Below are 72,089 nucleotides of genomic sequence, written 5' to 3' on the forward strand. Positions count from 1 at the left end.
GTGTTACGTATGAAAGAAATTCTTCCTACGGAATCTATACATTAATCAAACCCCACATTACGTTTCACCTCCAAAGACAAAAAAGTGTTACCTTTACTAAGATTGACATATGAATATAAAAATCACTAGATATATGTTGGATGGGACTGCTCAAATAATCGGGGGGTTTTATCCTCGAAAGAAAATAATCGGAGTTTTCTTTTCAATTTTGGTTTAAGTATACACCTCCAGATCATCACTAACTCCCTCCATTCTACATGTAACTTTTAATGTACGTACATTCAACCGTTTAAAACTTTAATGACAAATATACGTACAGACATTTAGTTGATCTATCACATGAAAGTTGTATCGGTAGAATTTTAAGAACACAAACTACCAGATTATCATAGTTTTAGTAAGTTTCTGCAGACATAATTTAAAAAGTTAAAGATGTGTAAGGCCATGTTATTGTCCTAAATGAGGAAGTTAGAGAATAAAGTTAATACTATCCAAGCAAGGAAATAGTACTATACCAGTTGCATATAGAGGCGTCCTTGTATCTTTAAGTCCACGAAATACCCCTTGCATTGCCAGAGATAAAAGAACAGCAGGAGCACCTAAAGATCTGAGTACTAAGTACTGTAATGCAGGATTCAACATTCCAGTGTCCTATTGAAAAGTGCATTTCGGTTAAAAAATTAACCTAGCCAAAAGAAGAAGAAAATGATGAAGTAGTTCCGGAAAAAAGCTCAAATGGAAACTCGAATTCTATCAAATCCAACTGAATTTTAGCAATAATATCATACAAATATGAAGTATCAGGAGCAATTGTTTTCCTCTGGTTACATTTTAATTCAGTATGCCCATATCCAACTATCAATACTAAGTTAACTTACAACTTTTGGCAAAAAGGAAGCAGCTTAATAACAGAAGAGCCCTCAATTATCAGCTTTTGATGAAGGGAAATCAATTACTTTTGAAATACATGGGAAAAGCTGATGTTCATAACTAACGTTTGTGCTGAAATAAAGCAGTCCACAATATCAAAAGCAAAAAAGGGCGCGAAGGAACATTTACCGCTTTCACACCCATGAAGTCTAAGATAGGCTTTGCACAGGAAACAAGCAGCAGAGTTTCAACAAGACCAAGCACCCCACCAAGTAGTAATGCTGTAGAAACTGATGGAATTTTTTTCCGCTTATGCTCAGTATTGATCTCACTTGAGTCAATTTCGAAAGACGATTTGCCGGATGTGGCATTATTCTCTGGTGATAAATTAGAAGACCAAATAAATATGCATCACTGGACCATATAAATTTCTAAAAGAAGAACCACAAAGTTTCACCTTCATGAGTAATCAGTTCATCCATTTCGCTAACATTGTGTTCATTCTCGCCACTTATTTCATCTTTGTTTCTGTCACTGGAAGTAGCATCTTCCTCTGCAACAAATGATGTTGTGACGCTCACAAGGGGGAATACTGCAATTCTTGTTACTTGATTGAACACGACAATAGATACACCTACAGCTGCAATCTCTACTGGACCTGTTTGTCACGAAACATATCAGAGCAATCAAATTGCCATTATACAAATGAGCTAAAAAGACCTATGGAAACATATTTGTGCATCACAGCAGCAAGAAATAGTTTGATAACAAAATGTATTATACAAGTCCAAAATAGAAGAACGGTAATGTAACTGTAATAAATAACATGATTAATTGTGAGGAGTTATAAATAATTTCATGCTAGATTGAGCAGCAATCATGTTAGGACCTGTTATTCAATTCCCACACATTAAACTGAGATGAAGATCAATGAAGCAATACAACTTTTATGTAACGCACCTTCCGGCACAAAGCTTCCATGAAAAGACCAAAAAGTGAGGTAACTATTTGTTTGTTCCACAGTAGCGTAAAAACGAAATTTTGGCTTTTCAAAATGCTCTGATATAACCTATTACAGTACATCGATGTAAGATTTCAACATGGGATCAAACATATGGGTCAACTTATGTGATTTCAACTTGAGATCAAACATATGGGTCAACTTGCATAGAAGTATAATTTGTCCTCTGCTTCTTGCAACATCACTGCCTGATTCTTCAGTTGAACTCAGGTGTTTTAACTACAGCCGTACACCATATAAGCTAAGGTATATAAAGGGCATAAACAACATTCCAATGCATAGATAGCTCAACTACATGGAAATCACATTTTTAGTAAGGAAAAAAAAGGATGGAATCATCCTTTTTATGTCTAATGTATTTATCATTTCCAGGAGATGAAATGCAAAAAAGCAGAGCTTAATTAGTCATACGTGCGAAATTGTATCTGCAATCATGTCTAGAGCAGACTAAAACTAGGCGGAAGCAAAGCTTAATTAGCCATACGTGCAAAATTGTAGTATCTGACAATCATGTCCGGAGCAGATTAAAACCAGGCGGAAAATGGGGAAAGTGGGCTGCAGGGGAAAGGGGGCAAAGGGGAGCAAGAGAAGGCAAGCAGCAACACCTATGCGGCCGATGAAGGCGGTGTCGACGAGAGACGCGAGCGGGTCGGCCATGAGCGCGAGCGCGCCCGGCACCGCGATCCCCATGATCTCCTTCCCGAGGTCGTCCCGCTCGAACGCGAGCCTGAAGAACGTACACACCAAATTAGAGGAAAAGAAAAGCTCATAGGCGGGAGGGATCGGGTAATAAGCGGGGCTGCCTCCGGCCTACGCACGTCGCGCCATGGAAGAAGACGCCGAGCAGGTCCATGGCGCCCGCCGCGGGCTGGTGGAGGAGGAGGAGGCTCTCCTCGCGGAAGCAGGCGGCAGGGAGCAGCGCGCGCGCATGAGATGGAGAGCCGAGCTTGGTGCGGGCTGCGGCAGCGCCAACCCGGCTTTGGGGCGGGCTAGAATAGCATTGGGTTCGTCATTCGTGTCGTGCGTGCGTGGAACGCAGAATGGATGCGTTTTAATCGCGGGGGCGGGAGGGGAAGGAATCGGAGCGGACGGATGGCTACGGGCTCGGTTGGCGCCTGCCCGCCTGCCGCTGGGCGGGAACCGGGCGGTGAGGATGCGGGACGGGGCGTGAGCGGGTTCGTTCGCTACCGACGCGTTTGATATAGCCTACAGCACACCCGAACCAGCCTGGCGGCGTGGGGGGCTTGCTTTTTCTTTTTTTCGAGAACACAGTACGGACGCTCATATATGAATTTCTCCTGTGTTGCCGCCCCCACTTGACAGTTGACACTGCTGCTTCTAAGAGTTATCAACACATGGTTGGCTCCATCTCCTCGAAGACCCTGTCTATTTAACTGATGCTCCGATCTCAGCCATCATGACCTTCTCCACAGCCGTGTAGAAATCAAGAAGCCGACATTGTCCCATGGTGTCAACAAACAACATAGCTTCACGACACGCCCTCATGGGACCTTGTAGGCTGAAATGGACATGCACGACCGAATTCTATCCGCTATCCTGGGCAAGATCTTCGACAGCAGTTCCAGAACACGTCGATGACCAAATCGAGGAGGACCGATCATGCATGATGTTGTCGTGATGCGAGAAGAGCACGAGGACCGCCACCTTTATTATCACGGCAGCAGGCCTCCATGTCGCCCCGATCCAGCCCGCCACCGCGAGAGCCCCAGGCCACATTAGCCGACGAGGCAAACAGCCGACCGCAGTCTTGGGCCTAGCTCCACCCACCCACCGAGTCAGATCGGGGGGGGGGGGGGGGGATCGGCAGCCCCAGCCGCCGCTGCAAAGCCATGGTGCACCACCGGGCATAGGTCACCCCACCACGCCCGCCGCCGGGGCCTCGCCGCACCACGCCACCAAGAACCGCCCGATCTGCAGCAAAGGCATTCAGGAACGGGCGCCCCCCAACGGAACTGAATCGGCCTGGATGGATCTGGTCGTGTAAGCCACAACGTGTCCAGACAGCGACAAATCGGGGTGAGACCAGGGGAGCGCCGCCGCCTAGGACCTCCTCCCGCGCCCCGCAGAGGGCTCCGCTGTCGGGCCATCCCACAGCCATAGGGGAGCCACGTCGGCCGCCAGAGCTTCGAGGGCTGCCGTGCACGCACCACCGCTAAGCCCGCATTTGCGACGTGAGAACACCAACCGCACGGGGACCCAAGGCCCGCCGCCGCTAGCCGCCACCGGGGCTTTGCCCGGCGGCGGCAAGGGAGGGAGGTAGTGGAGGGGCGACGAAGCTGGCGGCTAGGGTTTTCCGCCCGAGCCGCCCCTGTGAAGCGGCGCGGGGGCTCTTGGATGTGGTGGTAGGATGACACCATCATAGCCGGAACGAACTTGCTTTTGGGTATAAGATCATGCATGGCTATGTTGTTTTTGTTCATATGGTGTTCCTTCACTTGCTTCATATGTTGTGTTCCTTCACTTGCTGCTTGAACCGCTGCTCTTCCATCATGTTAGATGAAGTGGTACGTGGCGTACATAGAGAGCGTTCCAGGAGTTGTAGTTTATGGCAAACATGCCAAAAATAAGTTGTCAGTTACAAAGCCTATGACTAAGCAAGAGGCAGATAATGCTTATTCCAAGTTTGTACTCAAGCAGAAGAGCAGTGTTGAAGTCCAAACGAGCGACACTCCCCCACGGGCTCTCGCGACCGCGTCGCCCCCGCGGGCGACCGGCCGTGCCGTGACCCTCTTCTCCAGCCCCCTCCCCCCTCCTTCCCTCCTTGCCGCCGTCGTCGGCGCTCGCCGCCGGGCCTGGTCCGGGCGACGCTGGCGGCGGCGGCCCCCTCGCAATTCCCCTCTCGGCTCTCCTCTGGCGCGGGACGGAGCGGGCTGGGGGGTGTCCCTAGGCGGCGGCGGTCCGGCGTGGCGGCGGGGTCCTGGCGCTGCACGGGCGGATGGCTGGGCGGTGGCGTCGCCGTTGGCGGCGGGGTAGCGCGGCGGCGCGATCTGGCGGCGCCCGCTCGGCCCAGATCTGGGCCCTTCGGGCCCATCTGGGCCCGGGCGGGCTGGCGGTGGGGTGCGGCTACGGCACGTCCTCCAGGAGGCGGGGGAGAGGCGAAGAACGGTAGGGTGCTGGCGGCGCCATCGCCGGCTTGCTGCAGCGTGGCGGCAGGGCTTAGCGGGCCCGTTTCGGGCCTGGCCGGGCCAGGGGTGGCCTGGCATGCCCTGCTGCCACGTCCGGACGGCTACCGCGACGGTGCCGGAGGTTCTGGCCTCCCGCACGACGGCGGTGGAGGTGGTTCCCTCCCGTTCGGCTTCGGTGTTGCTTCTCCCTCCGCGGGGCGCTTCTCTCCGATCCTCTTGGCCTCGTGTTGGTGTCCGCAGTGAGGCGGCGTGGGTGGCGGCGCAACCGTGATGACGCATGGTGGTGGGCGGTGGTCTGGCTGGTCGGCTCCGGTCCGTTGGGCGGTGGGGATGGAGTGCGGGAGAAATCCTTGCCGGTTCTTCGGCTCCGATGCGGTGACACCTGCGGGTGCCACCATTCCTCCCTGGAGGGTGTCGGTGATATCCATCCCCCACCTCCCTCCGCGTGCCGGGGGAAACTCTAGGACATGTCCGGGCAGCAGCGTCGTCGGCGTCGCATTCCTTCTTGGAGGTGCTGCTTGGTACGCGGCGGTTCGGAGCCTCGGGTTGTGGTGGTTTGTTTCTGGAGGACGTAGCGGTGGCGGGTCATCCGCGCTTTGTCGAGCTGCCGTTGTTGGCATTTGTTTCTTTTTCTTTTTCTTTTGGGCTTGCTGTGCTGTTCGCTCCAACAATCCTTGTATCGGTGTTGGTTGCTTTGGAATACAAAGCGGGGAAACCCTTTTTCGGTAAGTAGGCAAGTTTTTTACGCCAAAAACATATGGTTCTACTTCAATAATTCATGATAAGCATGGCAACATACAAGATTCAGTTTTATCTTTTCAACATATAAACTGACACTCACATGTACTCCAAACAACAAGGCTCCGAACATCTGATAGCAAGGCTCGGAACAACAAGATCACCTCTCCAAACATCTGATAAAAAAAACTGCATTCGAGGGTAAAATCTCTATTAGAGCTGACTCAAACTCAATTTACACAATGTCAAAGCAGAGACATCGACATTTTCCAGTACCAGCCTCTCGTCAGAGCAAACTCAAACCCATAGAAACCCGTTTCTGTAGCTTCTAGAGACTCCCTGTATAGAAGCACAAAGGAGACGTGTATCTGCAGAACTGCAAACAAAATAGCTGGACAATGGTACATGCGAAGGCAACAATGCCAGAATTGAAAAGACGAAAGTTGATACAAAAAAGCAGTAGAATTACCAGTGATGTTAGAACTACTAGTGATACTTCTGGTGCAATGTATGGAAACCATTCATCAATTACGTGATACGTAGCTAAGAAAAGTTGAAGAACGACGTACACCTTACTGAGCCATTACTTATGTGCAGCTCTGATTTCCTTGTAAATCCACATGTTCCATTACTCTAACCACAAAGCATGATGTTAATAGGACAGGACAGCTTGTAACTTTGTATAAAACCAAAAATACAATAAGATTTGGTTTGATGGACAAATTGCAGGAAATGACACTTTCAGCCTTATCAAGGGTATATCAAAGGACTAGTACAGGAGTTGATAAGTTTAGCCTTGAAAACAGAATATTATGTTGCTAAACTACTGACGTAGCAGTTAACACGGCAATGCAAACTTATGGTACTTGGTGAGATACCATCATGCAAACTTACAGGTCTCAAGAGAAAAACGTCAAAATCATCATGGTTACATTACTAACTGAACACAATAGAATTTCAATAGATGCACATGTACTAATCAAAACTAACAGTAGCAGATTTTTTAAGTACTCCCTTCGTTTCTAAATATAAGTCTTTTTAGAGATTTCAATATAGACTACATACGGATGTATATAGACATACTTTAGAGTGATTCACTCATTTTGCTCCGTATGTATAGTTCATATTGGAATCTCTAAAAAGACTTATATTTAGGAACGGAGGAAGTAGTACATGATGAGTTAGAGTCAATTGTTGCCACTCAGATAGAAAAGGTACTGCATAAGACATAGGCAGGAGTGGCCAAGCAAAAGGGTGATCATCATGTACTAGTAAGAAAAAAAAATCAACAGACAGGTCTTAATACCTATTCTTTTTCTAAACTCTTTCCCAAGCTCAAGTAGCAAAGAAACAGATGGCCAAGATATTTGACAAAGTGCAACTGAACTCAATTGATGAAACAGAATCAAAACAACACTGACAGATTAGGCCCTGTCAAATATTGGAAGTAATAATTGTAGAAAGGCTTTAACGTCGTACCATCTCTGGTTGACGGTTCCGTGTTTATATAGCAGGGTCGCGACCTCCCTGATAGCGTACAAGGTTCGGTAGTTGAGATACAACTTGTGCTACAAGGGATAGGATAAAGATAGAGAGAGTTGTTACAAAGAGATAAAAGGAAAATACTAACAACCTAATCTATCTCTCCACCGTCGCACCTGATTCCTGTTGTAACCGTGACAACCATCGGGTGTGCTATGTTTAACACCCTCCCTTAATCACAACTCCATGAGATTGAGATTATTCATTAAAGTTCCTTGTAGGCAATGCCTTTGTGAAGCCATCTCCAACCTGGTCTCTAGAGTGAACAAAACGAATCTCCAACTGCCGATTAGCAACTGGTTCTCTGACAAAGTGAAAATCGATTTCAATGTGTTTTGTTCTTGCATGGAACACAGGGTTAGCAGACAGATAGGTAGCACCAAGATTATCACACCATAAGCAGGGAACCTGTGTGGATTTTAGTCCAAGTTCTTTCAACATAGACTGAACCCAAATGATTTCTGCTGTGGCATTTGCAAGTGCCTTGTACTCAGCTTCTGTACTTGACCTGGACACAGTAGCCTGTTTCTTTGCACACCATGATATAAGGTTAGGTCCAAAGAATATTGCAAACCCACCAGTAGAACGTCTGTCATCCAGACATCCTGCCCAGTCTGAATCAGAAAAGGCACTAACAAGAGTAGATGAAGATCTGTTGAAGGTCAGTCCAAGATTCATGGTACCTTTCACATATCTCACTATACATTTTGCAGCTGTCCAGTGAACTGTGGTAGGTGCATGGAGAAACCGACATACTTTGTTAACAGCAAAGGAAATATCAGGCCTTGTCAATGTCAAGTACTGTAGTGCTCCTACTAAACTTCTGTAATTTGTACTATCAATTTGGTTCAAAAGATCTCCTTCTGTAAGAGACAATTTTTCTGAGCTGGATAGAGGAGTTGGTGAGGGCTTACATCCTTGAAGGCCGGCTCTTCTCACCAGATCAGTAGCATACTTTTCCTGAGAGAGATGAAGACCATCATCATGTTTCTTGACTTCAATCCCTAGGAAGAATGCAAATCTCCCAAATCCTTGAGGGCAAACTCAGCACTCAAGTCTTTCAATAATCCTGTCACTGCCTTGTCAGATGAGCTTGTGACAATAATATCATCAACATATATGAGAACAAATATGGATGTATTAGACTTATTGTAAATAAACAGTGACGTGTCAGACTTGGAGAAAACAAAACCAAGTGCCTGCAGCTTCTGACTTAAGCGTGAGTACCATGCTCTAGGGGCCTGCTTGAGTCCATATAAAGCTTTGTCAAGTTTGCACACATGATATGGTGAGCTTTTGTTTACAAACCCAGGAGGTTGTCTCATGTACACTTCCTCTTCCAGAACGCCATGAAAGAACGCTTTCTGTACATCTAGCTGTCTAAGGCACCATCCCCTGGAAACAGCAATAGACAACACAAGATGGATAGTAGCAGCCTTAACCACAGGACTAAAGGTGTCCTCATAATCTATACCATATCGTTGTTTGAATCCTTTTGCAACGAGTCTGGCTTTATAGCGGTCTATGGTTCCGTCAGATTTCCTTTTAATTCTGAAAACCCACTTGCAATCAATTAAGTTTTTACCTTGCCGTGGAGGAACCAAATGCCATGTTTTGTTTTTTTGTAGTGCCATGTATTCTTCTTCCATGGCTTTCTTCCACCGGGGATCTCTAAGGGCTTCTTCAACCGTGTTAGGTTCACCTGAAGAACAAGCAACAAGACCAAATTTGGTTTTATAGTTCATATGTTGGATTACCCCTTTTTGGAGCCGTGTGCGTGGCTGTACAGGAGATGCAACAGCAGGCCGTGGCGTAGAAGATCCTGTCCTCAATCCCGAAGCAGATCCCCCTGACGCAGGTGCAGCCCCGTCAGGTGCGCCCGGATTCTCTGTGGCGTCAGGACGTGGCGGGTGTGGTAGAGATGGCGCAGAGGATCCCGAGCCAGATCCCGCACCTACCGCACCCTCATCATTGCCGGATGATTGCACTGGGCCGGCAGGATCAGCGTCGGATCGCGAGCCCGTGGGCCCAGACGAATCAGCGCCGGTGGACATGCGTGCCGTTTGTCGTCACTCGTAGCAGCGGGGCCCTCCTGGCGCCCAACGACTCTCAGGCAGCCGCGTGTCGGCCGCGGATTGGTGCCGGTCAGCGCCCGCACGGGGACGAATTGGAGTGCGCCGCACGGCAGCCGCTGGTTCGCTGCTGTCACGTTTGGCAGGTGACGCGGTTTCCTGCGCGACGTCGTCTCTGCGCGACGCGGATCCCGGGTCAGATCGCCTGGGCAGATTCTGCGGCAGCGATCCCAAGGAGGATCTGTCCCCCAATGGTGAACACATAAAATGTTGCCCTTCTGGACTGATCTCGTGACTGTTTCGGCCATTTTCTTCGCTGAGTGCATCTGCATCTGTATCACAGCAAAGCTCATGTAGATGGTTATGAGGATTAGTCAATGTATGGTCATCACAACTGTTGCCCCCTTGATCTAATCCGCTAAGTTGAGGTGGAAGAAGTAGCATTTCTTGGCGAAGGAGAGCGTCGGCATTTGGATGGAGATCAGCAAATGGAAATTTAGTCTCATCAAAAACCACATCGCGAGAAATATAGACACGGCCGGTGGACACATCAAGACATTTAACGCCTTTGTGCTGGGCACTGTATCCTATGAACACACATTGTTTGGAGCGAAACATAAGCTTGCGGTTATTATAAGGTCGAAGATTCGGCCAGCAAGCGCATCCAAACACACGAAGAGAGGTGTAGTCCGGTTTGATGTTGAGAAGCCGTTCCATGGGGGTTTCATTATTGATAACACGACTGGGAAGCATGTTTATGATGTGAACGGCAGTGAGGTACGCCTCATCCCAAAATTTGAGAGGCATGGAGGCACCCGCAAGGAGAGCTAAACCAACCTCTATAATATGCCGATGCTTACGTTCGGCCGACCCATTCTGTTAATGGGCGTGAGGACAAGACACGTGATGAGAGATTCCAATTTCTTGGAAGAAAGAGTTCAACTTCTCATATTCACCCCCCCCTAATCAGATTGGAGGGCGATGATTTTTCTATCAAATTTTCGTTCAACGAGTGCTTGGAAATTTCTACAAACTTGGAACACATCGGATCGTCTTTTTAAGAGATAGATCCAAGAATATTTGCTATAGTCATCTATGAAACTGACATAATACGTGTGTCTACCAACAGAAGAGGGGGCAGGCCCCCATACATCGGAAAAAATGAGTTGTAAAGGTTGAGTAGAAACACTTGTCGAAATTGGATAAGGCAATTGATGACTTTTAGCTCGCTGACAAGAATCACAAATAGTTTCGACATCACGCTCTCCAACATATGGGAGCTTATTTTTCCTAAGCACACGTTGAACTATAGAAAAAGCTGCATGCCCTAATCGATCATGCCACCGTGTTGAAGACACTTTGGTGGCACTAAAAGCTTGTTTATTGAATCTTCTAATCTCCGGAATCAAAGGGTAGAGCCCACGAACGCATCTACCTCGATAGAGCACCTTCTTCATTGCCTGATCCTTGATCAAAAAGAAGTAAGGATGAAATTCAAGAAAGACATGATTGTCAAGAGCAATACGATGAACAAAGAAGACTTTTTGAGGCACTAGGAACATGCAATATTCTTCTAAGATGAATGTTTCTGCTAGGGGTTTTAACAATTGTGTGACCAACATGACGAATCTTCATACCTTCTCCACTTGCAGTGTGGATGTGGTCTTGTCCGCGGTACTTTTCCCTCATGGTCACCTTCTCGAGCTCGCCGGTGATGTGGTTTGTAGCACCACTATCAACATACCAGTTGGTGTCCACTCCATATGACCCGTCCGCTGCTCCGGCCACCTTCTCATCTTGTGATGAGTCGTCCTCATCTTCTTCATACCTGTACCAACAATCCTTAGCCGAGTGGCCAGGTTTGCCGCAGATCTGACAGCGGATGGCATCTGGACGTGATCTGTTGGAGGAGTTGGAGTTTGTGCGGCGGCCCCTGTTGTTGTTGGAGGAGGGCCTGCCGCCGCCGCTGCTGTTGCCGCGGGAGTTGTTGATGTTGGCTTGGCCGCCGGTGTTGCGGCCCCTGCCGCGCGCCGGTCCTCGATGGCGAGAGCTGCCCCCACGACCACGCATGGCTGCGTTGGCCGAGGACTTGAACCCGCTACCGTGCACGCCCTGATAGAGGGCGACCCTCTAGTCGAAGTTGCTCATCATCGCGAACAGATCTTCGAGGGAGACCGGTTCTGTACGGGCGTCGAGCGCGGAGATGAGCGGCTGGTACTCCATGTCGAGGCCTGCGGTGATGTAGGAGGCCAGCTCGTCGTCACCAAGCGGTTTGCCCACCGCCGCGAGCTCGTCAGCAAGCGAGCGCATGTGCGCGAAGAAGCTTGCCACAGATTGCGTCCCCTTGCGTGCATTGGCGAGGGCGACGCGTATGTTGTTGACGCGGGACAACGACTGCGACGAGAACATGCTCGACAGCGCTGTCCAGAGATCATGGGCATGGCCGATCGATGTGACCTGCACAAGTACCTCTTTGGAGAGATTATTCAGAAGGTATCCTAGTACCTGCTGATCTTCACAGATCCAGATCGGATGAAGGGGGTTCGGTGTAGACTCCTCCTTCCCGTCCTTGTCCTTCGTGACGATGACTTTGGCCGGCTCCGGCATGCTGTCGTCGACGTAGCCGAAGAAGCCCGCACCTCGGAGCTGTGGCGTGATCTGCGTGCGCCACAGGATGAAGTTGGTGCGGGTCAGCTTTTCGGTGATCTGGCCAGAGAGGCCAGAGTTCGCGACGCTGGAGGAGGCGACCATGGCGGAAGCATTTCTGTGGATGGCGATAGGCTAGATGTATTGTGGAAGAGTTAGGCTCTGGTTACCATGTAGAAAGGCTTTAACGTCATACCATCTCTGGTTGACGGTTCCGTGTTTATATAGCAGGGTCGCGACCTCCCTGATAGCGTACAAGGTTCGGTAGTTGAGATACAACTTGTGCTACAAGGGATAGGATAGAGATAGAGAGAGTTGTTACAAAGAGATAAAAGGAAAATACTAACAACCTAATCTATCTCTCCACGGTCGCACCTGATTCCTGTTGTAACCGTGACAACCATCGGGTGTGCTATGTTTAACATCTCACAAAAAGAAGACAAGTTCTTGCGAGTAGGAGTAAACTGAACAAATTTACTAGATGCATGGATTGAAAAACAGATTTGGAACTGTCATTGCTGTTGCTGCTGCTCTTCATGGGAGGACTAGCAGCAACAGCATCCTGCACTTGCAGCTCCTTGTCTTCAAGAACACCCGACCTAACACCAAATAATTCAGCTCGCCAAATCCAACATTTTCCTTCTTCTCTTAAGAAAAAGTAAAAGGATAGCAAAATCACATCTTGGAAATTGTAGCTAGTCCATTGGTCGATTGGATACTCACCTTGTTCTTGCGTGCTGTTTGTGAGTTCTTGGAGTGACAAGGGAGAAAGAAGAGTGTCGCTGTCCTTTGCAAGAACCTCGTCCTTGGGTTTTCCACGGCCGCGTCACCGAAGCCAAGACGGGGAGGGGCTAGGTGTCGGTGCCCTGGAGCTCGTTGGAAGACGCCGCCGTGCGGGATGGGGTCATGAGTGAGCATGTCAGCGAGCTCTCGTTGAATCTTCTTCACCATCATCCGCACCGGCTGCTCCTTGGCCATACACCGCACTGCGCCGAACGACGACAGCAGTAGCAGCAACCAAAGGTAGACGAGCTGGGCGACGGCAAGGGCGCAGGTCAGCAGCAGGGACGCCTGGAGCCAGCATGGAGGTACGGGGATATCGCTCCTTCCGACGTGGACAACAACGGCGCTAAAGGCCAATCCGCGGCAACTGGAGGCCTCCGTGGAGTAGTCTTCGCGTCCGGGAGAAGAATCCACAAACCTAGAGTCATGGCTGGGGGTTTCCATGGGGACACGAGTGGATGATCCCTCCAATTCCCTGCAAACAAGGCCTTACGGGTGGACGCAGATCTGGTCAGGAAACCAGGTTATGGATCTTTCTGACCGATCATGTTGGGGGTAGAGATATCAACATTGACACCTTAAAAGTATTAATAATTGCACGAACAATTGCACTATTGGATCCCTGATCAGAGGGACAAACAATACAAGGGGGTGAGGTTTCAGCAAATGGTAGAGGGCAAGAGTCTGTTGCTGTAGCTCACAGGAGAAAACAGTCCAATTTGGTTGGCAAATGAATCGTTTGAGAAAACAATATGTCAAAGATATTTTCCTTAACATGATCGGTTATCAAGCATAACACAACGATTTACAATTAGTTCACATATACCTCGGTATTTAAACATTTCACATAGCTTGACAGTAATCAAAAGGTTGATATAGCTTGACAAGACTCTACAATAGATGACAGAGCGACAGGGAAGACTCACATACATAGGGTCCATGTATCTATTCATCAAGATAGCATCGAAGGAAGGAAGGACCAAGCAACAGTAATCTCCACCTCAGAGCCACCATCAAGGTTACATGTTTTTTTACTGATGTTGCATTTTTCGGGTGTGAAGAGGACATCATAAGTAGCCATCTCAGCAGGGTGTGAAGGTGAATAGGTCTTTATGATAAATTTCAACTTTCCTCTTAATTCCACAGAAACCACATGCCTTATCAGATCAAGGTGACCATTTCTAGCCATTGGCATTCTTCCATTTTGTGACTCAAGCAGCACAACTTCCGTAGATGGGAGCCCAATGATATCCTCATAACCATGACAAGGTAGTGAAGAGCAGACAATTCTTCCGCCGTGTGGAAAAGGAGATGACCCTTCGTGGGCTTTAACTACTGCACTCAGGATAGTGGCCTGGACTGACTCTTCAAGTCTCTCACAGCATAGTTCCACTGTGCATAAGGGGCTGCTGACAAGGAAACTTCCATGTTGCTCAGCATTATAAAGGTAGAATGTACTGATCAATGCTCTATCCTCAGATTTTGTTTCGTCCTTTACTTTTAGTTGGATTTCAATGTAAACAGTATCCGTCGACACAATCGCACGTACTGGCCCAGTCAATTGCAAAAAAGGATCCTGCAAGAATCAGCATTTGCCATTAACTAATTATTAACAATGATGCAGGCAACAAACAAGAGAGTATAAGACAATAAAATAACATATGTACTTGTTTTGTGAGGATTTGGCGGTCATTCCATGTACGAAGGAAGATAGGGTTGCGATGACGGTCTGCAGCGTCTCGGGCCGCTACCACTCCATACACCTCCGGTGAATGCCCGAGTTCTTCTACTGCAGAGACTTTGATGGAGTTGATCTGCAAGGTGCTCCCCGCAACAGCGTCAACGGGGATGCGGCCTGGTGTGCAATGTGTATATTGCATGGGGCTCAATAACGCTGCACACCGCCCATCGAAGCATGCGTTAACATGCAGTAAATAAGGAAGAAACCCAAGTAAGATTGTTACTCACTCTGATGTTCGAAGCTGTAGTCAGTGCCCCATGTCCGTTCCCAGAAGAGGCGGTAAGCAGCGAATGACTTGTCCATCTCCGCGGAAGATTTGGCTCCGTCTCCTCCCGCAACACCTTCGCTCTCGCCCTCCATGGCGGATAAGAAGGATTCCGATTTCAACCGGACGAGCGTTGATTTCACTTTGGAGTCAAGACCTGGGTCCAACCGCCGGAGCGTGGTGATACGCTCAGAGATCCGTTTCAGCTTGGCGATGCGGTGCACGCACGGCTCAGAAGTAAACATGGTCATGGTCTTAACAAGATCTTTCTTCTCCGCCGAGAACGATCTCAGTATTTCGTGCATCTCGCGCCACAGCTCGTCGATCCGCTTGCAGCACAGCTCTAACCTGAAGGCAAAGCTTAGCGCTGCCGCCGCCTCCTTCCTCGTCCTTTCTGCTTCGAGCACCGAAGCGACGTCGCCGACGTCTTCTTGGATCTTCGACAATATGCCAATGATGAATTTGGGTTTGGACTGCCAGAGGAACGGGTTGTCTGCCTGACCAACGATCGTCTCCTGGGTCTCCTCCTTGGCGGCCGGATCGGGCAGCGCAGCCGCCGCATCCTCGCCGACCTTGCTCTGGGCCTGGATCTCGGGACCGGCCAGGCGTGAGATCCTTTCCGACACATCGAACAGATCGGATTTCAACTTCAAGAGATCCGTGTGTTCGGACCCGCACCATCCCGTCGAAATCATCCTCTCTCCTGCAGGACCTCGATCTGGCTAACACTCTGCTGCATCAACTTTGCGGCCCCATAGAGCTCCTCGCTTAGCACGAATGCGTCACTAGTTCCCTTCGCCTTTAGGTCCGGCGCCATCTTTTTTTTTTTTTTTGAGGGGTGGTCCGGCGCCATCTCAACGTCCTCGCCAGTGTCCCCCGCCGCTCTTTTTATCTACGTAGGAAGGAATCAAAGGTTCAGCCTGGCCCAGCAGGGCCGGGACGCAAAGGCCCAGCGTCCAGTAACATATAGCCGGGCCGGGCCGGCGGCATAGAGTACGCGTGCTTGACCCGGGACGTGTCTGATCCGGCACGCGGCAACGAGTTGTGCGAGAGCACGGCCCGCCCGACGCCGCCGCACGGTATCTCCGACCGCTCCCCTCCCGCTCGCCGCCGGGTCCTGCGTACGCCAACACCGCCCATCCCTACCTCGCGTTCGCTCGGCCCTGCCTGGCCGCCGGTTGGTTCTGGGGAATCCTGGATGAAAAGATCTGGGCCGACGGTGAGATGGCGACGGAAGTGAGGGTGAAGGGAAGCATGTTCATGTTGAGCCAGGAAGTGTGCGCTGCCGCGAAGCTCACGGAGGAAATTATCAGCCAGATTCAGGTCCTGGAGAAGAAGATGATCAAGATGGGACGCCGCGGGTCCGCAGGTCACATGGATCTGCTACAGTTGCGAGATGATATGATCCAGGTGTCGCGAAGGATCTTAAGTGGAGCCGATTCTCTGCTCCGGTGGAGCTTCCGCGCGATCCAGCCCCCGATTGGCGATGAAAGAGAGATGAGCATCCCCGCGACCCAGCGCCGGATTGGCGATGATGGTGAGAAGGAAACGGAGGAGCATTTCAAGGAGCTGCTGGTTACAATCTTCATATCCATAGCCGAGTCGGCCAGAAACATGTCTGCGGTGGAGGCAGACGCCATGGAACCGGAGGTGGCGCCGAGGTTCGGCTTAAAACTGAACTCGCTCTTGTGGCTGATCGATGAGCTGTGGGACGACATGCGCCAACTAGTCTCAACAGAGACGGAATTTTTAGCAACATGCATATTTACTTGTGAGCCCTTCGCGCACTATATCTCCACATTGCAGTTGATCTCGGCAGTTTTCGACTGGCTCGGTAGATGGGTACCGAGTTTTACTATGAAATTGCTATCCATACGCGAAGATCAGGGCATAGAGTGGGAGGAGGATGAGGACGAGGAGAAGGAGATGGAGATGATTGAGGAGAGCAACTTCGCTAACTACATTAGTCGCTGGGAACGCACGCGCAGTAACGGGTGCAGCTTCGAAGACACGAGTGAGTAAACATGTATGGATATGTGTGCTTATACATATTAATGTGTCTGCTTGAATGGATTATTTAGTTAGTTTATGTTTGATTGGGGTGTTTGGTTTCAGGGACTTTTTTGTGTTGGGACTAAAAAAAGTCCCTAAAAGTCCTTAGCAAACCAAACAGGGGGGACTTTTTGCTAAAAGTCCTTAGAAGCACCTTCTTGAGAGTCTTTTTCAAAAAGTCCTAGGGACTAGAAAAAGTCCTAGGACTAGAGAACCAAACACCACCTAAGGCTGGTCATAGTGGGGAGTAACTTAGGTGGTGTTTGGTTCTCTAGTCCTAGGACTTTTTGTAGTCCCAACTAAAAAGTCCCTCCCTGTTTGTTTACAGAGACTAAAAAGTCTCTAGTCCCTTCCTAGAGGTTATTAAATGACCATGTTGCCCCTAGTATATAGAAAAATAACAATCAAACAACACCATGGGGTGGCGGGCCAATGGGTGCATGGAGGGGCATTATTGGAAAAGTCCCAAAAAGTCCCAAAAAGACTCTCCTTGAGAGACTTCTTCATTTAGTCCCAAATGCCTAGTTTAGTCCCTAAAAAGTCCCTCCCGTTTGGTAAAAAAGTCTAAGAGGGACTTTTTCTAGTCCCTACACAAAAAAGTCCCTGAAAACAAACACCCCCTTAGACTAGTAATATGTTACTAGTCTATGTTACTACCTCTATAGTGCATAGTATCATAGATTAGTATCATATGTGGTCTCATTTATTGCCATGCATGACACATAGTAGCATCACATTTATTATGTTACGGTATCTACCTATGTTACTATAACCATCTCTCTCTTCTTTAATTGCCTGCCACATAGGCATGTTTGCGAGTCCCAAGTGCATGATACTACTTATGTTACCCCCACTATGGCCAGCCTAACACATATTTCACTCGCCTGCATGCAACATTGTTCAGCCCCATGCTCTTTACACACTGCATACCAGGCCACGTCCCATTGGATGCTAGTTGCCGGAGGACCATGCAAATCTACTCCATTAAAGTTGCAAAAGTAAAAGGCCACAACTGGCCAATGAAGGTGTACGGTGTGGTTGCCGCCCGAGATGTTGTGGACAATCGTCGCAACATTCTCTTCTTTTGCACTAGGGATGACTACCAACTCCTCACGGAGCATGTAATGTGGATTATTTCCTTTTCTTCTTCTTTTCTTATTGTGTGCATCCTTGTTGATTAGTTAATGTTGAATGATGATGTTTGCAGGATCCTTTTTTGCACTTGACTGGCCCGTCTCGTGCAATTATCTCTATGGACACCGTCAACATTGAAATCCAACTAAAACTAAAGGGCACAACAAAGTCTGAAGATAGAGCATTGATCAGTAAAGCCTTCTCTTATAATGGTGATGTTGGTGATACTTTCTCTACGCGTCACCTCATTGGCCACTTTTGCACAATAGAGTTGTGTTGTGAGCATCTTGAACGATCGCTCCAAGCCACTTATCCGTGTTCAAGAGGGCTCACTGCCTTCTGAAAATGGCATCCGAGTTGTTTGTTTGTCACTACCTTCTGAGAGCCCATCTGAGCATGTTTTGCTGTTTGGTTCAAAAGCTGGAACGATTCCCGTGGGTGAAGGGGGCTATCTGGATCTGTCGTGGAATTGTCACGGCGGATGTCCTTAAGCTAGGACTTAGTCGTGGAGCCATCGCAACTAGGAAGCTTGAAGGGGTTATGCGGGACAAGGAACACGAGGGTTTATACTGGTTCGGCCCCTTACGGTGAAGGTAAAAGCCTACGTCCAGTTCGAGGTGTTATTGATTAGGGTTACAATCGCTAGGGAGCTAAACAGCTATGCCCGGTTCTCGATGAGATTGTTGTCGCCCTTGAACCGCTGCCGGGTCCTCCCTTTGTATAGGGAGGCTGACGCCCAGCAGCCCTTAGAGTCCCGGCCGGCTCATAAGAGCGTCCGGCTCGGACTCTAAACAATACTTGCCTTACCCTACAAGTCTACTATAACAATGATGGTAACTACGGGCTTTAAGCCATATCCGGGTCTCAGCCCATCTCTGGCCCATTATCTTGAAACTTGGCTCCGGGCTTCTGGCAACGACCCTATGAGTAACCCGGCCCCTCCTGGCGGGTGACTCTAGGTCTATATCCTCAACATTAGGCCCCAGATTGATTTGAGCCGGCTCGTGTCAATCTTCAACTCTGCCGACAGAAAACATCTCCGGCTTACCATTCGTGTGAAGGCCATAACCCGGAGTGACGTCATCCTCTGGACTCCGGATAATCCGCCGTGACGTCATCCTCCATTAAGCCCGTTTTTTACTCCGCCAGATCCGCAACGGATCTTTGCTTTTATTGTCGTTCCGAAAATCGAGGCGCCGTGAGGGGGAGATAACCACGCCGTGGCCTCCTTGAATCTCGCGCCCACTTATGACCCTGCCTTATAAATAGGCCGGCCCAACGCTCACTTCTCACACTCTCCTTCTTCCTCCTCGCGCTGTCGCTTCTCTGCCCGAGCTCCGCCACTGCCGCCGCCGTCGCGCCCCTGATCTTCATCAACCCGGCCGCTGCATCACCCTGACTCGGACCAGATAACGGCGGCGACCTCCTCTCGTCCTCAACTCCGGTGAGTCTTCTCTGCCTTGCTAGAACAGATCTGCTGTAGGGCTCCTTCAGTTCTTCGTGTTCGTCACCATTGCCCACAAACTCGGTAGTTCTTGTTGCCACTGTAGTTGGTTGATCCTTAACCTCGCATAGAACCACTGCGGTAAATGTTTGAGACCCATTTCATCTGCAAAAAACCCTCTTTTTACTGCATAAGAACTGTGTTCAACCTCAAGAACTTCTCCTGCCTCTGTTTTTTAGGTCTAGAAAATTTTCATCTCGCCCGACCATTTTGATCCGAAAAAGTTACTGCCATATGTGAAATCTGTTTTACCACACTTTGTAAAAACTGCAGCCCTTGAATCTTGGCGGCTTATACTTCCGACTTAAGAAAACACGCGCCGTAGAACTTTCCGGTTTAAAGAGAACCATGCTCTGTAGAATCCTCCGACTTAACTGCAGTAAGCCGTAGATGACCAACTTATCCTGAAAGCCCCGACGGCTTAGATAACTCACCGTATCAATATATATCATTAGTCCCCTTCATAAGCCGTCACTGTAGTTTGAATGATAATCCCGGCTTATAATTAACCCGGACACTTTTCTCTTCCTCATAGACCACCAACCGTCACCATGCCTCCCAAGGCTCCCATCACTTGCAACTGGATGAGATCCAACGTCACTGACGAGACCCTGGCCAACTTTGTTAAGTCCGGATATCTGCCCAAGAAGGAAGTGATGTCCTACCGTGCCCCTGACCCGTCAGAAGAAAGACCACAGCCGAGGGACGGGGAGGTAGTGATCTTTGCGGACCATATGAGCCGAGGCTTCGCACCGCCCGGCTCAAAATTCTTCCGGGACGTGCTCAACTTCTTTGACCTTCGGCCTCAGGATATAGGACCCAATTCCATATCCAACATCTGCAACTTCCAAGTTTTTTGTGAAGTATATCTTGGAGAAGAGCCGAGTCTGCTGCTCTTCAGAGAGCTGTTTTATTTGAACCGCCAAAATGAGTGCGCAAACGGTCCAAGTCTAGAGTTAGGCGGCATCTCCATCCAACGGCGCAGGGACTGTCTGTTCCCTTACGCAGAGCCGCCAAGTCACCCCAAGGACTGGAACATGACTTGGTTCTACTGCCAAGACACGTCCCCGGCTGATGAGAGCCCGCTGCCCGGTTTTCGCCCAACGCGCCTGGAGCCGACTCATCCATTATCCGACAAACTGACTGCCGCGGAACGCCAGCCCCTGCTTCCAACGATCAACAAGATCAAGGCCCTGCTAGGCAACGGTCTGAACGGAATTGATCTAGTCCGGGTCTGGATCTCATGGCGGGTGATCCCATTGAGCCGCCGCCCCGGCTTAATGTGTGAGTACACCGGGCGAAAGGATGACCCGCAGAGGCACAGTCGCAATGATCTTCCAGAAGACGTTGCTGAAGAAGAGACCAAGGCTCTGTTAAACGAATGCCTGGCAGACTGTGGAAGAACCGGGCTAGCCCCGTTCTGCAAGACCAATCCAGCCCCAGCGGTAAGCCGCTGACTTTAACCTTTCCACTTTTTTTTACATGTCACCTTGCTCTGAACCTTTTTAAGAGTTTATTACTGTATTTCTCAGGCTGATGACAAATTCTGGCGGGTCAAGTATGACCATGAGGCGGCGAAGAAGGCGAGGAAGGCGAAGAAAGCTGCCAAGAAAGCCGCCCCTCGCAAAAAGGGAAGCAGACCCACTGCTTCGGAGCTGCTGCAATTAAGCGACAGCTCCGAGTCAGAGGTAACTCTTAAACCTTTAAACTCCTGCCATATTTGTTGTTTGCTACTGTCCGCCTTATCAACATTTTGCTTATTGACAGGATGACACCGGCGCCAGTAACCCGGTGATTGAAGAGGTAACATCACTTTCCTCCGACTCGGAGCCTTTGCCGCAGCTGAAAGTCCGAAGAGTAACCCGGAAAGTAAGCTTTTCTCATCCATTAGCTCATCAAGACCCTCAATTTCTTTTGAAGCAACAGGTCCATGAAAGCCGGCGTCACACCCGGGCCCGCAAGGACGCCGACCTCTCCGCCGGGTTACCCGACGCAACAAGGAAGCGTCGTACTGAGGTTTTTCTCACCTTTACCCTTTTCATCCGTTGGCGGGTGTCATCCGTCAGCCACTCAACTCTTCTGACTCCAATTACCAGGAGACCTCCCCCTCTTCGGGTGACTCCATGCAGTCAAGTCTGCCGGCCTTCAAAACTGCACCCGGGTAATAACAAGCTCCTTACATTATCTGTCTGTACTTACTCTTTGTATACCTAACACTTCTGTCTTTTCAGTGCCCAGGCAAAGATCACCAAAAGAGCAAAGAAGACCAGGTCAGCCGGAGTGCCAGACTTGCCTGAGCCGGAGACGACGGCTCAAGAGCCGCCAGCCGCCTCCGCCCCTGAAGCCACCATTCCCATGGACACGGCGCCTGAAGCCCCTGCCCCGACCACCAAGACAACGGCCGAAGCATCGGCTAACCCGGAGGCCTCCGGCTCAGCCCCACCAGCTAACGACCCGGACGTGGTAATTACCCGGACGGAGTATGTTGAGCCGGGGAGGCCGACCGCGCTGGCCAAATGCTCCGTGAAGGGGGAGTTGCTGCAACCCCACCGGGTGAATCTGGATCTCTCCAGCTACACCGATTTAAGCATTGGAGAGCTCGTCTCAGGCTACATCAGCCAAGTTCACAAGAGCCGGGACGCCGAGATCGCCATGGTCAACCAGATCCAACAAAAATCCGAGGTAACCTTCTGCTGTCTTCTTACTTTCTGCAGAGTGATCCTTGTCATGCTAGCCCCCAAGTCTATAACTTATACTTGAATATGTTGTAGACTTAGATTCCGGCTTACTTAACTGAACCGGCAGTACATAGATAGAGACGTTCAATATGCATTAGCCCCCAAGTGCCAAGTGTCTTTGCTTGGAAAGTGCTTGGGACTTATATAATGACTGTTAATAACCCGGAAATATATGCAGGCTGCTGGCAAGAAATTTGAGTCGGACCTGGCGGACCTCAAGAGCCGGCTAAAGACACAAGAGATGGAGACCCGGAAGGCGAACGCCAAGTTTGTCTCCGGCATCGCCGCTCAGGAGAAACTGAAGACTGAATTCGACGCTGAGCGGAAAGCCTGGGCTGAGGAGAAAGCCGCACTGGTGACCCGGGCAGAACAGGCGGAGAAGGCCCTCACTGAGAAGACCGCTGAGCTCTCCGGCCTAAAGCGCCAGGTTTCCCAAATGGTGGCCGCTATCTTCGGTAAGTCGCCTCACCGCTTTCATCAAGTCTGTACATGTTATGATCCATCCTTGTCACCGACTTGTCTGACCTTTATAAAACAGGTCCCAGGAGTGCCAATCTCAACCAGAGCGTGGTCACCAAGCTAAAGGCCGTGTACACCCTGGTGGAACAACTCTACACCGGGTCACAGCGCGCCTTAGCTGTGGTGGCCCTCTCCAACGAGGTGCCAACCCATCTGGCTGAAGTCCTGCGCCGGCTCGCAGTTCTGCCACAGCGGATCCAGGAGCTACGCCGGGCCTCCGCAAGATCCGGAGCAATTGCCGCACTGAGCCGGGCGAAAGCATTCCTGCCGGAGCTAGACCCGGCAGACATCGCCCTGGGTTACCCCAGCCTGAAGGAAGACGGCTCCGCCTTCGACCAGAAGGACTTCGCGGCATGTGTGAAGGCTGTACGCCCGGTGGCCACCATCATCAGGAACGACACCGACTTAACCAAGTATCAGCCGGGGTACAACGCGGAGAATCAGAGGATTCCAAACCCTCGCTATGAAGCTCTTAGTCTGATTCCTCCGGCTCGCCAACACACCTTCGCCCCCGAGATTGACCCGGCCGGGTTAATTGACGAAGAAGCCCAGTTCGAAGCTCTCAGCGGCATCAACTGGAAGTCGTCAACCTTCGAGGTCTTGGGATCAGCCGGAGCAGAAGACGAGCCGGGGACTTCGACTCAGCAGGCGTCATAAAGCGGCTGGCGGTTCACCGAACAACGCTCCACCCTTGAAACTTTGAAGAATTTTTGTAATAGAATAAGTGCAACAATTTATCTCTGCCGTGCCATCGTGCACGTAATGAATGCTGAAACCCCTTGAAGTTATTCTTTTAATGCTCCTCCGGGTCATGATTATCCCTTTGTCCTTCTCAACCTTAAAAAGTACCTTCAAGTATCTGCATAGAAAGGCAAATCACAAGTCTCAAGGCGGCTTACCGCCCTGAAAAGCAGGTGTTTGAAATGGATAACCCGGAATACGAACCAAAAAGACTGGTCGTTAACTATACTCTGAACATAGCTGCGATAACACACTTAACAGCCTGTAAGCATACTCCCGGTTTAAATAACCCGGGTAGCTTGGTCGATACCTTAGCTCAAATTCACCTGTCTTGATAACCTCCATAATGTTCAACTTAACAAGACAAACCAAAATTAAGCCGGCACGTGAGACCCGGCAGTACATACTTTGACATGATCAGAGCAGTCTTGTGATAAAAAAACTTGGGGCTTCCGGTTCGAATACGACCAGAAACCCGGTCCAAAGGGGTTAAGCTAAGATTCGGATGCGATCATATAGCCCCCAGTGGGTGTGGCGATGCCAATCAAAAGGGTATCGACAGCTATGCTCTCTTTGGTTCGAATACGACCCATGTTTGAACAGGAAGCCCCCAAGTGACTCTGAAAATTGTTTAACGACGCTGATTCGAATACGATCCACGTCGGTTCTCAGAGGGGTTACACTATGATTCAAATATGACCAAAGGCAACCTCCCAATGAGCTCGGCACTTGCCAATCAAAATGGGTATCAACAGCTATGTTCTCTTTGGTTCGAATACGACCCATGTTTGAACAGGAAGCCCCCAAGTGACTTTACTGCTTACGGCTAGACTCGAATACGATCATAAGCCGGATCCTCCTTTCAAATTAGTATGTAAAAAATGACACACTCATAATTGGAGGAGAAAAAAGGACAGAGGTCCCGCTTTATTGCTTATCATAATATATACATGTCTGAGATAAATATGTACACCACGAGAGCCGGTAGCTCAAGTGTAGTAAGGCCGAAGCTGAGCTATGTTCCACGGCCGACGGGTCTCCTCCTCAGACTTACGCGAATCTTTATGTTCCCGAATATCAATGAGGTAATATGACCCGTTGTGCAAGTTCTTACTGACCACAAAGGGCCCTTCCCAGGGTGGGGATAACTTGTGTGCATCTGTTTGATCCTGGATGAGCCGGAGCACAAGGTCACCTTCCTGGAAGACCCGGGACTTGACCCGGCGGCTGTGGTAACGGCGCAGGTCTTGTTGGTAAATCGCTGAACGGGCTGCCGCCACATCACGCTGTTCGTCCAACAAGTCCAGAGCATCTTGGCGCGCCTGTTCATTTTCCGTCTCAACATAAGCCGCCACACGAGGCGAATCGTGACAGATGTCGCTGGGGAGGACTGCTTCTGCTCCATAAACCATGAAGAAAGGCGTGAAGCCAGTAGACCTGTTAGGAGTAGTGTTGATGCTCCATAAGACGGAGGGCAGCTCCTCCACCCAACAACCCGGCGTCCGTTGCAAAGGGACCAAAAGCCGGGGTTTGATGCCCTTCAGAATCTCCTGGTTAGCTCTCTTAGCTTGACCATTGGATTGGGGGTGAGCCACTGAGGAAACATCAAGTCGGATATGCTCCCGTTGACAAAATTCTTCCATAGCGCCCTTGGATAAATTGGTGCCATTGTCAGTTATGATGCTGTGCGGAAAGCCGAAGCGGAAAATCACCTTTTTCATAAATTGAACCGCCGTGGCTGCATCGCACTTGCTAACTCGCTCAGCCTCCACCCACTTTGTGAATTTGTCAACTGCCACCAAGAGGTGGGTCTTCTTATCCTTGGACCGTTTAAAAGGCCCAACCATATCAAGCCCCCAGACCGCAAAGGGCCAAGTGATTGGGATCATCCTCAACTCCTGAGCCGGCACATGAGCCCGTCGTGAGAACCTTTGGCAACCATCACATTTACTGACCAAGTCCTCTGCATCAGCGTGAGCCGTCAGCCAATAAAAACCATGACGGAAAGCCTTGGCTACAAGAGATTTTGAACCGGCATGATGGCCACAATCCCCTTCATGGATCTCGCGCAAGATCTCTTGACCTTCCTCAGGGGAGATACAACGCTGAAACGCCCCTGAAACACTGCGATGATGCAACTCGCCATCAATGACAACCATTGACTTAGCCCGCCGGGTTACTTGCCTGGCCAGAGTTTCATCCTCAGGCAACTCTCCCCGGGTTATATAAGCCAGATATGGCATTGTCCAGTCTGGTATGACATGAAGAGCCGCCACCAGTCATGCCTCCGGGTCAGGGATAGCCAAGTCCTCCTCTGTAGGCAACTTGACCGAAGGGTTATACAGGACATCCAGGAAAGTGTTAGGCGGCACCGGCTTTCGCTGAGAGCCTAGCCGGCTTAACGCATCAGCCGCCTCGTTCCTCCTGCGATCAATATGCTCCACTTGGTATCCCTGGAAGTGCCCAGCAATGGCATCAACCTCGCGGCGATAAGCCGCCATTAGAGGATCCTTAGAATCCCAGGTGCCCGACACTTGTTGAGCCACCAAATCTGAGTCCCCAAAGCATCTTACCCGGCTTAAGCTCATCTCCTTAGCCACCCGAAGACCGTGGAGCAAAGCTTCGTATTCAGCCGCATTGTTAGTGCAAGGAAACATCAACCGTAACACATAATGGAACTTGTCACCTTTTGGGGAAGCCAATACAACACCAGCCCCCGAGCCCTCCAACTGTCTGGACCCGTCGAAGTGGATAGTCCAATAAGTGTTATCCGGCTTTTGTTCAGGCACTTGAGACTCCGTCCAATCATTGATGAAATCCACCAAAGCCTGAGATTTAACAGCAGTGCGTGGCACATATTTGAGGCCATGAGGTCCAAGTTCTATAGCCCACTTAGCAATTCTCCCTGTAGCCTCTCTGTTCTGGATAATATCACCAAGGGGGCAGAACTGACCACAGTGATGGGATGACCCTGAAAATAATGTTTGAGTTTCCGGCTCGCCATGAACACACCGTATACGAGCTTCTGCCAATGCGGGTACCGCTGCTTGGACTCAATGAGCACCTCGCTGACATAATAAACCGGCCGCTGAACCAGATGCTCTTACCCGCCTCCTTGCGCTCCACAACAATAGCCACGCTGACAGCTCGTGCATTTGCCGCTACATATAGTAGCAAGGGCTCCTTATCAATCGGAGCAGCAAGGACGGGGGGCTCTGCCAGTTGCTTTTTCAAATCCTCAAAAGCAGTATTAGCTGCATCATTCCAGACAAAGTTGTCAGTTTTCTTCTCAACTGATATAAGGGCATAGCCTTCTCACCCAAACGGCTTATAAACCGGCTTAAAGCAGCGATGCGACCCGCCAAACGCTGAACGTCATTTACACACGCCGGCTTAGCCAGGGAAGTGATGGCCTTGATCTTCTCGGGTTAGCCTCAATGCCTCTGTCAGAAACCAAGAAGCCCAATAGTTTGCCTGCAGGAACACCAAAAACACACTTGGCCGGATTAAGCATCATCTTATAGACCCGGAGATTATCGAAGGTTTCCCTTAAATCATCTATCAGGGTTTCCTCCTTGATGGATTTAACCACAATATCATCCACGTAGGCGTGAACATTGCGCCCGATCTGTTTGTGAAGACAATTCTGCACACAACGCTGGTAAGTCTCCTGTGCACACTTGAGTCCAAAAGGCATAGACACATAGCAGAAGGCTCCAAAGGGAGTGATGAACGCCGTCTTCTCCTGGTCCTTAACTGCCATCTTAATCTGATGATACCCGGAATAGGCATCCAAGAAACTTAAGCGTGCACAACCTGCCGTAGCATCAATGATTTGATCAATACGGGGGAGAGCAAAAGGATCAGCCGGACACGCCTTGTTCAAATCCTCGTAGTCCACACACATCCGCCAGGTGCCGTTCTTCTTGAGTACGAGCACCGGGTTAGCCAACCACTCCGGGTGAAAAACCTCAACAATGAACCCAGCCGCCAAGAGCCGGGCCACTTCTTCACCGATAGCTTTCCGCCTCTCTTCGTTAAACCGTCGAAGGAACTGTCTGACCGGCTTAAATTTTGGATCAATATTGAGAGTGTGCTCAGCGAGTTCTCTAGGTACACCTGGCATGTCAGAAGGTTTCCACGTGAAGATGTCCCTATTCTCACGGATGAACTCGATGAGCGCGCTTTCCTATTTCGGGTCCAGATTTGCACTGATGCTAAACTGCTGAGACGAGTCACCTGGAACAAAGTCAACAAGCTTAGTCTCATCAGCTGATTTAAATTTCATTGCTGGTTCATTCTCTGTGGTTGGCTTTTTCAGAGAGGTCATATTTGTTGGGTCAACATTGTCTTTATAAAATTTCAACTCTTCTGTGGCACAAACAGACTCTGCATAAGCTGCGTCACCTTCCTCACACTCCAGAGCCACTTTCCGGCTACCGTGAACCGTAATGGTCCCGTTGTGACCCGGCATCTTGAGCTGTAAGTACACATAACACGGCCGTGCCATGAACTTGGCATAAGCCGGCCGTCCAAATATAGCGTGGTATGGACTTCTTATCTTGACCACCTCAAAGGTCAACTTCTCCACCCTGTAGTTGTTCTCATCGCCAAAAGCCACCTCCAGCTCGATCTTGCCGACTGGATAAGCCAACTTACCGGGTACCACACCATGGAAGATAGTGTTTGACTGGCTGAGGTTTTTATCGACTAGCCCCATACGACGGAAAGTCTCATAATAGAGGATGTTGATGCTGCTGCCTCCATCCATGAGTACCTTTGTGAACTTATAGCCTCCCACCTGAGGAGCCACCACTAAGGCCAGGTGGCCCGGGTTATCCACCCGGGGGGGTGATCCTCCTTGCTCCACACTATGGGCTGCTCAGACCACCGTAAGTAGCGTGGAACCGCCGGCTCCACAGCATTAACAGCCCTCTTGTGAAGCTTCTCGTCTCGTTTGCACAAACTAGTTGTGAACACGTGATACTGTCCACCGCTAAGCTGCTTCGGGTTGGTCTGATAACCCCCCTGCTGCTGTTGATGACCCTGACCAGACTGTTGATTAAAGCCCCCTTGACCGTTCTGAGGACCAGAATTTGAACCGCCGCCCGGGCCATGAAAGCCGCCGGCGCCTGAGCCGCCATCCGGACCATTGTAGTTTTTGAAGGCCTTCATGATAGCACAATCCTTCCACAGATGAGTCGCTGGCTTCTCTCTAGAGCCGTGTCTCGGACAAGGTTCGTTCAACAGCTGCTCCAGAGAAGGTCCTGACCCGCCGCCTCGGGGAGGGGGCCTCCCCTTGCGTCGCTGGTTATTACCTTGAGAGCTGGTGTTGGCTACAAACTCTAGGCTGCCATCGGCCTTACGCTTGCCTCCTCCTTGGTTCCCCGGGTTAAACTGGGGACCCTTGCCGTTGCCATTCTTCTTTCCCTTCCCTGCCCTTTCATCGTCTGAAGGGGGATCCTTGGTACCATCGGAATCGGCGTACTTGACAAGAGCCACCATTAGGGTACCCATATCGGTGCAGTCGCGCTTGAGCCGCCCAAGCTTCATCTTAAGGGGCACAAAGCGACAGTTCTGTTCCAACATTAAGACTGCAGAGCCGGCATCCATCTTATCTGATGAATGTATGATCTCCTTGACCCGGCGAACCCAATGGGTCGTGGACTCACCCTCCTGCTGCTTACAGTTAGTCAAATCCACAATTGACATAGACTGCCTGCAGGTATCTTTGAAGTTTTGAATGAACCGGGCTTTCAGCTCAGCCCAAGACCCAATGGAGTTCGGTGGTAACCCTTTCAACCACGTGCGGGCAGTTCCATCTAACATCATGGTAAAATATTTGGCCATGGCCGCCTCATTGACCTCCAGCAATTCCATGGCCATCTCATAACTCTCAATCCAGGCTGCAGGCTGTAAGTCCGCTGTATAGTTAGGCACCTTCCTAGGGCCCTTGAAGTCCTTAGGCAGACGTTCATTACGGATGGCCGGTACCAAACAAGGGACACCCCAGGTCCTAGTAGAAATTCCCACATCAACGGACGTTGTTGGATACGCCGGGGGGATCTGGTAGGCCGTCAATTGAGGCGCCTGCTCCGCCTCTTGCCGCGCTTGGTCTGTTGCGTAGAAGGCTCCATTATGAGCCGGGCCATGGCCAGGGGGCGGGTCATGGCGTCGGACGTTACTTGAGCCGGTCGCTGAGACCATGTGCCGGCTGTAACTCGGGCTCTGGCCTGGTCGAGGGGTTGAGTGGATCCTGTCCCGGCTGTAGGAGTATGCCTCTTGCTGCGCCAGTGCTGTCTGAAGAAGCTCCCTGACCCGGTGGGTTTCAATAGCCGTCGGGGAGTCGCCGTCAACTGGGAGAGCCGCCAGCCTTGCTGCCGCAGCGACCATGTTCTCCAGCGGGTTATTATAATGACCCGGGGGTATTGGCACATACTGAGGCGGGGCAGGGGGCACCTGGGGAGGCCCCATCACTCGTGGCTGAATAAGGGGTCCAGACCCGGGTGCTATGACCCCTGGCGGGTTACTGGATCCTGCACCCGGCGTGTTGAAGAGATTGTGTGGATCGTAGACCGGCGGGAGTCGAGACTGGGCCTTCTGATGTCTCCTTCTCATGACCTCATTGGCCGCGTTCTGGTCCATCGTGAGTTGGAAGGACTGCGCCTGAATTAGCCGAGTCTGGGCATCGAGAGCCGCCCGCTCCGCAGCCAGCCTGATTCCCTCCGCTGCAAGATCCTCTTTAGCCTTTATCAGATCTAATTTTAATTGCGCCACCTCCGCATCATGCTGAGCTTGATCCGCCGGGTCGACCGTGGCAGTTAACAGGGCCGTCATCTTGTCCGTGAGATCCATCAGCACCTGAGCCGGAGAAGGCACTGGGTTTCCCGCTCCAGCAGCGGGGTTCTGAATAGGTTGCGTACCGGCCATAAAAACTCCAACCTGACTTGGCGGCTCAAAAAGGTCCGGAATGCTGTCGCCATCGGAACAACCCATGAGCCTACCATCTTGAAGTTGGTACAACGAGTTTGACTCATCGGTGGCCGACTCACCGTCAGAGCCGGCGGCCGCCTCATCACGAGACCCGGAAGGATCAGAGGGCCCTCCATGGATACATCCCACAAAAGCGCACCTTAAGGCAGGCCGGGCCCGAGCGGGTCGTGCGCGCTGAGCCATTTCGATGAGATCGGCGCAGAGATCCGGCTCGGGGCCCGGCTCACCAACCTTGCCAATGAAGACATGAATTCCGCCAAAGGGGACCCGGTACCCGTACTCAATTGAGCCGGCGTCGGGGCCCCAGTCCTCGTCGTCGATGTAGAGCTTGCCGCGACGACTCTTGGTCATCCGGCCTACGGCGTATCCCTTGAGCCCTTCGAAGCTGCCCTTCAAGAACTCAAATCCACCGTGCGCTGGCCCCACGGTGGGCGCCAACTGTCGTGGAATTGTCACGGCGGATGTCCTTAAGCTAGGACTTAGTCGTGGAGCCATCGCAACTAGGAAGCTTGAAGGGGTTATGCGGGACAAGGAACACGAGGGTTTATACTGGTTCGGCCCCTTACGGTGAAGGTAAAAGCCTACGTCCAGTTCGAGGTGTTATTGATTAGGGTTACAATCGCCAGGGAGCTAAACAGCTATGCCCGGTTCTCGATGAGATTGTTGTTGCCCTTGAACCGCTGCCGGGTCCTCCCTTTGTATAGGGAGGCTGACGCCCAGCAGCCCTTAGAGTCCCGGCCGGCTCATAAGAGCGTCTGGCTCGGACTCTAAACAATACTTGCCTTACCCTACAAGTCTACTATAACAATGATGGTAACTACGGGCTTTAAGCCATATCCGGGTCTCAGCCCATCTCTGGCCCATTATCTTGAAACTTGGCTCCGGGCTTCTGGCAACGACCCTATGAGTAACCCGGCCCCTCCTGGCGGGTGACTCTAGGTCTATATCCTCAACACCTGTCAAGGCAAGTTGTTTCGGTAAAAAGAGAAGGAAGGCTAGAAATTCTCATGGAGATCTTGGAACAATCTGGTTGCACGAGTCATTGTTTTGTCTTCACACCGGAATCCAACAACGCAAGTCAAAGAGAATTTAACCTTGGTGACTGTAAATTGGAGATTACTGTTGCTTGGTCCCTCCTTATTGATGACCAGCGGCCTATCTTGATGATGGGGTATACAGAGCCTTACTCACCAATTCCGCATATCCCTTTCATGGAGATTGGAGAATGAACTTGTGTTGTAATGAACTTGTCTGCTTATACTGGTATTCAGTGTTGCGTAGCCGTAGCAAGTGCCTATTTTGTTGTTCAACTACTTAACTGTAATTTGTATGCTGGCATTCCTGCTTACTGCATCTTATTTCTGGATTGTATGCCAATTTGCCTATGCTCTGATTAAGAGAAGCTATTCTGTGTATTACTTGTTTGGGTTTGATATTCGGAAATTGTTAATTCTCGCAAAGCAAAGATGGAAGCAAATGTGCGCTCTGAGTGCCATGGCTAACTTCTTTATGAATTGGATTTCATTTACGATGTATGTTTATTATATGTAGCTGCCGCTAACTTTCCTATGTGTTCTGTATGTGCTCGTGGTGCACACATACGTTTGAATCTATATATGTGATACTGCCCAAGGAAAAGCGAAACCGACTACGCTACTCTACGGGCTGGGAACCCGAAGGATGGAACAACGAACAAGAGAGGACAGGGCCAGCAAATATCTAGTGGAGAATTGTATAATGGTGCTTAATTTGATTTAAAAACTCACATATTTTTGTGTTCGATCGCCTGATCAATACGATGTATATAGCAAACGATAGGTAGTAACAATATATATAAACTAAAGCAGAGCACTGTTAAAAACAGACAAAACCACGACGGAGCACATAATGTAGTGTTTTATAGATGATATTAGTATTACAAGTCAGTTACCCTAAAAAAAGTTATTTATGAGGTCCTTGGTTCATGAGGTTTTGCAACTACCTTAACACTAAGCAATTTATTTCTTGTTTAGTTCTTTTCTCTTTTCGCGGGTTCTGGCTTGGAAATGTAAGATGATAGAGACTTAGTTTTTTTTTACTAGAAAACTTCCAATCTATTCATATTCAATCATGGCAATACAACGAACATCAGAAATAATAAAAATTACATCCAGGTTTGTAGGCCACCTAGCGACGACTACAAGCACTGAAGCGAGCAGAAGGCGCGCCACCGTCATCGCCCCTCCCTCGCCGAAGCCGGGCAAAACTTGTTCTACTAGACAGTCAGGAAGTCATCGTGCTAAGACCCCATTAGCAGAACAACAACCACCGCCGATGAAGAGTGGCGTAGATCGGAAGGATTCAACATGAAGAAACGCAAACGTAGACGAACTACGACCAGATCAGAGCAAATCCACCAAGAACAGATCCGTCGGAGACACACCTCCACACGTCCACCGACGATATTAGACACACCACCGAAACGGGGGCTAGGCGGGGAGAACCTTCTTTCATCTTCAGGGAACCATCGTCGTCTCGTCTTCCTGAGCAGGACACAAACCCTAACAAAACTTGAAGAAACATGTAAAAAGATAGCCCTCCCGCCGGCAAGGGCCGGGATCCACCGTGCCGCCATGGCCCTAAGGCCACCGGAGACAAGGCGGACCGGCGGGGGTGCCGGCGGGAGGCAAAGGAACCCTAAGCTTTTCTTGAGGAGGAGGCAATGGACACCGATCGAGACTTAGTTTAGGGGTCTTATTTCCAATCTTCCCTAAACAACAGTTGTCTTATGCATTTGTTACATATGTTCAGAATTGTAATCGCTGAAACCCTCGTCAAGAAAAATACAATTCCAAGTCACATCAGATTGTGCATGCGGTTTTCATTCCTCTCATTCGTGTCGTCTCCCTGAAGGAAATATGCCCTAGAGGCAATAATAAAGTTATTATTTTATTTCCTTATATCATGATAAATGTTTATTATTCATGCTAGAATTGTATTAACCGGAAACTTGATACATGTGTGAATACATAGGCAAAACAGAGTGTCCCTAGTATGCCTCTACTTGACTAGCTCATTAATCAAAGATGGTTAAGTTTCCTAGCATAAATGATCGTTTAGTTTTATTGCTATTGTTTTCTTCATGACTTACACATATTCCTCTGACTACGAGATTATGCAACTCCCGAATACCGGAGAAACACCTTGTGTGCTTTCAAACGTCACAACGTAACTAGGTGATTATAAAGATGCTCTACAGGTGTCTCCGAAGGTGTTTGTTGGATTGACATAGATAAAAATTAGAATTTGTCACTCCATGTATCGGAAAGGTATCTTTGGACCCTCTCGGTAATGCACATCTCTATAAACATTGCAAGCAATGTGACTAATGAGTTAGTTGCGGGATGATGCATTACGGAACAAGTAAAGAGACTTGCCGGTAACGAGATTGAACTAGGTATGATGATACCGACGATCGAATCTCGGACAAGTAACACACATGACAAAAGGAATGACGTATGTTGTTATGCGGTTTGACCGATAAAGATCTTTGTAGAATATGTAGGAGCCAATATGAGCATCCAGGTTCCGCTATTGGTTATTGACCGGAGATGTGTCTCGGTCATGTCTACATAGTTTTCGAACCCGTAGGGTCCACATGCTCAACGTTCGATGACGATTTGTATTATGAGTCACTAGATCGTCGACGACGCGCATTGCTGCGCCCGTCCAGTTTGGCATTATAATATTAGTGATTGATGCACCCCAGCCATTTTGATAATAGAATGATAGGAATTTGTAAATATATGTGGCATTTGGCCATAATAACTTTACTTATAATGTATTTTAGAAATCACTTCAACCAATCTATAGATAAGCTATGGGATATTACCAGATATCAAATGTAAAACTTGTATAATGATCTAACATTAAATCATTTCTACGAGGATATGAAAACACAACACTGCTATAAGACCTGACATTACTTCCATAACTTATAGGGTGATGTGTTATAGCCCTAGCAGCATATAGCCCAATATAGTCCTGTCCTTAGATCATGATAGCGCGCATTGCTGCACCCGTCTATTTTGTTAATAGATTGATAGGAAAACTCGTAGATATATGGTGACACAAAACATAAAGGTTGCTTTTACATAAACAAACTCATTCATTGGTTAGCTGAATGGGGGTTTTTAATTGTTATGCGCAATGAAACAATATGGTACACGCCCGCCTATTTTGTCAATAGATTGGTAGGAAAATTCATAGATATATGGTGATACAAAACATGAAAGTTGCTTACATAAACCAACTCATTAATTGGTTAGTTTAATGGGGGGATTTTAACTGTTTTGCAGTCAAACAATGTGGTAGTAAGGGACGCTAGAAATACATGAGAAGATGTGAATATTTTATAATTCCCTAAAAGTTCTAAATTCTTTCATGTTCAAGATCCGTTCGAGCCAATTCTTGCCAAAGGACCATAGGTTTAGATATAGTACATCAAGGTTTTCGAAATGTGGTAAGGATATCTTGTACAGAGCAGGAACACCCTTGATATTTCTAAGAGTTGCAATTTTTCTTCCAGGAAGAAGAGCACTCATTAATGCATTGAAAGCTACATCTACAACAGTATGGAACCTGATAGCATCCATTTGACATAATTTGAGTAGTTCATATTACAGTGTTTCAAGTGTACAACCCTATATAACCAAAGCACAAACACACCAAACGTCGTTCTGAATGGACATTATTGCAACCATCTGGCACCTATAGTGAACATGAAGATAGCTTTAAAATATCAGAAAATTAGTTTCTCTAACCTTCATATCTGGGGAAGGAGATAGGTTTAAAATCATAACAATTACATTACTTACGAGCTCTAATACCACGCATCTCTACGTATGTTTGGCTGTATGTTTTATGTTTGGCTATATGTACAGCGGTTTATATGCACAAATAACTTGGTTACCAAAAACAGAGAAGATATCAACCTATGCACAATTACAAACAAAGATTACGATAGTATACCACAGTAATCAGTATGATAGCTTGGGCAATGTCCATCTTTTTTATGATATATTGATCACAGAATTTGGATTTTATACTCTGAAGAAATTAAATGATTGTCACTTAGCATAACAGTATCTTTAAAACAAGCATGTATATAGAAGGTGCAGTTTCATACAAGCACAATACCAGCTTTTTTACTGCCTATGCAATCATCTCCTGAGCTTTATCCTTCGGTGCCTAAGGCAGACTGTTATGACCGGCATATTAGGTGGGCTGTGGCCCAAGTTATCTTATCGTTATTAGGGGCTTAGCCCAATTATCTTATCGGTATTAGGGTCGTTTGCTTAGAAGTCAAGTAAACCTCTCTATATAAGAAGAGGAGATGTATCAATCTAATCAAGCAAGAAGCAATCAGTATTTGCTCGGCTTCCCTTAGGGAGCCAGGAGACCTAACCCTAGCCGCCTCTTGCGTCGCCGCCGCCTCTTCTCCACCACGCAAGGACGGCCCCAGCCGCCGGCCGCCGCGCCCTCGACCTCGTATTCCTCCATCTTTCCCCTACAATCTCCGCCCTAGAACCGGTAGAACCCTAGCTCCTAACACCTTGGTATCAGGTAGCTCAGTTACGATCATGTCTTCGCCGCCGCCCATCTCGTCGCTTCCGCTGCCGGCCGTCACCACCGCGACGCTGGCCTTCTCCACCGCACCGCTGCCCTCCCCGTCTGCGCCGCTGGTCGCATCCTCCGCCGCCGCCACCACCCAGATGACGGCGCCCTCCACCGCTCCACCGGCCGCCGTCTACTCCCCGGCGGAGATCACCGGGGTCCTCAACGATCTCGTCACCGCCGTCCAGAGGATACGGCTATACCTAGCCGGCCCCTACGGGCCGCCAGCCGCCCTGCCGTGGTATTCGGCACCCGCGACGCCGACCGGGCCTCTACACCACCATTGGCCGCTTCAACCGCCGCCCGCCGCCGCGCCCCAATGGCCGCAGTGGCCGGCGCCGGCCCTCGCCGCGTCACCCACGCCACCCGGGTCGTCGCCGCCACTGCCCTGGCAGCCGCTGGTCAGGCCACTGCAGCCCTCGCTGCAGCTACAGCCAGCCCCCGCCACTGCCCCGATCTGGCCACAATGGCCAGCCGCGGCCATCGCCGCTCCTGACCCCTCCGCCGTTTCCAGGCAACAGCAGCTGCCGCTGTCGGCGCCTCCGCCGCCCAGCATCGGGCTGAATACAACCGCGCCGGCGGGCGTGCCGATTCAGCAAGTGCGGTTCCCGCCCTCGCCGTCCGAGCTTCCGGCCTGGTTGGCCGGGACGTCACCGCCGCCAGTCTACACCATGGCCACGGACCAGCCAGCGCCCTCCCTGTCGTACGACGGGCCCTCCGGCTCCGTTTCCACGCTGGCTTCGACGGGCCACCGCTTTCCTGCGGACCACCTGTGCACATCGGACCAACGCCATCCTCTTCGCTGCTCCGTACCGCCGAGCCGTACACTCACTGCGGTCATGCTCATACACCGCCGTGCTTCGCCAAGCTCGCCTTCGCCACCTACGATGGCGCCGAGGACCCCCTCAACTGGCTCAACCAGTGTGAGCAGTTCTTCCGGGGCCAACGGACGCTCGCGTCGGACCGCACCTGGCTCGCCTCTTATCACCTCCGCAGCGCCGCACAGACGTGGTACTACGCCCTCGAGCAGGACGAGGGCGGCATGCCCCCATGGGAGCGTTTTCGCGAGTTCTGCCTCCTTCGATTCGGACTACCAATACGTGGGAGCCGGCAGGCGGAGTTGGGCCGCCTTCCCTTCACCTCTACGGTGCAGGACTACAGCGACCACTTTCAGGCCCTAGCGTGCCACGCGTCCGACGTGACGGCTCACCAGCGGGCCGAACTCTTCGGTGGCGGTCTGCCAGATCATATCTGCGTGGACGTCGAGCTGCAGGGACCCCAGGACCTCCAGACGGCCATGTACTACGCCCGCGCGTTCGAGCGCCGCGAGGTGGCCATCCAGCAGGCATCACCGTCCCGGGCCGCTGGGCCGCCACCCTGGCTGGATGTTCCCGCGCAGGGTCGGCCTGCTCAGGCTTCCGCGGCACACCTTGCCGCGACCGCGGCTAGCCCGTTCTGCCGGCTCACCTCGGATGAGCTACTCGAGCGTCGCCGCCAAGGGTTGTGCTTCAACTGCGACGAGACCTACATGCCCGGCCACGCCTGCCCCCGACTCTTCTACCTAGAGGCTGCGGACTACATTGAGGAGGACGCCGTCGCCGCCGGGCTCGGCGACCTGGCCGCCTCAGCTGTCGCGGAGGTGTTTGACGCTGGTTGATCACCTCGAGGAGTTCAGCAAGCGCTTCCCCGCCTTACAGCTCGAGGACGAGCTATGTGCAGGCGGGGAGAAGTGTTATGATCGGCATATTAGGTGGGTTGTGGCCCAAGTTATCTTATACTCCCTCCGTCCCAAAATAACTGTCTCAACTTTGTACTAGCTCTAGTACAAAGTTATACTAAGCTTGAGACACTTATTTTGGGACTGAGGGAGTAGTTATTAGGGGCTTAGCCCAATTATCTTATCGGTATTAGGGTCGTTTGCTTAGGAGTCAAGTAAACCTCTCTATATAAGGAGAGGAGATGTATCAATGTAATCAAGTAAGAAGCAATCAGTATTTGCTCGGCTTCCCTTAGGGAGCCGGGAGACCTAACCCTAGCCGCCTCTTGCGCCGCCACCGCCTCTTCTCCACCACGCAAGGACGGCGCCCAGCCGCCGGCCGCCGCGCCCTCGACCTCGTCTTCCTCCATTTTTCCCCTACAATCTCCGCCCTAGAACCGGCAGAACCCTAGCTCCTAACACAGACAGACCTGAAATCAGATCAAGAACAATAATACACGCACATCACAGTACTTACTTCCTTGGGAAAGCCTGCCGTGCAACGAAGAAACCGAAAAAATGAAGAAAAGGAGTAAAAGAAATAAGCATGCAAGTTACAAACTTTCGGCTTTAAATTATCCGTAAGAAGAGACCTACCTCCTGTTTCATCATGGAGTAGCCATCCTCTATGGCATATTTCATGCCATTGAGTTAGTTGTCGTAACAGAAACTTTGTTTAGATTATAGACTTCCTTGAAAGCAGCTTCAAAACTCTCCTGTGATTTTTTGAGTTAAAAAACAAGCATTACTATATAAATATACAGGATCCATTAACACCAAGAATTAATCATAATTACATGGATGCTCAACAAGTGTGCAGAAGACTGGGTTACATTCGTAGAGTGACCCTCTTTGAAATCTCAAAACTAAAAAATAAAACCATTGTGCCCATCACACCAAGTAGCATCAATGCTCATGTAAGCAAGACAATCCTCATTGGAAAAATGAAACTGTTAGATGAAAAAATACACTGAAATTAAGTTAGTACTGTACCCATTACACCAACCAGCATCAATGCTCATGTAAGTAAGACAATCCTGCATTGAAAGAATGAAACTATTAGATGAATAAACACACTGAAATTAAGTTAGTGAGTATGCAAGGGATCAAGCTAAATGACTTGTGATCTTGGAAAAGCGAGTGGTGATCTTAGTTCCTTAATAAATTCATCTGGTGCATATTTTGTCTCACTAATGAATAGAGGAATTACCATGGTGCTGCAACACATACAGAACATTGTGATTCCCTCATTTTTATTGTGGTCATGAACTTAACAGTAGGAGATGAACACATAATCGGTAGACAATATTTCAACCACTGTACGAAATTAAGAAAGACAGGTTGTCAGTTCTCTAATGAATATCTCAATATTTTCCTGAATCAGTTGACCAGAACTATGTTGAACACCGGAATCATTGGGTCGAAGAGGAGATCATATGCGAAAGAAAATATGAAGACAGAGGGGCAACCGACCCGAGAACCAAGCCGCCGAATTAAAGCAGTGCAACTCTCTAGTGCTGGTTGTTCCCAGGAAGTTGCAGGCGCTCCATGCCGACGGATTCCATGGCATAAGGCTTTCGTCACAATGTAGGTACATGTTGCTGCAGGCGAAATCAATCGGTACGAATATGATCGATCATTCAGCAGAAAAAGGACAACGATAATAGATAGATTGCAAAGGTAACGCGCCTTAATTGATCTCACCTCTGGGCATATTGGAAAGCACCCAGAATCCTCAACTCCCCGTGTGTTGCTTCGTCTCCTAGCACCCTCAAAACGTCAGGTGCATGTGCGCCGAATATGATCTTGTCAAATACCTCCTCCGGGCCGTCAGCCTCCACCACTCTGTGACCTGCAGCTGCAATGAATAGTTCATTCTTATTCCTTTTTTTCAGAGGCCAGGGATACAATTCTCCTCTCCAGAGAAAAAAAATATATTGAGTGCAAGAAGAAGATCGAGTAGAACAAAATAAGAATGGGAGCACCTCCTTCAAAACTTAAGACCGATTTAACATGGCAGCTGATTTTAATCTGACAACCCTTGCTCTCCAGCTCTTCCCTTACCTGTGTAGTACATACATAGCACGAGGGCATGGCGGCGGCGCCTAGGGTTTGCCGCGCCGCATCCTTACGCGCGTCACATCGGATCGATCCGGAATCCCGCTCGAGCGAGTCGCGGTGGTCGCGGCCGGCAGCGCCGCGCACTTCACTTGGATCCCGATCGAATCGCATGCTCATCACGCCGTCAACTGGAGGAATCGCCCCCGTCGCCGGGCGCGGCTTGCGCCCTTCGTCTGGATCCCGCTCGAGCGCATCGCGCGCCTCGGCCGTGGATGGATTCCCCCGTGACCGATCCACCACTCTGTCCAGCGAGCACGACGAGCGCGCGAGCACGATCCACCTCCCTGTCGAGCGAGAGATAGCCATGTTAGCTTAATGGGCTGCAATAACCGGCCCAGATTACCAGAGGGCTTGGTTTCGGCCTCTGGAGCAGCAGCCTATAGGACAGCTGGGCCAGATTTTACATAGCACGAGACAGATTGCATCTAACGTGATCTGACGGCCAGAAACGTCTAAATCACGTAAACGGACGGCCGAAAACGTAAATCGCTGAGAGAGCTCGGTTTAGGTGCGGTTATACTGTCCATAATGTGATTTGATGACCGAAGATTGTTCGGAGTTCCGGATGAGATCACAAACATGACGAGGGGTCTCGAAATGGTCGAGAGGTAAAAATTCATATATTATAAGGCTATATTCGGACATCAGAAAGGTTCCGAGTAGTCCGGGTATTTTTCGGAGTACCGGGGAGTTACGGGAATTCACCGGGAGAAGTAATGGACCTTATTGGGCCATACGGGAAAAGAGGAGGCAGGCCAAGGGGAGGTGGCGTTGAATTGGACTAGGGGAAGGAGGCGGCGCCCCCCTTGCCCTTTCCTACTCCCTCTCTCTTTCCCTCTTTCCTTCTCTCCTACTCCGAAAAGGAAAGGGATTCCTACTAGGACTTGGAAGTCCTAGTAGGACTCCATACTCTTGGCGCGCCCCTAGGGGGCCGGCCTTTCTCCCTCTCTCCTTTATATACGTGGGCAGGGGGCACCCCAAAGACACACCAAGCCTTCTCGTAGCCGTGTGCGGTGCACCCCTCCACAGTTACACACCTTGGTCATATCGTCGTAGTGCTTAGGCGAAGCCCTGCGCCGGTAACTTCATCATCACTGTCGCCCCACCGTCGTGCTTATGGAACTCTCCTTCGTCCTCAACTGGATCAAGAGATCGAGGGACGTCATCGAGCTGGACGTGTGCTGAACGCGGAGGTGCCGTACGTTCAGTGCTTGGATCGGTTGGATCGCGAAGATGTTCGACTACATCAACCGCGTTACTAAACGCTTCCGCTTTCGATCTACAAGGGTACGTGGACACACTCTCCCCGCTCATTGCTATGCATCTCCTAGATAGATCTTGCGTGATCGTAGGTAAATTTTTTAAAATACTGTGTTCCCCAACAGTGGCATCCGAGTCAGGTCTATGCGTAGATGTTATATGCACGAGTAGAACACAAAGAGTTGTGGGCGATAATAGTCATACTGCTTACCACCAACGTCTTACTTTGATTCAGCGGTATTGTTGGATGAAGCGGCCCGGACCGACATTACATGACCACGTTCATGAGACTGGTTCTACCGACGTGCTTCGCACACAGGTGGCTAGCGGGTGTCTGTTTCTCCAACTTTAGTTGAATCGAGTTTGACTACGACCGATCCTTGTTGAAGGTTAAAACAACACACTTGTCGTTGTGGTTTTGATGTGTAGGTAAGAACGGTTCTTGCTAGAAGCCCGTAGCAGCCACGTAAAACTTGCAACAACAAAGTAGAGGACGTCTAACTTGTTTTTACAGGGCATGTTTTGATGTGATATGGTCAAGACATGATGAGATATATAAATTATTGTATGAGATGATCATGTTTTGTAAAAGTTATCGGCAACTGGCAGGAGCCTTATGGTTGTTGCTTTATTGTATGAAATGCAATCGCCATGTAATTGCTTTACTTTATCACTAAGCGGTAGCGATAGTCGTAGAGGCAATAGTTGGCGAGACGACAACGATGCTACGATGGAGATCAAGGTGTCAAGCCGGTGAGGATGGTGATCATGACGGTGCTTTGGAGATGGAGATCAAAAGGCACCAAATGATGATGACCATATCATATCACTTATTTTGATTGCATGTGATGTTTATCCTTTATGCATCTTATTTTGCTTAGTACAGCGGTAGCATTATAAGATGATCCCTCACTAAATTTCAAGGTACAAGTGTTCTCCCTGAGTATGCACCGTTGCTACAGTTTGTCGTGCCGAGACACCACGTGATGATCGGGTGTGATAAGCTCTATGTTCACATACAACGGGTGCAAGCCAGTTTTGCACACGCAGAATACTCGGGTTAAACTTGACGAGCCTAGCATATGCAGATATGGCCTCGGAACACTGAGATCGAAAGATCGAACGTGAATCATATAGTAGATATGATCAACATAGTGATGTTCACCATCAAAAATTACTCCATCTCACGTGATGATCGGACATGGTTTAGTTGATTTGGATCACGTGATCATTTAGATGACTAGAGAGATGTCTATCTAAGTGGGAGTTCTTAAGTAATATGATTAATTGAACTTTAATTTATCATGAACTTAGCCTTGATAGTATTTGCACATCTATGTTGTAGATCAATAGCTTGTGATGTAGCTCCCCGTTTATTTTTGATATGTTCCTAGAGAAAAATAAGTTGTAAGATGATAGTAGCAATGATGCGGACTTGGTCCGTGATCTAAGGATTATCCTCATTGCTGCACGGAAGAATTATGTCCTTGATGCACCGCTAGGTGACGGACCTATTGCAGGAGCAGATGCAGACGTCATGAACGTTTGGCAAAGCTCGGTATAATGACTACTTGATAGTTTAGTGCACCATGCTTTATGGCTTAGAACTGGGACTTCAAAAACGTTTTGAACGCCACTGAGCATATAAGTGTTGGAAATATGCCCTAGAGGCAATAATAAAATGGTTATTATTATATTGCCTTGTTTATGATAATTGTCTACTATTCATGCTATAATTGTATTAACCGGAAACCGTAATACATGTGTGAATACGTAGATCACAATATGTCCCTAGTGAGCCTCTAGTTGACTAGCTCGTTGATCAATAGATGGTTGTGGTTTCCTGACCATGGACATTGGATGTCGTTGATAACGAGATCACATCATTAGGAGAATGATGTGATGGACAAGACCCAATCCTAAGCATAGCACAAGATCGTGTAGTTCGTTTGCTAGAGCTTTTCTAATGTCAAGTATCATTTCCTTAGACCATGAGATTGTGCAACTCCCGGATACCGTAGGAGTGCTTTGGGTGTATCAAACATCACAACATAACTGGGTGGCTATAAAGGTGCACTACGGGTATCTCCGAAAGTGTCTGTTGAGTTGGCACGAATCAAGACTGGGATTTGTCATTCCGTATAACGGAGAGGTATCTCTGGGGCCACTTGGTAATGCATCATCATAATGAGCTCAATGTGACTAAGGAGTTAGCCACGGGATCATGCATTACAGAACGAGTAAAGAGACTTGTCGGCAACGAGATTGAACAAGGTATAGGGATACCGACGATCGAATCTCGGGCAAGTAACATACCGATAGACAAAGGGAATTGTATACGAGATTGATTGAATCCCCGACATCGTGGTTCATCCGATGAGATCATCGTGGAGCATGTGGGAGCCAATATGGGTATCCAGATCCCGCTATTGGTTATTGGCCGGAGAGGTGTCTCGGTCATGTCTGTATGGTTCCCGAACCCATAGGGTCTACACACTTAAGGTTCAGTGACACTAGAGTTGTAATGGGAAATAGTATGTGGTAACCGAAGGTTGTTTGGAGTCCTGGATGAGATCCCGGATATCACGAGGAGTTACGGAATGGTCCGGAGGTGAAAATCGATATATTGGACGAAGGGTATTGGAGTCCGGAAGTGTTCCGGAGGTACCGGGCTATGGCCAGCATGATCAAAAGGTGTTTCGGGGGCCCCGGCAAGTGTTGCAGGGCCTCACGGGCCAAGGGGAGGGGGCAAACCAGCCCACTAAGGAGTTGTGCACCCCCACACCCTTTACCACATTGCTTGGGGAGGTGGGGCGCCTCCACCTGGCTTGGGAGGCAAGCCTCCACCTGCTTGGCTTGGGGGGCAAGTCTCCCTAGGGTTTCCCTAGGGAGATCCAATCTGCCTTAGCCGCCGCCCCCCTAGGGGAAACCCTAGGGCGCCTCCTCCTTCCCCCTTCCCCCTATATATAGTGAGGGAGAGAGAGGGCAGCTGCACCCCTTCCCTGGGCGCAGCCCCTCCCTCCTCCTACACCTCCTCCTCCTCCGTAGTGCTTGGCGAAGCCCTGCAGGAGAACCGCAAGCTCCACCACCACGCCGTCGTGCTGCTGGAGTTCTCCCACAACTTCTCCTCTCCCCTTGCTGGATCAAGAAGGTGGAGACGTCCCCGACTGTACGTGTGTTGAACGCGGAGGCGCCGTCCGTTCGGCGCTTGGATTGGATCTACCGCGATTTGAATCGCCGCGAGTACGACTCCATCAACCGCGTTCTTGTAACGCTTCCGCTTAGCGATCTTCAAGGGTATGAAGATGCACTCCCTCTCTCTCGTTGCTAGTATCTCCTAGATTGATCTTGGTGACACGTAGGAAAATTTTGAATTATTACTACGTTCCCCTACAATAAGATGTTCCAAGAGCTGAAATTTGTATTTCAAACTCATGCCCGAGTCGAGAGGTATGAGATCTCTGACAAGTATTTTGCCTACAAGATGGAGGAGAATAGCTCAACCAGTGAGCATGTGCTCAGAATGTCTGAGTACTACAATCGCTTGAATCAAGTGGGAGTTAATCTTCCAGATAAGATAGTGATTGACAGAGTTCTCTAGTCACTATCACCAAGTTACTAGAACTTCGTGATGAACTATAATATGTAAGGGATGACGAAAATGATTCCCGAGCTCTTCGCGATGCTGAAATTAGCGAAGGTAGAAATCAAGAAAAGCATCAAGTGTTAATGGTTGACAAGACCACTAGTTTCAAGTAAAAGGGCAAGGGAAAGAAAGGGAACTTCAAGAAGAATGGCAAGCAAGTTGCCACTCCCATGAAGAAGCCCAAAGCTAGACCCAAGCCTGAAACTGAGTGCTTCTACTGCAAAGGAAATGGTCACTGGAAGTGGAACTGCCCTAGATACTTGGCGGATAAGAAGGATGGCAAAGTGAACAAAGGTATATTTGATATACATGTTATTGATGTGTACTTTACTAGTGTTTATAGCAACCCCTCGCTATTTGATACTGGTTCAGTTGTTAAGAGTAGTAACTCGAAACTGGAGTTGCAAAATAAACATAGACTAGTTAAAGGCGAGATTATGATGTGAGTTGGAAGTGATTCCAAGGTTGATAAGATCACCATCGCACACTCTCTTTACCTTTGGGATTAGTTTTGAATCTAAAATAAATGTTATTTGGTGTTTGCATTGAGCATGAATATGATTGGATCATGTTTATTGCAATACGGTTATTCATTTAAGTCAAAGAATAATTGTTGTTCTATTTACATGAATAAAACCTTCTATGGTCATACACTCAATATAAATGGTTTATTGAATCTCGATTGTAGTGATACATATATTCATAATATTGAAGCCAAAATATGCAAAGTTAATAATGATAGTGCAACTTATATGTGGCACTGCCGTTTACATCATATTGATGTAAAGCGCATGAAGAAACTCCATGCCGATGGGCTTTTGGAATCACTTGATGCTTGCGAACCATGCCTCATGGGCAAGATGACTAAGATTCTGTTCTCTGGAACAATGGAGCGAGCAACTGACTTGTTGGAAATAATACATATTGATGTATGCGGTCCGATGAGTGTTGAGGCTCGCGGCGGGTATCATTATTTTCTGACCTTCACAGATGATTTGAGCAGATATGGGTATATCTACTTAATGAAACATAAGTTAAAACATTTGAAAAGTTCAAAGAATTTCAGAGTGAAGTGGAGAATCATCGTAACAAGAAATAAAGTTTCTACAATCTAATCGCGGAGGCGAATATTTGAGTTACGAGTTTGGCCTTCATTTGAAACAATGTGGAATAGTTTCGCAACTCACGCCACCTCGAACACCACAGCGTAATGGTGTGTCCGAACGTCGTAACCGTACTTTATTAGATATGGTGCAATCTATGATGTCTCTTACCGATTTACCACTATCGTTTTGGGGGTTATGCATTAGAGACAGCTGCATTCATGTTAAATAGGGCACCGTCTGAATCCGTTGAGATAACATCGTATGAACTATGGTTTGGCAAGAAACCAAAGCTGTCGTTTCTTAAAGTTTGGGGTTGTGATGCTTATGTGAAAAAGCTTCAACCTGATAAGCTCGAACCCAAATCGGAGAAATGTGTCTTCATAGGATACCCAAAGGAGACTGTTGGGTACACCTTCTATCACAGATCCGAAGGCAAGATATTCGTTGCTAAGAATGGATCCTTTCTAGAGAAGGAGCTTCTCTCGAAGGAAGTGAGTGGGAGGAAAGTAGAACTTGATGAGATAATTGTACCTTCTCCCGAATTGGAAAGTAGTACATCACATAAATCAGTTCCAGTGATTCCTACACCAATTAGTGAGGAAGCTAATGATGATGATCATGAAACTTCAGATCAAGTTACTACCAAACCTCGTAGGTCAACCAGAGTACGGTCCGCACCAGAGTGGTATGGTAATCCTGTTCTGGAAGTCATGTTACTAGACCATGACGAACCTACGAACTATGAGGAAGTGATGATGAGCCCAGATTCCGTAAAATGGCTTGAGGCCATGAAATCTGAGATGGGATCCATGTATGAGAACAAAGTATGGACTTTGGTTGACTTGCTCGATGATCAGCAAGCCATTAGAGAATAAATGGATCTTCAAGAAGAAGACTGACGCTGACGGTAATGTTACTGTCTACAAAGCTCAACTTGTTGCAAAAGGTTTTCGACAAGTTCAAGGAGTTGTCTACGATGAGACCTTCTCACCTGTAGCGATGCTTAAGTCTGTCCGAATCATGTTAGCAATTGCCGCATTTTATGATTATGAAATTTGGCAAATGGATGTCAAAACTGCATTCCTTAATGGATATCTTAAAGAAGAGTTGTATATGATGCAGCCAGAAGGTTTTGTCGATCCTAAAGGTGCTAATGAAGTGTGCAAGCTCCAGCGATCCATTTATGGACTGGTGCAAGCCTCTCGGAGTTGGAATATACGCTTTGATAGTGTGATCAAAGCATATGGTTTTATACAGACTTTTGGAGAAGCATGTATTTACAAGAAAGCGAGTGGGAGCTCTGTAGCATTTCTGATATTATATGTGGATGACATATTGTTGATCGGAAATGATATAGAATTTCTGGATAGCATAAAAGGATACTTGAATAAGAATTTTTCAATGAAAGACCTCGGTGAAGCTGCTTATATATTGGGCATCAAGATCTATAGAGATAGATCAAGACGCTTAATTGGACTTTCACAAAGCACATACCTTGATAAAGTTTTGAAGAAGTTCAAAATGGACCAGTCAAAGAAAGGGTTCTTACCTGTGTTACAAGGTGTGAAGTTGAGTCAGACTCAAAACCCGACCACGGTAGAAAATAGAAAGAGAATGAAAAGTCATTCCCTATGCCTCAGTCATAGGTTCTATAAAGTATGATATGCTGTGTAGCAGACCTATTGTGTACCTCACCATGAGTTTGGCAAGAGGGTACAATAGTGATCCAGGAGTGGATCACTGGACAACGGTCAAAATTATCCTTAGTGGAATAAGGATATGTTTCTCGGTTATGGAGGTGACAAAAAAGTTCATCGTAAAGGGTTACGTCGATGCAAGCTTTTACACCGATCCGGATGACTCTGAGTCACAATCTGGATACCTATTAAAAGTGGGAGCAATTAGTTAGAGTAGCTCCGTGCAGAGCATTGTAGACATAGAAATTTGCAAAATACATACGGATCTGAATGTTGCAGACCCGTAGACTAAAATTTATCTCACAAGCAAAGCATGATCACACCTTAGTACTCTTGGGTGTTAATCACATAGCGATGTGAACTAGATTATTGACTCTAGTAAACCCTTTGAGTGTTGGTCACATGGTGATGTGAACTATGGTTGTTAATCACATGGTGATGTGAAATATTGGTGTTAAATCACATGGCGATGTGAACTAGATTATTGACTCTAGTGCAAGTGGGAGACTGAAGGAAATATGCCCTAGAGGAAATAATAAATTTATTATTTTATTTCCTTATATAATGATAAATGTTTATTATTCATGCTAGAATTGTATTAACCGGAAACTTGATACATGTGTGAATACATAGACAAAACAGAGTGTCCCTAGTATGCCTCTACTTGACTAGCTCATTAATCAAAGATGGTTAAGTTTCCTAGCCATAGACATGTGTTGTCATTTGATGAACGGGATCACATCACTAGAGAATGATGTGATGGACAAGACCCATCCGTTAGCTTAGCATAAATGATCGTTTAGTTTTATTGCTATTGCTTTGTTCATGACTTATACATATTCCTCTGACTATGGGATTATGCAACTCCCGAATACCGGAGGAACACATTGTGTGCTATCAAACGTCACAATGTAACTGGGTGATTATAAAGATGCTCTACAGGTGTCTCCGAAGGTGTTTGTTGGGTTGGCATAGATCAAGATTGGGATTTGTCATTCCGTATATCGGGGAGGTATCTCTGGGCCCTCTCGGTAATGCACATCACTATAAGCCTTGCAAGCAATGTGACTAATGAGTTAGTTGCAGGATGATGCATTACGAAATGAGTAAAGAGACTTGCCGGTAACGAGATTGAACTAGGTATGATGATACCGACGATCGAATCTCGGGCAAGTAACATACCGATGACAAAGGGAATGACGTATGTTGTTATGCGGTTTGACCGATAAAGATCTTTGTAGAATATGTAGGAGCCAATATGAGCATCCAGGTTCCGCTATTGGTTATTGACCGGAGATGTGTCTCGGTTATGTCTACATAGTTCTCAAACCCGTAGGGTCCGCATGCTTAACGTTCGATGACGATTTGTATTATGAGTTATGTGATTTGATGACCAAAGATTGTTCGAGTCCCGGAGGAGCTCACGGACATGACTAGGAGTCTCGAAATGGTCGAGAGGTAAAGATTCATATATTGGAAGGCTATATTCAGACATCGGAAAGGTTCCGAGTGATTCGGGTATTTTTCGGAGTACTGGGGAGTTACGGGAATTCACCGGGAGAAGTAATGGGCCTTATTGGGCCATACGGGAAAAGAGGAGACATGCCAAGGGGAGGTGGCGCCCCCCATGGGTCCGAATTGGACTAGGGGAAGGGGGCGGCGCCCCCCTTGCCCTTTCCTACTCCCTCTCTCTTTCCCTCTTTCCTTCTCTCCTACTCCGAAAAGGAAAGGGATTCCTACTAGGACTTGGAAGTCCTAGTAGGACTCCATACTCTTGGCGCGCCCCTAGGGGCCCGGCCTCTCTCCCTCCCTCCTTTATATATGTCGGCAGGGGGCACCCCAAAGACACACCAAGCCTTCTCTTAGTCGTGTGCGGTGCCCCCCTCCACAGTTACACACCTCGGTCATATCGTCGTAGTGCTTAGGCAAAGCCCTGCGCCGGTAACTTCATCATCACCGTCGCCACACCGTCGTGCTGACGGAACTCTCCTTCGTCCTCAACTGGATCAAGAGATCGAGGGACGTGAGCGAGCTGAACGTGTGCTGAACGCGAAGGTGCCGTGCGTTTGGTGCTTGGATCGGTTGGATCGCGAAGACGTTCGACTACATCAACTACGTTACTAAACGCTTCTGCTTTCGGTCTACAAGGGTACGTGGACAGACTCTCCCCGCTCGTTGCTATGCATCTCCTAGATAGATCTTGCGTGATCGTAGGTAATTTTTTGAAATATTGCGTTCCCCAACACTCCCGCGCGCGGAAGTTTCAAAGAAAATCACTACAACATGATCCAAATGGAAAGGGAAGAACATTTACAGTGGGAGATTGGTAGAATGGTAACCTTCAAATTTCTAGTGGGTCTCCTAAGAGCATCTACAACCGGACTTGGCAAATCCGACCCCTCAAACGCCCGCGGACGCGCGTCCGCAGACACTGACTGGTCAAGCCTCAAATTACCCTTCTCACAATCGAACACCTCAATTAACATACCTCAAATCCATACAAATTCATGCAACTACGAAAATGATGCATTACACACACCGTCCGGCTACTACATCACTACATGCCACCGAAGTACCAAATTTGTCATGTTTGGCTATGGTGGAGAAGATCATCCACGGCTGCCCTGACCCTTCCCGGCGCCCTTGCCGTCCTCCTTGTGGAAGTACCGATCGAAAACGCACTAGAGATCAAGCCAGATCTGCTCGTTGCTGGAGTTCCGTGGTTGTCCTCCTTCTCCTCCTTGGGTGGAAGTCCGGCCATGCCACAGACCACTCGATTCTAATATTGGGGGAGGGCGCGGGTGTTCCTCCGTTGTCGCTTCTTTACAATGCGGGCGCAGATGGCTTCCTCCTCTTCAGCCACCCGCACCACTGCCGCCATGTCGGCAGCGGGCGGGTCTCCGCCTCCCTTATCCTATCCTTCCCACGGTGGGCACACCGGTCCCGGTGGGACTCATACTCCGTCGGAGCGGTGATGGGGAAGGGGAGTTTTGAAAGCTCCCGGGACCGCCATGACCTAGCCTCGGAGGATCCGAGCGCCGATGCGCCGACGCTATGGAGTCACACCAGACAGATCCTGCCGCCGGCCGTCCTCTCGGGAGCGGCGGAGTGCAATGCGGATGGACATTGCCTCCTCCAACCTGCACTGGATGACATCTCAGTCGACGGATCTGGACTGGTCGAAGTCAGATTCACTGCCCGCCATGCCAGAGAAGGCCGGAGCTCGCCGAACAGGAGCTTGGGTGGCGGAGGGGAGCGGAGTGAACTGGCTAGGGTTTGGTCCGCCGAGCACACCGAGAGGGATATATGTGGGATCGGGTGGGCCAACGTGGGCCAGGTCCAACGTGACAGACGTGCCCGGGCGCACCATATCCACCCCATATTTGGGCTGAATATGAGGGGTGCCGGTCAGACTGGGCGTTTGAGGCCCGTTTAAAGCCCTCGTTTGGGTCAATTTTTTGTGACCGGGCCATCCGCTCGAGCGTTTGAGGCGTCCGTCTGTAGATGCCCTAAGTCGCTTTTCTCCTTGATGATGCTTGTTTCATGGGAGATTTGGTTGGAGCGAAATGCTAGGGTCATCCGCGACACCGCTAGCCCTTCGACGACCCTTATCTTCAAGATTAAAGAGAAGATCTTGCTTTGGGCATTGGCGGGCACAAAGCACTTGAGTATTATAATGACGTGAGAGCAGATTTTAGCGCACCGCTTTGTGGGTCTTTTCAACACTTCTTCCTTAATCAATGAAATGGCAAAAAATTTGCCTTGTTTAAAAAAACATAATAAGAAGAAAAAAATCGCGAAAAATCAGTTTCATGCATCAACTTTGAAATCTCACACTATGATACATGATCTTGCGTGAGTGACACGGAAATGGCCTGATGTCGTTTTGACATGATTTTGCATGGGGTTATTTAAAAGAAATCACGTTGTAAGTTTACTCTCTAGTCATTGCTGGCATGGATAACATAAACGACGCCCAGTTCACGCCGCCGCCCTGATACGGTCGTTGAGCTATGAGAACGTCGAGGCTGTCACTGTGGCGCATGTGTTGGCGTCGGTGAGGCACTGAGGCTTGCGTAAGTACCTAGGGCTAGGGGCAGCTGCACAATGGAGGGCGATACCGGCCGACCGGTGAGCTGTGTCGTATTTTTTTTAGAAAAAGGGTTTCCCCCTGCTTTGTATTACAAAGCAACCACCGATACATCCAACGATAGGTGCTGGGGCCACAGCACAAACAATGCCCAAGGAAAAACAAAGAAGAAAGAAAGAGAAACAAATGCCAACAACGGCAGATCAACGAAACGAAGATGACCGGCGACCGCTGCATCCTCCGGAGAAGTACCACCACGATCCCAACACTCTGAAGCGCCGCGTACCAAGCAACACCTTCAAGAAGGAGGCGGCGACGACGCCGCTGTTGCCCGGACTAGTCCTAGGGTTTCCCCCGGTACGCGGGAAGTAGTGGGAGGAGGGGTGTACCCAACGCCCTTCAGGAAGGTCCGGCGGCACCCACAGGCGTCGCCGCATCGGGGCCGGACGAGCCGCCAGAGATTTCTCCCAACCCAAACCCCCACCACCACCCCAGACGAATCATAGTGCACCACCCATCACGCCTCCCACCAACATGTGCCACCACGGTCACCGAATCAACTTCGCCGTCTCCCAGAGGTCACCGACACGAGACCTGGAGGACGGGCGAAGAGATAGTGGTCTCGGGGGCATCCGCAACATCGCCGACGTGAGGGGACAACCACCACCGCCACCACGGAGCCGACCGGACGCACGGACAAGGGGCTTACCAGGCGCCGAGGCCTGGCCGGACCCAAAAGGGTCCGGACAGCCCCTACCGTCACGCTGGAGCTCGCCGGCCGACGAAGCCACCACCACCTCTTCGCCACCAACCAGGGAGCAGCGTCGCCGTGCACCGAGTTGCCGGCCCACCCTAGCCCAGATGGAGCCCGAAAGGGCCCAGATCTGGGCCGCGCGGGCGCCGCCGGCCACCCGCACCGCCATGCTGCCCCGCGGCCAACGGCCGCGCCGCCGCACCAACGACCACAAAGCTTGTTGGACTCCCGTCGCCGAGCCACACCGCAGCGGCCGAGCTGCACCGCCGCCATCTGGAGGCCCCCCCATGAGCGAGCGGGGAAGGGATGGCCCACCGCCGCCAGCGCCGCGCGGGCAAGGCCCGGCGGACTCAGCAGGCGGCGGGGAGGAGGGAGATGGACGGGGAGGGGAGGCCGAGGAGAGGAGCAGCAGGGGCCAGCTCGTCGCCCGCCCGGGGGGGAGCGGCGGACCGGAGCGCGGGGGAGGAGGAGAGGGAGGCGGAGCGCGCGAGGCCGGCGGCGGCGGCGGGGGGCGGGGGCAGAACCCTAGTCGCAGGAGCCGCTCGCTCATAGGAGTTTACTTGTTGCAACTTCGTCCCAATTGTCCAGCTGTGTCGTATTGTTGTGCATGGTGACTTCACGAGAGTGGCACGACGTGTTGGCGAGGAGAACATTGAAGGGCACGCATGTCGTGGATGTCCATGCCGTGCACCACGATTGTCATGTCAAGCAGGACGGCGAGTACGTAGGCGACGTCGGCGTAGAGCTGGGCGCTCTTCTTGACCACAGCCCAGAGCGTAGCGAGCACGACGCGCACGTGATACGTCTCCAACGCATCTATAATTTATGAAGTATTCATGCTATTATATTATCCTTCTAGGATGTTTTATATGCATTTATATGCTATTTTATATGAGTTTTGGGACTAACCTATTAACCTAGAGCCCAGTGCTAGTTTCTGTTTTTTCCTTGTTTTTGAGTATCGCAGAAAAGGAAAACCAAACGGAGTCCAATTGACCTGAAACTTGACGGATCTTATTTTCGGACCAGAAGAAGGCCATGGAGTAAAAGAGTTGGGCCAGAAGAGTCCCGGGCTGCCCATGAGGGTGGGAGGCGCACCCACCCCCCTGGGCGCGCCCCTACCTCGTGGACAGCCCGGAGACCCCCTGACTTGTTCTCGATGCCAAAACCTCTTATATATACAGAAACCCCCAGAACATAACCTAGATCGGGAGTTCCGCCGCCGCAAGCCTCTGTAGCCACCAAAAACCAATCGGGACCCTGTTCCGGCACCCTACCAGAGGGGGGATCCCTCACCGGTGGCCATCTTCATCATCCCGGCGCTCTCCATGACGAGGAGGGAGTAGTTCACCCTCGGGGTTGAGGGTATGTACCAGTAGCTATGTGTTTGATCTCTCTCTCTCTCTCGTGTTCTTGATTCGGCACGATCTTGATGTATCGCGAGCTTTGCTATTATAGTTAAATCTTATGATGTTTCTCCCCCTCTACACTCTTGTAATGGATTGAGTTTTCCCTTTGAAGTTGTCTTATCGAGTTGAGTCTTTAAGGATTTGAGAACACTTGATATATGTCTTGCATGTGCTTATCTGTGGTGACAATGGGATATTCACGTGATCTACTTGATGTATGTTTTGGTGATCAACTTGCGGGTTCTGTAACATTGTGAACTTATGCATAGGGGGTGGCACACGTTTTCGTCTTGACTCTCTGGTAGAAACTTTGGGGCACTTTTTGAAGTACTTTGTGTTGGTTGAATAGATGAATCTGAGATTGTGTGATGCATATCGTATAATCATACCCACAGATACTTGAGGTCACATTGGAGTATCTAGGTTACATTATGGTTTTGGTTGATTTGTATCTTAAGGTGTTATTCTAGTATGAACTCTTGAATAGATCGATCCGAAAGAATAACTTTGAGGTGGTTTCGTACCCTACAATAATCTCTTCGTTTGTTCTTCACTATTAGTGACTTTGGAGTGACTCTTTGTTGCATGTTAAGGGATAGTTATATGATCCAATTATGTTATTGTTGAGAGAACTTGCACTAGTGAAAGTATGAACCCTAGGCCTTGTTTCCTTGCATTGCAATACCGTTTACGCTCACTTTTATTATTAGTTACCTTGTTGTTTTTATATTTTCAGATTACAAAAACCTATATCTACCATCCATATTGCACTTGTATCACCATCTCTTCGCCGAACTAGTGCGCCTATACAATACCATTGTATTGGGTGTGTTGGGGACACAAGAGACTCTTTGTTATTTGGTTGCAGGGTTGTTTGAGAGAGACCATCTTCATCCTACGCCTCCCACGGATTGATAAACCTTAGGTCATCCACTTGAGGGAAATTTGCTACTGTCCTACAAACCTCTGCACTTGGAGGCCCAAGAACGTCTACAAGAAGAAGGTTGCGTAGTAGACATCAAGCTCTTTTCTGGCGCCGTTGCCGGGGAGGTGAGTGCTTGAAGGTATATCTTAAGATCTTGCAATCGAATCTTTTTGTTTCTTGTTTTATCACTAGTTTAGTTCATAAAAGAAAACTACAAAAAATGGAATTGAGGGTGCCTCATATGCTTCATCTTTTTAATATCTTTCATGAAAATAAGGATTCCGATAATCGTGCCAAAATGTTATAAGAAGAATGCATTAAAATGTTTGGCACTAAATCTTTGAATAATGAGCATGATTGCAATGTTGTAAGTATGAACTTTTTGAATATCCATAGTACTAATGATGATTGCACTAGTCATGATGAAAATGTCTCTTATAAGCATGTCAACTTTTGTGGAGTGCATAGAGTTTGCAAGTACACACCAAACAGGGAAGATATATTTTGCAAGAGGCATAAGTATTTAGAAACTAAATGGTTGCAAGAAAGGCTAGATGTGTGTGCTGAAAATTTAAAATTTCTTTGCCATCCTTGTGAACTTTGCAATGAACGTGATCATTTAAATCTCCAATGCAAATTGTTTCATGATCGAATCGTGTCCAAAAATTGTGATGACTTGATTTCCCTTGCACATCATAATGAACTTAGTTTTTCTTTTGGGTTATGAAGAAATGAAACGTAGAACTAAGGATATGCCAGAATTTGTCCTTGATAAAGTTCTTGATTTTGATCTAGAAGAAATTTTTATGTATTGTGCGGTGAATTGCATTGAAAATCCTTATATTGCCAATTACATAAAGAAAAGAAAACAAATAGAAGATGAATAGAATACTAATGAAAGGGAAGAGGCTTCCCAATATCCTCCTATTATTTCTTATGATGAATCAGGTAACGAGGAGGAGCCTTCTATTCAACCAATCTCATTAATAAGGAGCTCAAAAAAGAGGATTAAACCCACACATGATGTGAAGAAAAAAAAGATGGAGAAACAAAGGTAAAAAGGTATCCCTACCAAATGATGTTGCTCCTATTACTCATTGTGATAATGATAATTGCTATACTATTGGTGCTATCCATACTATTAATGATGAGAATGATTATGCTTATGACATGGAAAGGCCCAAGCTTTGGGATGCTATGTTTGATGAGAATGACATGTTTGAGAATTTATTTGCTGCAATTAATGTTTGTCCCAAGCTTGGGGATGCTATGTTTAATGAAGATGATATTTTTAGCCTCCCAAGTTTTGATGAGCAATTTTATTATGATGATAGCATGCCTCCTATTTATGATGGTTATATTGATGAAAGTGCGTTTGGAAGATTGTCAACTTTAGGAAGTAATGATCCCACTATTTTGGAGGGTGTTGAATCTTATTGTGACAATTATGAAAGTGGATTTGGAGAGGTCATGACTTTATTTAGTAATGATTCCACTATCTTGGAAGAGGTTTTAATTGATTATGATGAGAACAAAGTTGCTACTTATGATGATTATTGTGATGACACTTATGCTATAAAAAGTAGTGATGATTATATTTATAAAACTTGTCATGATTATGATTACCCTTTTTCTGAATATTACTCTTTTAATGTGGAAACAATTTATAGTATTCGAGTTTCTTATGATACTCCCACTATTTTGATTGAGAAGAATTTTGCTTATGTAGAGAGTAGTAAATTTTCTATGCTTGTAGATCATGAAAAGAATGCTTTATGTGATAGTTATATCATTGAATTCATTCATGATTCTACTAAAAATTATTATGAGGGAGGAATATATGCTTGTAGGAATTGCAATAATATCAAGTTTCCTCTTTATGTTCTTAAAATCTTGAAGTTATGCTTGTTTTGCCTTCCTACGCTAGTTGATTATTGTTCCCATAAGTTGTTTGCTCACAAAATCCCTATGCATAGGAAGTGGGTTAGACTTAAATGTGCTAGTAATATTCTTCATGATGCTCTCTTTATGTTTCAATTCTTATCTTTTAGGTGAGCATCATTGAAATCATCATGCCTAGCTAGGGGCGTTAAACGTTAGCGCTTGTTGGGAGGCCACCCAATTTTATTTTTGTTCCTTGCTTTTTGTTCCTGTTTAGTAATAAATAAATCATGTATCCTCTGGTTAGATGTGGTTTTATGTTTTAATTAGTGTTTGTGCCAAGTAAGACCTATAGGATCTTCTTGGATGATAATTATTTGATCTTACTGAAAAAGACAGAAACTTTCTGCTCACGAAAACAATTGTTAAAAATCACCAGAAAGTGATAAAATACTGATTCCAATTGAAGTAGATCAATGATCAAATTATCTAGGTCGTCCTATTTTTGCAGATTTGGCTGAGTTTCAGAAGTTTGCGTTTGATGCAGATTACTACAGACTGTTCTGTTTTTGACAGATTCTGTTTTCTATGTGTTGTTTGCTTATTTTGATGAATCTATGAGTAGTATCGGAGGGTATGAACCATAGATAAGTTGGAATACAGTAGATATTACACCAATATGAATTTAGAATGAGTTCACAACAGTACCTAAGTGGTGATTTATTTTCTTATACTAACGGAGCTTACGAGTTTTCTGTTAAGTTTTGTGTTGTGAAGTTTCCAAGTTTTGGGTAAAGATTCGATGGACTATGGAATAAGGAGTGGCAAGAGCCTAAGCTTGGGGATGCCCAAGGAACCCCAAGGTAATATTCAAGGACAACCAAAAGCCTAAGCTTGGGGATGCCCCGGAAGGCATCCCCTCTTTCGTCTTCGTCTATCGGTAACTTTACTTGAGGCTATAATTTTATTCACCACATGATATGTGTTTTGCTTGGAGCGTCATTTTATTTTTTTCTTTTGTTTTGCTTGCTGTATGAATAAAATACCAAGATCTGAAATTCTTAAATGAGAGAGAGTCTTCACATAGCTACATAATTATTTAACTACTCATTGATCTTCACTTATATCTTTTTGGAGTAGTTTGTCATTTATTCGTGTGCTTCACTTATATCCTATGGTTAAATGGTTGAATGATTTGAATGTCATAAATCTGAAATTATATATGTTTCATATGCCTTTCCCATGGGGAGTAATGCCTTCACATATAATAAGTAGAGGTGGTAAATTTTCTGAAGGTTAGCAAACATTGTATTGTTCACTTGAACAATTCATGAAAGAATATTGAAGGAAGAGAGATTTCACATATAAATATACTATCTTGGACATCTTCTATGATTGTGATCCCCATTAATTATTTTCAAACTTGATCAAAATAGTTGAAGTTGGACAGGAAGACAACTTAATGAGTTATGTTTGGGTATATTTGTATAAGTTATATTGTTATGGATCCTCTAACATGTGGTGCTTGCTATTTAGAATCCTTTGCTAGCCAAAATATCCGTACTAAGCGGGAATACTGCTTGTGCATCCAAATTCCTTGAACCAAGTGTCTTCCATGAGTGTCCATCATATCTACCTATATGCGGAATTTACCTGCCGTTCTAAGTAAATTTGCATGTGCCAAACTCTAAACCTTCAAATAATAATCTGTTTTGTATGCCCGAATCGCTCATGTAGCGATTAGGGGCTGTTAGTATCTTCCATGCTAGGTGGGTTATTCTCACGATGAGTGGACTCCGCTCATCATTCATGAGAAAATGGCTTTTAACTGGGATGCCCGGTCCTATGATCAAAAGATCAAAAACAAATTCGCAAATAATTTAACCAAACTCCCCCAGGATTGTTGATAGTTGGACGGCACCCGTTGTTTCGGACAAGCCGTGGAGTGTGATTGTTGGTGGAGGGGGAGTAAAATCTTTACCTTTCTGTTTGGGAACTGCCTATAATGTATCTAGTATGGAAGATATTGGGAACTCTTGATCGTTATGTTGATAATGAAAGCATACCTCTCAAAAATTATTTCCACCTCTGTTTTAGCTTCGAGCTCTGGCACCTCTACAAATCTCTGCTTCCCTCTGTGAAGGGCCTGTGTTTTACTTTTATGCAAGAGTCAGTAGTATTCTGATACGTCTCCGCCGTATCTACTTTTCCAAACACTTTTGCCCATGTTTTGGACTCTAACTTGCATGATTTGAATGGAACTAACCCGGACTGACGCTGTTTTCACCAAAATTGCCATGGTGTTATTTTTGTGCAGAAACAGAAGTTCTCGGAATGACCTGAAACTTCACGAAGATTATTTTTGGAAATAATAACAAATACTAGCGAAAGAATCAAGGCCATGGGGCCCACACCCTGTCCACGAGGGTGGGGGCGCGCCTGCCCCCCTGGGCGCGGCCCCCTGCCTCGTGGCCCCCCTGGTGCTCCACCGACCTCAACTCCAACTCTATATATTCACGTTCGGGGAGAAAAAAGTCAGAGAGAAGGATTCATCGCGTTTTACGATACAGAGCCGCCGCCAAGCCCTAATCTCTCTCGGGAGGGCTGATCTGGAGTCCGTTCGGGGCTCCTGAGAGGGGAATCCGTCGCCATCGTCATCATCAACCATCCTCCATCACCAATTTCATGATGCTCACCGCCGTGCGTGAGTAATTCCATCGTAGGCTTGCTGGACGGTGATGGGTTGGATGAGATTTATCATGTACTTGAGTTAGTTTTGTTAGGGTTTGATCCCTAATATCCACTATGTTCTGAGATTGATGTTGCTATGACTTTGCTGTGCTTAATGCTTGTCACTAGGGCCCGAGTGCCATGATTTCAGATCTGAACCTATTATGTTTTCATGAATATATGTGAGTTCTTGATCCTATCTTGCAAGTCTATAGTCACCTACTATGTGTTATGATCCGGCAACCCCGAAGTGACAATAATCGGGACCACGCCCGGTGATGACCATAGTTTGAGGAGTTCATGTATTCACTATGTGTTAATGCTTTGGTCCGGTACTCTATTAAAAGGAGGCCTTAATATCCCTTAGTTTCCAATAGGACCCCGCTGCCACGGGAGGATAGGACAAAAGATGTCATGCAAATTCTTTTCCATAAGCACGTATGACTATATTCGGAATACATGCCTACATTACATTGATGAATTGGAGCTAGTTCTGTGTCACCCTATGTTATAACTATTGCATGAATAATCGCATCCGGCATAATTCTCCATCACCGATCCAATGCCTACGAGCTTTTCACATATTTTTCTTCGCTTATTTACTTTTCGGTTGCCACTGTTACAATCACTACAAAACTATCACTGTTACTTTTGCCACCGTTACCGCTACTATCATATTACTTTGCTACTAAATACTTTGCTACAGATATTAAGTTATCCAGGTGTGGTTGAATTGACAACTCAACTACTAATACTCTAGAATATTCTTTGGCTCCCCTTGTGTTGAATCAATAAATTTGGGTTGAATACTCTACCCTCGAAAACTGTTGCGATCCCCTATACTTGTGGGTTATCAAGACTATTTTCTGGCGCCGTTGCCGGGGAGCATAGCTCTACTATTTGAGTCACTTGGGATTTATATCTGCTGGTCACTATGAGGAACTTGAAAGACGAGAAAACCAAAATTTATCCCTCAACTACGAGGGGAGGTAAGGAACTGCCATCTAGCTCTGCACTTGATTCACCTTCTGTTTTGAGTAAGCTTGCGACACCTAAACCTGCTTCTGCTATTAATTCTGATATGTTGCATGTTATTGATGATGCCACTTCTGCTATGCATGATACTTATGATGAAACTACTTTTATGCTTGATACAACTGTGCCACTAGGTGAATTTCTGGATGAAGAACTTGCTAGGGCTAGAGAGAATGAAATTATTAAAACTGCTAATATTGATGAAAGTGATGATGAAGATTCTCCCCCTAGATATGAATTGCCTGTTGTACCTGAGGGTTATGTTATGGATGAAGAAACTGCTAGAGACTTTCTTGCTTGCAATGATAGAAGTGATCTTAAGAAATTATTAGTTAAGCTGAAAGAAAAATATCTGAATGCTAGAATGAAATATGACCCTGCTTATGCTACTTCACCTATCTTTGTTACTGATAAGGATTATGATTTCCCTGTTGATCCTGATATAATTACTTTGGTTGAATCTGATCCTTTTTATTACTATGAATCTGAAACTGTTGTGGCACATCTTACTAAATTAAATGATATAGCCACCCTGTTCACTAATGATGAGAAAACTCGCTACTATTATATCCTTACATTATTTCCATTCTCATTAAAGGCTGATGCTAAGACATGGTTTAATTCTCTTGATCCTGGTTGTGTGCATAGTCCCCAGCATATGATTTATTACTTCTCTGCTAAATATTTCCCTGCTCATAAGAAACAAGCTGCTTTAAGGGACATATATAATTTTGTGCAAATTGAAGAAGAGAGTCTCCCACAAGCTTGGGGGAGTCTTCTCCAATTACTTAATGCTTTGCCTGATCACCCTCTCAAGAAAAATGAAATACTTGATATCTTTTATAATGGACTAACCGATGCTTCCAGAGACCACATGGATAGTTGTGTTGGTTGTGTTTTCAGTGATAGAACAGCTGATGAAGATGAAATTCTATTGAATAATATGTTGACTAATGAAAATAATTGGACACTTCCTGAACCAACTCCTAAGCCAACTCCGAAGAAAAGGGGTGTTCTATTTCTCAGTCCTGAAGATATGCAAGAGGCAAAGAAATCTATGAAAGAAAAAGGTATAAAAGCTGAAGATGTTAATAATTTACCTCCTGTTGAAGAAATACATGGTCTTAATTTACCGCCTGTTGAAGAGATTCATGGTCTTGATAACCCGACACAGGTAGTAAAGGTAAATTCTCTCCATAGATATGATAAAGCTGAAATCCCTCCTACTAAGTTTGCTAGCCAATGTTTGGATGAGTTTGATAGCTTTATGGTTAAGCAAGAAGATTTTAATGCTTATTTTGGTAGACAATTGAAACGCAATGCTTATATGATTGAACACTTGGGTGATTATATGTCTAGAGTTAAAGGTGAACTTAAACTCATTAGTAAACATGCTTCTATGGTTACCACCCAAGTAGAACAAGTACTTAAAGCTCAGAATGATTTGCTTAATGAATTAAATAATAAGAATAATGACTTTGCTGCTAGAGTTGCAACTAGAGGGGGTAAAGTGACTCAGGAACCTTTGTATCCTGAGGGCCACCCTAAGAGAATTGAGCAGGATTCTCAGAGAAATAATTTAGATGCACCTAGTCCTTCTAAAAAGAAGAAAAATAAAAATGATAGGACTTTGCATGCTACTAGTGAACCTGTTATTGACACACCTGAGAATCCCAATGATATTTCTATTTCTGATGCTGAAACACAATCTGGTAATGAACATGAACCTAGTGATAATGTTAATGATGATGTTCATGATGATGCTCCACCTAGCAATAATAATGATGTAGAAATTGAACCTGCTGTTGATCTTGATAACCCACAATCAAAGAATCAATGTTATGATAAGAGAGACTTTATTGCTAGGAAGCACGGTAAAGAAAGAGAGCCATGGGTTCAGAAACCCATGCCTTTTCCTCCTAAACCATCCAAGAAAAAGGATGATGAGGATTTTGAGCGCTTTGCTGAAATGATTAGACCTATCTTTTTCCGTATACGTTTGACTGATATGCTCAAAATGAATCCTTATGCCAAGTACATGAAAGAAATTGTTACAAATAAAAGAAATATACCAGAAGCTGAAATTTCCACCATGCTTGGCAATTATACTTTTAAAGGTGGAATACCAAAGAAACTTGGAGACCTAGGAGTACCGACTATACCATGCTCCATTAAAAGAAATTATGTTAGAATTGCTTTATGTGGTCTTGGAGCCGGTGTTAGTGTTATGCCTCTCTCCTTATATCGTAGACTTGATTTGAATAAGTTGACACCTATTGAAATATCTTTGCAAATGGCTGACAAATCAACTGCTATACCTGTCGGCATTTGTGAGGATGTGCCTGTTGTGGTTGCAAACGTTACTATTTTAACGGACTTTGTTATTCTTGATATTCCCGAGGACGATAGTATGTCTATTATTCTTGGAAGACCCTTTTTGAATACTGCAGGGGCTGTTATTGATTGCAACAAAGGCAATGTCACTTTTCATGTTAATGGTAATGAGCATATGGTACACTTTCCGAGGAAACAACCTCAAGTCCACAGTATCAATTCTATTGGAAAAATTCCATCTATTATTTTTGGAGGTTTTGAATTTCCTCTTCCTACTGTCAAGAAGAAATATGATATTCTTATTATTGGGGATGTGCATATCCCCGTTGAGGTAACCTAGTGCTATTCGAAAATTTTCCAGTTTCATGCAATTCGGAATGAGTTTGTTAACAAGACCTGATCAACCTTGTTAGTGGATTCCTTTTGATGAGCATGAGATGGATGAAGTTAGAAAGCACAACCTTCTGTCCCCTCCTTTTACTTTCTGTTATTTAGTTGAAATAAAGTAAAAATAGTATTTTCTGCTTGTTTTCTGAATTATCCGTGCAATAAAAAAATACCCCAAAAATAAAAGTTCTCCAAATGCCCTGAAATTGAAATATGATTTTTTCTGGAATATTTGAGAACATCTGGCACTGAGAACACAGCAGGGGGAGCAAGCACCTGGCCATGAGGGTCCAGGGCGCGTCCACCCCCTGGGCGCGCCCCCCTGCCTCGTGGGCCCATGGTGGCTCCCCTCCACTTATTCCAGCCACCACACACTCCTTCTTCCTCCCAAAAAAATCACCAACCATCTCAAGGACGAGTTCTTGCTCATCTTGGTGCCATTTTCGATCTCCTTGCTCAAAGCACCTCTCACAAAACTGCTTTGGGGGATTGTTCCTTGGTATGTGACTCCTCCAATGGTCCAATTAGTTTTTGTTCTAGTGCTTTATTCATTGCAAATTTTTGCTGCCTAGGTGACCATGTTCTTGAGCTTGCATGTCAAATTTATATGGTTCCAAGTAGTTCTAATGCATGATATAGTCTCTAGGAACTTGTAGGAGTAGTTGCTATAAATTTTGTTGAGTTTGGTTCACTTTTATTTGAAGTTACTAAAAATTTCAAAAAAAATCAGAGGAAGAAATATGTTTAGGAAGATGTACCAAGGTGGTCCTTCAAGGAAGCAAGGACCCAGGCCCGCAATACGCGATGCGGACGATGAACCACCGAGGGAAGCTCAAGTGCGGGCTTGTGAATGGCCGTCAGAGAACTTTATGGATCGAGCAGGAATCAAGGAGGAATTTAACACATACGTTCGCAACGCTGATCTTGAGAGCTTCGAGGCAGATAAGTGCCGCCAGTACCACTATCTCACGGATTCCTTTGTGAGAAGGTTTGAATATTCATCATCATGCAATTCTCAAACTGTCCTATTTAATCTTTATGAAAGTTCTTATACTATGGACTTGGAGGATTTTAATACTGCTTGCAAACTTCCACAATGGGGTAGCACTAGTGAGCCTCACAAATCTGAATTTAGAGATTTTCTTGCTAGTATAACTGTGGGGGAGTCTAGAGATATAACACAAGCTACCATAGGGAGCATTCATTTTCCTACTATACATTATTTTGCTCTCTTCATAGGCAGGTGCATAAATGGTAAGGATGAAGCATGTCACATGTGTGTCCCCGACCTCAGTGTTCTCAGGAGTGCTGTGTTAGGAGATAAACATTATAATTTGGGAGCCATTGTTGCACGTAGGTTGCATAATAATAGATTTAATGGAGATTTCTTTGGTGGAATTTATGCAACCCGTTTAGCTAATTTTCTTGGTATACCTATACGTGAGTATGATATTGAGATGCCTCCTGTTTATTTAGATTATGAGGCTATGGTTCGTCATCAGTTTGTTGAGAGGAACGATCAGTTCCTCCAGTACTGACTAATCTTTGACAGACGACGCACCTATCACGTCGCTCTCCCTGCTCCTACTTTCTTTGACTTTCAGGCAAATGGGAGACATGTTATAACCAGGGAGGAGGCAAACGAGTACGAGAGGAGGACTGAGACAGCTCGCCTCCACGCTGCAGCCCACGATGCAATAGCCGCTGCTTCTCAGTACGACCCCAACTACAACTTTGATCCATGGGCGTAGACCAACTTAGGCCAAAAGCCTAAGCTTGGGGTAGTACGTATTTCTCACCGACATTACATTTATGTGCACACACTCATCCTAGTTGTCGGTGCTCATACTTTTTCACTGTAATATGCATGCTAGTTTATTTTCCTTTTTATGATTTCTTCTTGTGTGTTTGAAAAACCTTAAGAAAAAACAAAACAAAAATTAGTTGTAGCTTTTAGCTAGTTTACTTTCCATGCCTGTACTAGTATTAATTAAAAGAAAACACAAAAAGATTTCATGTTCTTCTTTTGCTTGTTGGGAGCTTTCTCGTGTAAATAGTTTTATTTCTTTTCTTTCCTTTGGGGGTCGATAGGAGAAGACCATAATGAAAATGTTGAAGTGGCTCTTATATACATTATTTTTGATTTATCCAAGAGCCCATATTGCCTTGTCTTCTCCTTTGTATTGAATGCCTGCAGATTCCAGCTTAGTCCAATGCACGTGCACTATTATTATTATTCACATCGTTTGGTCGTGCAAGTGAAAGGAAATTATGACGATATATGATGAACTGATTGAGATAAGAGAAGCTGGTATGAACTCGACCTCTCTTGTTTTTGTAAATATGATTAGTTCATCATTCCTGATTCAGCTTATTATGAATAAACATGTTTGCAATGACAATTAGAGATTATAGTTGCTTATGCCATGCTTAATTAGCTAGGAGTTTATAATGGTTTATCTTGCGTGGCAACATGCTATTAAAATGGTTGTGATGTGGTATGATAGGGCGGTATCCTTCTTTGAATGATTCAAGTGACTTGACTTGGCACATGTTCACACATGTAGTTGAAACTGAATCAACATAGCCTCCACGATATTTATGTTCATGATGGATTATATCCTACTCATGCTTGCACTCAATGTTTATTAATTTTAATGCATGTTCATGACTGTTGTCGCTCTCTAGCTGGTCGCTTCCCAGTCTTTTGCTAGCCTTCACTTGTACTAAGCGGGAATACTGCTTGTGCATCCAATCCCTTAAACCCCAAAGTTATTCCATATGAGTCCACCATACCTTCCTATATGCGGTATCTACCTGCCGTTCCAAGTAAATTTGTATGTGCCAAACTCTAAACATTCAAATGAAATTCTGCTTTGTATGCTCGAATAGCTCATGTATCAACTAGGGCTGTCTATATCTTCCATGTTAGGCGGGTTATTCTCAAGAGGAGTGGACTCCGCTCCTCACTCACGAGAAAATGGCTGGTCACCGGGATGCCCAGTCCCATGCTTTATGCAAATCAAATCAAAATAACTACAAACAAAACTCCCCCAGGGCTGTTGCTAGTTGGAGGCACTCGTTGTTTCGAGCAAGCCATGGATTGATGCTTGTTGGTGGAGGGGGAGTATAAATTTTACCATTCTGTTTGGGAACCGCCTATAATGTGTGTACATTGGAAGATATCGCCATCTCTTGGTTGTTATGTTGACAATGAAAGTATACCACTCAAAATATTATTTTTCTCTATTTCAAAATCGAGCTCTAGCACCTCTACAAATCCATGCTTCCCTCTGTGAAGGGCCTATCCATTTACTTTTATGTTGAGTCATCACCCTCTTATTAAAAAGCACCAGTTGGAGAGCACCGCTGTCATTTGCATCCATTACTGTTAATTTATATTGGGTATGACTATGACTGGATCTCTTTTACCATGAATTATAATGTCTAGTCAGTCCTTGATATTTAAGGGTGCTCTGCATTTATGTTTTGCGGTCTCAGAAAGGGCTAGCGAGATACCATCTTGTTATATCATATTATGATTATTTTGAGAAAGTGTTGTCATCCGAGATTTATTATTATTGCTTGCTAGTTGATTATGCCATTGATATGAGTAAACATGAGACCTAAGTGTTATTGTGAATATGGTTAGTCATAACCTTTGCTGAAAACTTGAATGCTGGCTTTACATATTTACTACAACAAGAGCAAACAGAGTTTGTAAAAGTTTTTCTTTATCACTTTCAGTTTATCAACTGAATTGCTTGAGGACAAGCAAAGGTTTAGGCTTGGGGGAGTTGATACGTCTCCATCATATCTACTTTTCCAAACACTTTTGCCCTTGTTTTGGACTCTAACTTGCATGATTTGAATGGAACTAACCCGAACTGACGCTGTTTTCAGCAGAATTGCCATGGTGTTATTTTTGTGCAGAAACAAAAGTTCTCGGAATGACCTGAAACTTCACGGAGATTATTTTTGGAAATAATAAAAAATACTGGCGAAAGAATCAAGGCCAGGGGGCCCACACCCTGTCCACGAGGGTGGGGGCGCGCCTGCCCCCCTGGGCGCCCCCTGCCTCGTGGGCCCCCTGGTGCTCCACCGACCTCAACTCCAACTCTATATATTCATGTTCGGGTAGAAAAAAATCAGAGAGAAGTATTCATCGCGTTTTATGATACGGAGCCACCGCCAAGCCCTAATCTCTCTCGGGAGGGCTGATCTGGAGTCCGTTCGGGGCTCCGGAGAGGGGAATCCGTCGCCATCGTCATCATCAACCATCCTCCATCACCAATTTCATGATGCTCACCGCCGTGCATGAGTAATTCCATCGTAGGCTTGCTAGACGGTGATGGGTTGGATGAGATTTATCATGTAACCGAGTTAGTTTTGTTAGGGTTTGATCCCTAGTATCCACTATGTTCTGAGATTGATGTTGCTATGACTTTGCTATGCTTAATGCTTGTCACTAGGGCCCGAGTGCCATGATTTCAGATCTGAACCTATTATGTTTTCATGAATATATGTGAGTTCTTGATCCTATCTTGCAAGTCTATAGTCACCTACTATGTGTTATGATCCGACAACCCCGAAGTGACAATAATCGGGACCACTCCCGGTGATGACCATAGTTTGAGGAGTTCATGTATTCACTATGTGTTAATGCTTTGGTCCGGTACTCTATTAAAAGGAGGCCTTAATATCCCTTAGTTTCCAATAGGACCTCGCTGCCACGGGAGGGTAGGACAAAAGATGCCATGCAAGTTCTTTTCCATAAGCACGTATGACTATATTCGGAATACATGCCTGCATTGCATTGATGAATTGGAGCTAGTTCTGTGTCACCCTATGTTATAACTGTTGCATGAATAATCGCATCTGGCATAATTCTCCATCACCGATCCAATGCCTATGAGCATTTCACATATTGTTCTTCGCTTATTTACTTTTCCGTTGCCACTGTTACAATCACTACAAAACTATCACTATTACTTTTGCCACCGTTACCGCTACTATCATATTACTTTGCTACTAAATACTTTGCTGCAGATATTAAGTTATCCAGGTGTTGTTGAATTGACAACTCAACTGCTAATACTTGAGAATATTCTTTGGCTCCCATTGTGTTGAATCAATAAATTTGGTTGAATACTCTACCCTCGAAAACTGTTGCAATCCCCTATACTTGTGGGTTATCATATTCCTTCTCATTCCAACCTACTTTTTAGTTGGCAAGCATCATGTGGTGGAGAAAGATCTAAGCATATATGGCCATTCAAGTATATTTGATCATGAATTATTATTGTTGACAATTATCTATATGATAAATAAGTTGGGAGGCGAAACATTAAGCCCCTATCTTTCTCCGTGTTTGATGGATGCTATTTGTTCTAAAAATATGCTTTGAGTGGTAGCAATCATGGAAGACTATATGATAGTTGAGTATGTGGAATTTGCTAAATCAAAGCTCTTACATAGACCCTTCCTGAAAATAAGATGAATTGCAATTGTTTGATGACTGAGAACATAGTTTGTTAGTTTTCAAGAAAGTTTATGATCTATGCTTTAACATGTGAATAGCTTGTTACTTGATCATGAAAAGTTTTATGAGTTGAGCTACTGTTATGACATATAATGATGCTAGAAAAGGTGATTGAAATTATCATTGATCAAACTTGTGCACCTGCTAGCATTCACACTTCATAAATTATTTCTTTTATCATTTACCTACTCGAGGACGAGCAGGAATTAAGCTTGGGGATGCTGATACGTCTCCAACGTATCTATAATTTATGTAGTATTCATGCTATTATATTATCCTTCTAGGATGTTTTATATGCTATTTTATATGATTTTTGGGACTAACCTATTAACCTAGAGCCCAGTGCCAGTTTCTATTTTTTTCCTTGTTTTTGAGTATCGCAGAAAAGGAAAACCAAACGGAGTCCAATTGACCTGAAACTTGACAGAGCTTATTTTTGGACAAGAAGAAGGCCATGGAGTAAAAGAGTTGGGCCAGAAGAGTCCCAGGTGTCGGTGTCAAAACCAGCGGATCTCGGGTAGGGGGTCCCGAACTGTGCGTCTAAGGTCGATGGTAACAGGAGACGTGGGAGACAATGTTTACCCAGGTTCGGGCCCTCTCTATGGAGGTAATACCCTACTTCCTGCTTGATTGATCTTGATGAATATGAGTATTACAAGAGTTGATCTACCACGAGATCGTAATGGCTAAACCCTAAAAGCCTAGCCTGTATGACTATGGTAATGAGTATATCCCTCCGGACTAAGTCCTCCGGTTTATATAGACACCGGGAGGATCTAGGGTTACACAAGGTCGGTTACAAAGGAAAGGAATCTACATATTTGGTCGCCAAGCTTGCCTTCCACGCCAAGGACAGTCCCATCCGGACACGGGTGTAGTCTTCGGTCTTCGCATCTTCACAGCCCATCAGTCCGGCCCATGGCTAACAGGCCGGACGCCCGAGGACCCCTTAGTCCAGGACTCCCTCACTAGCCCCTGAACCTGGCTTCAATGACAAGGTATCCGGTGCGTAGATCTGTCTTCGGCATTGCAAGGCGGGTTCCTCCTTCCGAACCAAGATAGTCTTCGAACGTATCGAATGTGTCTGGACCTGCAACACGCACCACACCACCGCAGAGGGAATATAATATCCCACGAGTCCCATCTGCTGGCCACTTTTTGCAAGATGACATCACATCTGTTCAGTCACTATATCGAACCGTTTTTGTCCGCCGTTCCGTGTTTTGAGATGCGGTTTCCATTGGCACGTCTTGTCAAAGCAGAGATAGTGTCCCCTTATTGCGGGATTTTCATCAATGCGGGCGTGGGTAACCCAACCGTGCCGTTTACACAGCCCTTGGGAATAGGCGAGTTTTAGGGCGAGTGGGGAGGCATTCGATATTTACTGCCTTTATAAGGGGATAAGGATTCCCTCCTCTTCTCCCACGCCTTCTCTCTTCCTTCGCCCTTCCACCCTTGAGCTCCAGCGCCCAAGTTCTCATCTTCTTCCCACTTGAGCTAGCACTCAACCATGTCCGGATCCGGAGGCCAAGGCAAGTGGATGGTCTCCTCCGTCAAGGAGAAGGACATTACTGAGCTTCGGGCGGCCGGGTACTTGGCGAAGGAAATCGCCCATCGTCTGCCGGCCGAGGGACAAGTCGTCCCCACGCCGAAGCCCAACGAGAGGGTGGTATTCATCCCTCATTTCTTCCGCGGACTAGGGTTTCCACTCCACCCTTTCGTCCGTGGGCTGATGTACTATTACGGGATAGATTTTCACGATCTATCCCCGAACTCCTTCCTCAACATCTCGGCGTTCATCGTCGTGTGTGAGGCCTTCCTCTGCATCCAACCCCACTTCGATTGTGGCTCAAAGTCTTAAACGTGAAGCCGAAGGTGGTGGATGGCCAGCACGCGGAGTGCGGAGGAGCCATGGTGAGCAAACTGTCCAATGTCTCCTGGCCGAAAGGCACTTTCGTGGAGACTGTCAAGGAATGGCAGAAACAATGGTTCTACATTACGGAACCCCGCGGCACCAACTGGGCCGTAGCTGCCGAATTCAACCCCGGTGCTCCAATGCGGCTCACCTCCTGGGTCGAGAAGAGCCCGAACTGGTGTTCGCTAGACGAGCTGATAGTGCTGCAGACGCGCGTTCAGAGCATGGTGGACAAGAATGTCAAACTTGTCGATGTAATCCAGGTGATGCTAGTTCGCCGGATTCTCCCGTGCCAAAGTCGAGGCCTCCCGCTATGGAAGTTCAATCCAAAGAAGCACCATACCCTGAAGAGGCTCTTCGAGACCACTCACAAAGATGCCTGGAGGTTGCTCTTCAAGGGCAACGAGATACCGCCAGCCACGGATTCGGATCGTGGGCACGACGTTAACCACCCCGCCAGCGAGGAAAGTTTTTAACGCATCCCCTACTTGTTTGTTTCAAGGAGGATATCTGAACTTTTACTGTCATTGCTTCTTCAGGAATGGATGGAGAGGGTGAAGAAGATCCAGTACCCGGCTCCGCTGCCTGAAGAACCAGTCATTCCGCGTCTAGCGAAGATGCTAGTGCCGGCGCCCTATACGGCGCCGGCGAAGAAGGCCAAGGGGGTCCGGAGTGGCCCCCACCGCAAGGGTGCTACGGACGCGTCGTCCGCAGACAAGACCCGTTCCTCCGTCGCCGAAGACGACGACGATGAAGAGGAGGAGAAAGAGGAGGAGAGCGACTCTCCCCCTGATGGAGGGAGAAGGAAGAGGGCAGCCTCCACAGTTCTGGAGACGGAGGCGCCCAAGAAGGGGAAAGGCCAGCTTGCGGGCAGCTCCGCATGGGACATCGACAGCAGTCCGGAGAGTCGCCCCCGCACTAAGCCTCGGGCCGCATCGTAAGTGCTAAGACTCGTACATGCCCATAGATCTAATCTCTCCTCCTTGTCATATTGACATGGTCAACCATGCTATTACAGTCCGGCCCACGACAGCTCCCAGCGATCCTCATCAGAGGGTTCGTTGGACTCGAAGGAGATGGCCAGCGAGACACCGCCGGCCGCTTACTCTCCCAAGGCCAAGGGAGACGACGAGGTGCTCTCCCAACGGACCTTTCTAGGCCGGGGAGAGGCGCCAGAAGGCAAAGCCCCCGTCGCCGAACACCAGGGGGAGTCAATTCCCATGGAGACTGGGAATTGAGGGCCGTACTCAATTCGGCCCTCAACTGGACTCGATTCCGGAGACCGATACGGCTCCGGGATCGGGCACGCAGCCTCCTTCAAAGGAAGGGGGTATGCCTATT

At 47.3% G+C, this 72,089-nt stretch overlaps 2 protein-coding genes across 10 annotated transcripts in view; both read right to left on the bottom strand.

Moving 5' to 3' along the window:
* LOC109783522 (protein DETOXIFICATION 42) overlaps window positions 1-3,064 on the bottom strand; it is a 5,991-nt gene extending 2,927 nt beyond the window's left edge. For all 4 annotated transcript variants that reach the window (XR_012184027.1, XR_002237731.4, XM_020342120.4 and 1 more), the window contains exons 1-5: window positions 2,710-3,064; window positions 2,497-2,618; window positions 1,328-1,528; window positions 1,060-1,247; window positions 516-651 (exon numbers count right to left, since the gene is read on the bottom strand). Coding sequence is in view for 2 of the 4 variants with exons in the window: in XM_020342120.4 (XP_020197709.1) it covers window positions 516-651; window positions 1,060-1,247; window positions 1,328-1,528; window positions 2,497-2,618; window positions 2,710-2,744 (682 nt within the window). In the remaining 2 variants the exon portion in view is untranslated. The remainder of the gene's footprint in view (window positions 1-515; window positions 652-1,059; window positions 1,248-1,327; window positions 1,529-2,496; window positions 2,619-2,709) is intronic.
* A 10,492-nt stretch (window positions 3,065-13,556) lies between these two features.
* Window positions 13,557-40,310, bottom strand: LOC109783526 (uncharacterized). 6 transcript variants are annotated; one of them, XM_073499762.1, is made up of 10 exons: window positions 39,981-40,310; window positions 39,621-39,774; window positions 39,390-39,517; window positions 38,910-38,953; window positions 38,714-38,782; window positions 38,514-38,632; window positions 38,192-38,332; window positions 14,787-15,716; window positions 14,486-14,712; window positions 13,557-14,394 (listed from the first exon to the last, which is right to left on the bottom strand). In XM_073499762.1, exons 8-10 carry the CDS (start codon window positions 15,517-15,519, stop codon window positions 13,771-13,773), a joined length of 1,584 nt encoding a protein of 527 aa, XP_073355863.1. In that variant the 5' UTR covers window positions 15,520-15,716; window positions 38,192-38,332; window positions 38,514-38,632; window positions 38,714-38,782; window positions 38,910-38,953; window positions 39,390-39,517; window positions 39,621-39,774; window positions 39,981-40,310; the 3' UTR covers window positions 13,557-13,770. The 6 variants fall into 6 exon arrangements, 5 of the variants coding, with proteins under 5 accessions (XP_073355863.1, XP_073355865.1, XP_040254185.3 ...); XM_073499764.1 differs by lacking the exon at window positions 38,192-38,332; XM_040398251.3 differs by lacking the exon at window positions 38,192-38,332 and having other exon boundaries at window positions 38,714-38,953.
* Window positions 40,311-72,089: the final 31,779 nt, after the last annotated feature.

This window comes from Aegilops tauschii, chromosome 1, assembly GCF_002575655.3.
Source record: "Aegilops tauschii subsp. strangulata cultivar AL8/78 chromosome 1, Aet v6.0, whole genome shotgun sequence".
In the NCBI taxonomy this organism is placed as follows: Eukaryota; Viridiplantae; Streptophyta; class Magnoliopsida; order Poales; family Poaceae; genus Aegilops; species Aegilops tauschii.

Excerpts from the sequence above, each read along its gene's own strand:
- LOC109783526 (XM_073499764.1), bottom strand. The coding sequence starts at position 15,519 with ATGATTTCGACGGGATGGTGCGGGTCCGAACACACGGATCTCTTGAAG. Across the intron at positions 14,713-14,786 it reads CTACAGCTTCGAACATCAGA|CGTTATTGAGCCCCATGCAA; the intron begins GTGAGTAACAAT and ends GGCGGTGTGCAG. Across the intron at positions 14,395-14,485 it reads GCCAAATCCTCACAAAACAA|GATCCTTTTTTGCAATTGAC; the intron begins GTACATATGTTA and ends TGATTCTTGCAG.